The sequence below is a fragment of the Eptatretus burgeri genome, chromosome 11 (genome assembly GCF_056783735.1).
Source record: "Eptatretus burgeri isolate ZD-2024b chromosome 11, Ebu_testis_v1, whole genome shotgun sequence".
NCBI lineage: Eukaryota > Metazoa > Chordata > Myxini > Myxiniformes > Myxinidae > Eptatretus > Eptatretus burgeri.
The window spans coordinates 307,228-379,316 of NC_140971.1; the positions used below are offsets into that span (position 1 = coordinate 307,228).

The window sequence follows — 72,089 nt, forward strand, 5'->3', positions numbered from 1 at the left end:
TAATTTCACGCTTCATTACCAGCCAAGCAGCAATAACCCGGCTGATCACCTCAGCTGCCACCCAGTTCTGACGGCTGATTATAAGACATCCCATGAGTCAAGAGTGGCAAATGAGTATGCTAACTTTGTACTCCACCACACATTGCCAAAGACATTGACGCTTCATGAAATTAAGACTGCAACACGAGCTGAGCACACTCGACAAGCAGTGATGAATGGCAGTGCATCTAAACCAGTATTACCCACCTCAAGACCACTCAATCGATGGCTCAATGTTTCAGATACTGAAGGCTGTAAGGGATGAACAGTCCATCAGTGATGAGCACGTTCTGCAACACAGTACCCAAGTCATCATCCCAAAGTCACTCCAGCAACAAGTCATCAATATTGCCCATGAGTGTCACCAAGGCATCATCAAGATGAAGAGACTAATTCATGAGAAAGTGTGGTTCCCACTACAGTAAAATCCCATCTTTCCAGTCTTGCCACAACTCCAGAGTCCAGGGTACTCTTTAGAACCCCTCCGGATGACCGGACTGTTTGCTCATCCTTGGTCTGAAGTGAGCATCGACTTTGCAAGACCCTTTCCATCGTTAGAATACCTCCTGGTGGTCATCGACTCTTAATTACAGTTCCTTGGAGGAGACGTTCTGACCTCTAAAAGTGCGAAGGCAGTGATCCCATGACTTGGTGGGATCTTCGCCCGCTACGGTGTTCCCGATATCGTAAAGTCAGACAATGGTCCCCCATTCAACAGTGCTAACTTTGTGCACAATTTTCTGCATACCTCACTTTCAAGCACCGATCTATCACCGACCCCTTTGGCAACAAGCCAACATCAAAAAATGTATGCTTATACTCAAAAAGACCATCCAGGCTGCACTAATTGAAAGAAAGGTATGGAGACAAGAACTTTTCAAGTTCCGACGAAACTTCAGAGCGACACCACAATGCAGCACAGGTGTCAGCCCTGCTGAAGCTCTTCTTGACAGGAATATGAAGATCAGACTCCCTGAAGTTGGCAGTGAGAGAGGAACCTCACCATTGGACGACACAATCCGAAGACAAGACAAGACGTCAACATGAAATGAAAGATGAAAAGATATTCTGATGCCTGACACCATGCAGCTCATGCAAACATTCAGATGGGTGATTTGGCTATAATGTATTGAGAGATATTCGTTTTCCCTGCCCTGCTGTTGTAACTTTCTTTCTCACTTCCCCCACATCTAAACTCTGTGTTTTTATGTTGTTTTCCTCTGTTTTCTTTTCGAAACACACATATGAGCCTTGCAGCTCAAGACCATGGTGAATGTGTGGTGAATTTACATTGTGAAAGCTGGCAATTAGCTTCATCATGGTAGGTCACATGGGCACGGGATCCTTTTTGGATCCACATGGGCATGGGATCTGTTGTGGATCCACATGGGCATGCGATCTGTTGTGGATCCACATGGGCACGGGATCTGTTGTGGGTCCACATGGGCACGGGATCTGTTGTGGGTCCACATGGGCACCGGATCTGTTGTGGGTCCACATGGGCACGGGATCTGTTGTGGGTCCACATGGGCACGGGATCTGTTGTGGGTCCACATGGGCACGGGATCTGTTGTGGGTCCACATGGGCACGGGATCTGTTGTGGGTCCACATGGGCACGGGATCTGTTGTGGGTCCACATGGGCACGGGATCTGTTGTGGGTCCACATGGGCACGGGATCTGTTGTGGGTCCACATGGGCACGGGATCTGTTGTGGGTCCACATGGGCACGGGATCTGTTGTGGGTCCACATGGGCACGGGATCTGTTGTGGATCCACATGGGTACGGGATCTGTTGTGGATCCACATGGGCACGGGATCTGTTGTGGGTCCACATGGGCACGGGATCTGTTGTGGGTCCACATGGGCACCGGATCTGTTGTGGGTCCACATGGGCACGGGATCTGTTGTGGGTCCACATGGGCACGGGATCTGTTGTGGGTCCACATGGGCACGGGATCTGTTGTGGGTCCACATGGGCACGGGATCTGTTGTGGGTCCACATGGGCACGGGATCTGTTGTGGGTCCACATGGGCACGGGATCTGTTGTGGGTCCACATGGGCACGGGATCTGTTGTGGGTCCACATGGGCACGGGATCTGTTGTGGATCCACATGGGCACGGGATCTGTTGTGGATCCACATGGGCACGGGATCTGTTGTGGATCCACATGGGTACGGGATCTGTTGTGGATCCACATGGGCACGGGATCTGTTGTGGATCCACATGGGTACGGGATCTGTTGTGGATCCACATGGGCACGGGATCTGTTGTGGATCCACATGGGTACGGGATCTGTTGTGGATCCACATGGGTACGGGATCTGCATTGAATCTGCATTGCAAAAGCCAGCAATTAAATTCACCAGAGGAGGAACACCGGCTGATTTGCGTAATTGACAGTGAACAGCTGCTTACACAGAGACACAGTGAATCAATCGCGAGGATCGGGAAAAAGAGTTTTGAGGAGAACGGCCAAGAGTGCGGAGCTTTTAACACAGGAGTGTGGATCGCTGAGAGCACCTGAGATCGCCAGAGCAAAGAGCTTTTGAGAATGTTGTGTTGGAGCAGAGTTTTTCATCAAGTGATTGAGCAAGAGTTGTTACACCGGGAATCAGCTGCCGATACAATGATCTATGCTTCATAACTCCTGCATGACTTTGACACCGCAGGGTTTTAAAACAACTTCCCGACATTGTTGTGTGTTTCACTGTACGACGATGTTGCGGTATTTATCGAACGAGTGACAAATCCGGCCATTAAAAACCCCAGTTTGCCATGGATGCTCGCTTTCCATCAACCATTCTTTTTTTCCAACTTCAGTGCCAACTCACCCCCTCACTCCTCACTCTCACTATCAAAGCAACAACCATCCCACTCTTCTCCCTCCAAGCCTCCCTCTCACCTCTCTCAAAAATTCCCCCCTCACCTTTCTCCCACCTTTCATCCCCCTCACTCATCCTTCTCAAAGTTGCCCCCCCTCTCATCCACCAAGCTGCCTACCTCCACTGCCCTCTCACCTCCATCTCTTCACTCCACCTCCTCAAATCCTCAACTGCCTTCTTCCTTGTCTCTTGTCCCCCCTCTCCCCCAGCACCACAGAGCCTTTTCTCCTCCTCATTCGGCCCCCTCCCCTCGCTATTCTGCAAAACCCCACACTCTTTCAACAACCCTCCTTACCTCCCCCCCCTCATCCCTTGTCCTACCCTCCCCTCCCCCTCCACCTCCTGCACCCAAAGCCTCCTCCCCTACCTCTTCATTAAAAGTGTGGACCTCAAATATCCGGGGCCTTCGCTCAAACCTTTCAGATCTTTCCATACAGGTTGCCACTGACAAACAAGACATTATCTGCCTAACAGAAACTTTCCTCTCCCAAGATGTGTCTGACTCCCAAGTATCTCTCCCCGGTTACTCCCTCTTACGGTATGGCAGACCTGAGCCTTGTCCTGGTGGAGGTGTTGCTCTCTTCATCAAAGACTCTATTCCTCACTCTCCATGCACTGCTCTCACTCCCCCACACCCCCAGGAATACCTCTGGCTTCGGCTTCCCTTCCACTCCCACCTCATGTTTATATGTGTACTGTATCGTCCACCGAACATTGATGACTCCATCTACACCTCACTATCCGAAAACATGGACCATCTTCTATCTTCTCATCCAAACTCTCTCTTCCTCTTATGTGGTGACTTCAATTGTCATCATGCCAGTTGGCTAGGTGTGGGTACCTCTCTCACCTGCCATGGCACCTCAGCAAAAGCTTTCTGCGACTCATTAGGACTGACTCAATTGGTCAACTTCCCGACCCGGATCTCAACCAATGGTACTCCATCTCTTCTGGATCTGATTTTGACAAATTTCCCTGACAATATCTGCTGCTCTTCCTTCGCTCCAATCGGTTCTTCTGACCACGGCCTTGTCAAAGTGAACATCTCTCTGGCTGTTATCAGAGGACCACCTCACCGCCGTCGAGTCTGGCATTTCACTCAAGCCGACTGACAGGGTCTCGGAGCAGCCATCAAACTTACAGACTGGTCTCCTATCACTACTTTCTCAAACATCAACTCATCCTGGGAATTCTTTCAAAGAAACTTGCTCTCTCTCATGCACAGATTTATCCCCTCTCGTCTTCAATTGTCCTACCCTTCCTCCCGCCCTTGGTTTACTGAAGCTTGTGGCGAGGCAGTTGTCCTAAAACAACTTGCCTTTGCCTCATGGAAACTAAACCCAACTGAGGGCAATCTCAGTTCCTTCCACAAAGCTCGGAACAAGTGTGTATCTACCCTCAGGAGAGCCAGAAAACAACATCTTTCTCATCTCAAGTCTGAACTCTCAAACCTCTCTCCCTCCTCAAAATCCTGGTGGCGTTTAATCAAATCTGTTTCTGGTGTATGTTCCCCTTCCATCCCCTCCCTTACCTCAAATGGCCGCACTGCTGATTCCACACGTGAAAAAGCTGAATGTCGAAACTCGGTGTTTGCAGCTAAATCTTGTGTCCTAAACCCATCACTATCTCAACCCACTTTACCCAGTCGCACCCAACTGTCCCTGGACTCTGTATCCTTTTCTCCTGACAAGGTGGAGAGCTTGCTTTCAAACCTCGAGTCAGATTCTGCAACCGGTCCAGACGGCATCAGCCCACGTGTCCTCAAAGCCTGCTCTTCTGCTCTTGCTCACCCTCTTTCTGTTCTATTCACCCTCTCATTTGCCCAAGGTCATCTGCCATCTGCTTGGAAATCTGCTAACATCACTGCCCTGCATAAAAAAGGTGCAAAAACAGATCCCTGTAACGACAGACTAATCAGCCTTCTCCCAATCATCAGCAAGGTTATGGAATCCATCATCGCTTCAGACATGAAATCCTTCCTCTTCTCCAATGGCTTGATTTCCAATCATCAATTTGGTTTCAGACAAGGTCACTCTACCCTGGATATGCTGCTTCTGCTCTCCCATCAATGGATGGAGGTCCTCAATGCCAGACAGGAAATCCGAGCCGTATCCCTGGACATATCACGTGCTTTTGACACAGTCTGGCACCCTGCACTACTCACCAAACTCTCTTCCCATGGTATTCAAGGCCATCTCCACTCATGGCTCGCAGACTTCCTCTCCTGTCGCAGTCAACGTGTGTCCCTAAATGGAGTTCTTTCATCCCCTCTTCCTGTGCAGGCTGGAGTTCCTCAAGGTAGCGTTCTGGGCCCTGTTCTTTTTCTGGTTTTCATCAATGACCTCTCGGACTCTCTGGAAAATCCTCTATTTCTCTTTGCCGACGACTCCACCCTCTGCCGTACCATCTGTCATCCCTCAGACTGGCAAGCAGCAGCTTCTTCGCTCACTGCAGATCTGGATAAAATCACAAACTGGTCCAACACGTGGAACATGTCTTTCAATCCAGACAAATCTCACACTCTCACAATGTCTCTTCGAAAGGACCGTTTAGAAACCCCCCCCCATCCACTTTCTCAACAATCCTCTGGAAGAAGTCTTTTCTTTCAAGCTTCTGGGTCTCACTATCTGCCATGACCTTTCCTGGGAAAGTCACATTTCCAACCTCGCCTCAAAAGCCAGTCGCCGACTGGGAATCCTCCATCGTGCAAAGTCCTTCCTCGGCCCTCTTGAGCTCCTGACCACTTACAAAGCTTTTGTCCGTAGCCTGATGGAGTACTGCTCTCCCCTCTGGGCTGGTGATCCTGCCTCCCACCTTTCTCGGATTCACGCTGTCGAAACCAGGGCATTTAAGATCATCGGCATCTCCCGCAATGAAGCTGAGCCTTTGGGCCTCTCACTCAATCACCGCAGGTTGGTCGGTGGTCTTTCTGTCTTCTACTGACTCCTCTCCAGCCTTGCCCCCCCTGCTCTCTCTGCGATTTGTCCCCACCACATTTCCACAGGGCGCTCAAGGTCCACCAACAACCCCCTTCTGGTAAAACTACCAAAATCACGAATCACTGTTCATCTTCACTCTTTCATTCCTCTTTTTTCCCGCCTTTGGAATAAACTTCCTCACTCTATTCTTTCCCATTCTTCCCTCCAGGCTTTCAAAACAGCTGTTCACCACCACCTCTTATCTTCCCCCATCCAAATCCTCGATCTTTTCTACCCCCGATAATCCACCCAAGCCCACTTCCTTCAATTCCCCTGCTTTCCTTCCTGAAAGTCCCTGTAATGTCCATCTTCTCTTCGCCATGGTCCCCGTCCTTTCCCCATCCCTCTCCCTTCCACAGTTCACCTAATGTGTCTGTTCCCCACTGTTTTGTCCCTCCCACTCCCGCCCCTCTTGTCTCATGCCCCCTTGCTGTGAGTTGTGTGTTTGCTCTCATACGAGCCTCGACCAAGGTATACAAAAACAAAAAAAATAAAAATAAAAATAAAAAAAGAGGAGAATTGTTGAGCAATCTGCCGTTTGTTCGCTTGAATCGTTTTGAGAGCATGTATCGAGTCGGGGTTAATTTGTTTGTTGATTGCATGACCTATTGTATTTTTGGTTGTTAAATGGTATTTCTGTTCTGCAATTCCTTCTCCCATGCCATCTACATTGTGAATAAAGATCCCTGGTCTTGGGGTTGGATTCCATTGGTTCTGGTGGCCTTGTTTGATTGTTTCGGCTTGTGGTCTGGTTCGGAAAACCACGTACTATTTATAAAACAAAACTAAACAAGTGGTGCCAGGCACAACAAATCCCACCCATTTAAGGCATAAAGTTATTTTGGGGATCAAATTTAAACTTGATACATCCTTAACCTGAATGTTGATTATAAGGAATAGAATAAGGAATATTTTAGTCTTAGTTTGAAGTCAATTAAACCATTTTTGACGAAGTTATGAGCGAAAAACGATTTTGACCTTTTCGTGACCTGACCTTGACCTTTGACCGAAATGGACCCAAAAGTTAATGGGGGTCGTCCGAGGTGCAGTACCCACCTGTGGATACAATTTGACAGTGTTTCAACCAAGCTGTTTTCCCGTAAAGTTGTATTTTCGTCACCATGTTTTAGTTTTAATGGAAAATTTGTAATTTTGGCCGATGACCATGACCCCCAAAACTTCGGACCCTACTGATCTTCACAAATATGCATTTTTCACCATAGGAATGGGTAGGATTATAAGTGACAAATAGAATAAGGTTCACTAGAAACTTAGTTTGAAGTAAATCAGATCATTTTTGACGAAGTTATGAGCGAAAAACGATTTTCGCATGATGCCTTTGTTCAACATGTGCATCACGCTCATCATCAAGTCATTATATAGAAATCGGCCACTCAGTCAGACCCTCCGAACTTGGATCCCATGAAGTATGGATGGCAAGAAGGTGAGGATGGTGCGATGTGTCTGCTGCACCAGTCACCATTCTGCAGCTGATCAAGTGTGGATGCTCCACCAGCCGGCCATGTTCCACTGGGAGGTGTGGTTGTGTGGCAGCACAGATGTCATGTTCGATGTTTTGCAGTTGTAATGCTAGATCAGACTGTTGTTACGAACAGACAAGGGCAGTAGCTGCTAATCACGATGACGATGACGAAGATTGAACATAATGTAGAACATTGCATCCTTAACAAACTTAATATTTGTTTGCCTAAAAATAAAAGGTAATTTCAAAATCATACTTCCTTAAGTACATACATTTCATGTACATACTTCCTTAAAGACATAACCCAAAGTCATAGTCAACTATCCACGTGTCCGGATATATTTGTGTAAAAATCGTATTCCAATATAATCATCAATTCATTGATCATTGCAAGTAAGTTACTTCAGCCGTCATTGACTATTATTGTATGTAGTATTAATATTTGAGGGTTCATCAAATTCAATTTCTTACTCGAAGTGATCAGTGGAACTGCAAAATAACCATTTTTTATATTAAAATGGTGGCAAACTTTAAAATATGAGACAGGTCTTATATATACACCTTCAATTTTATCATTATCAGATTCCTTGACCATGAAAATATGGTAGTAGACACCAAGATTGTGTTTGTAAGTGCATTGGAAGAGAAAATACAGCCCAAAACAGAATTTATCGAAAGTCGGTGGCGCCATTTTATTTTTCGCCTCGAAAAAAAAATTCCTCAAGGGTGCTGGTCTGTTACCCGGCTGATTCTGATTCAGGATAGCTCAGAGATGATGAATCAACCAAAAAAAAAAAAAAAAAAAAAAAAAAAAAAAAAAAAAAAAAAAAAAATTCATAATGACACCAGAACATGCTTTTTCACATTTCCACTGGACGATATTCACCATCACCGCCTTAATGCAGCACAAAGCACCATTTGCTGTCTTTTGTACATAAGTGTTGAGGAATTATTGACCTTGTTGTGATCGTTGTAGAATTCTGTCGCTGTTGTGGAATTTTTATTCTTAATGTTTTAGCTGACTCGAATGTAAATCCTGTTACTCAAATCAAAGTACGACAGACACCGAGTAACTCACTGTCCACAACAGAAGGTACTTTACTTCAGAGAAAGGTTTATTTAACTTGGTACCAAGGAGCTCAGAAACAAAAGACGAAAGCATCCACAGAATTATTTCTTCACTCCAGCAATGAATTTTTCACTGATATATATATATATATATATATATATATATATACATACATATATATATATATATACATACATACATACATATACATATATATATATATATATATATATATATACATACATACATACATATATATATACATACATATACATACATACATCCATACATATATATATATATATATATATATATATATATATATATATATATATATATATATATATATATATATATATATATATATACATATATATATATATATATACATATATACATATATACATATATATATATATATACATTTATACACACACAAATGAGAGAGTGGAGAGGGTCTGATAAGCATGTAGGTAATAGAACACAAAAATGCAATACGTGTCCACCAACTGGACAGCGAATTACATAATTAAAAGCAAAAGTTGTAGTTATCAAAAAGGTCACCTTGGATTTGGAGAGAATTAAACAAAAAGTCCAATGCGGAACAAAGGAATACAGGATAAAACATTAGGTTATAGGTTTGACAATAATAAAATGATTATAGTAGGCAAGAGTACATGACTGATGTCCGTGAAACAAACAGCAAGGGTTTCTTGTAAAAAGAAGAATATTTTCCCCAACAACAGCGATATCCCAACTTCACTCGGGATTTGCAGAAACTGGCAGCTTTTGCTATCATATTCTTGAACCCCTGTACCTTTTGTTTTTCTCCTCCTATGACGGACTCAATGGAGATATTTTTCAATTTCATTACCTGCAAAGAAAAGTCAAATATCGATTGCAGCAGAGTTTTGACCTCTTGCACAACTGCATTTGTATTAAATTTTATGTTCTGAAATATGACAGAACATTTTTTCCCCCACTTTTGAAACTGGATCACCAGCACTCAATCCATTTGGCAGAGCTGGTTTCAGTGTTGTTCTGCCATTAAATGCAGTCCCTTCTCTGAACAGACAAGGTTCTTACTCTTTGTCTCTTGAAATACATTGCCAGTTGGAGTAAAACAATGACGTCAACCTTCTTAATCTTCCAAACAGTTCCTGCTACATGTATGCTAAAAGTATAAACCAAACTGAAAGGAGAAAACAACATATGGGGTTGGAAGTGGTATGAAATGTCAATCCTGGAAGTAAATGGAGTAGCGAGCCCTGAATAGAAACATGAATGCAAGAATGAGCCAAAAAGGAAACAGGAAGAACATTGAATCAAATAACAAGTGAGCAACAAAAGATGCGATAGAGGAAATTAAATTGCAAAAGCGTGTGGGTTGTTGGCAAAGAGAAAACAAGAATGACGGCACCGTTGTCACAACCTGCGACTATATATATTGTTACGGAAATGGCCCTTATTGGACATCCAAATATAGGATTAGCTCAGTTCCCCCATTAAATGCATGTATCGCGAGGTTGTTTGGTAAAAAGGATATTATATGTGTGTCGGGAGCTGTAAAAGGCTGTTTTATTGTCTGTGCGGTGGTGGAGGACTGAGAGATCCATCTTATTCCTACCCCATCCCGGGATAGGCCCCTCCCAGTCAGCTGAGGGGGTATGACCTGGAGAGAGGATGTGGCTCGAGGGAGGAAGTGATGCGAAGGGGAGGGGTTTTTGTTCAGCTTCGCTGAGAGAGGCGTGCTCATGAAAAGAGAATAGTTTTTGGAAAACTGCAGACACTGAGAGAAGGCGTCCTCGTTTGTTGAAGGATTGAACGAGAGAGAAAACGAAGACCTCAGGTTCAGGTTTGGAGTTTGAAAAACTGCAGGCGGTTGAGAGGGTGCTCCTGTGTCGATGGAGTTAATGAAGCGAGCGAACGAAGGCTTCATGGAAAGAGAAGAGTGTTTGGAGAACAGTCGCTCTCGAGAGGGTGCCCGTGGTTCGAGCCAGCGAACGTAAGAGAGGCTGCCTGCACGTCTAATCGGCGACCGACTCTAAGGAAAGAAAAGGTGATTCGACAGAGAGAGGAACTGAGAGGACGAAGCGGAAGTCGGGCTTCGAGGCACGAAGGCAGGAGAGGAGATGTCAGAGCCTCTGACGGTCCTTGCTCACACCAACGGCTCGACACGTTTGCCGATCCGCTTGCCGGAGCCCGGCACCTCAATTTGGGCCTTGTCTGGTGAACGGGCCAGGCCTGGATTTGTATGCTGGACCGTGAGAGAGATCGGCTGAGTCCCATCGTCGACATTGCGCAGGGCCGGAACGCGCTGAGGAGGGCGTGCACACGCCGTGACTTGAGAAGGAAGAGTACGGCGCCACCATCTTGCCACGCGGCGCGTTCGAGCTGGAATTTCGAATCCGTGGACATCCGCCTGTCGCGAGCGACATTCGTGCTTTTGACACTGTCCTCTCGTCCATGAAACCTCACCAAGTACTCTGTCTTGTCTTGCATGCATGCTGTCTGTCTTTGTCTGCACGTTTTCTAAGGCATATTTCGGTAGCGACCCCCTCAAAACCTGTAGTCCGTGGTTCCTGAGTTAAGAACGGGTTGAGGATTGTTTATAAAACCATTGTCGTGAAAGTTGCTTGTGTTGTGATCCCCGATGTTCCCCAATAAATTTGGTTAATTCGTATGAAGTTGCCGCTATGGATTAATTTGTGTCGCGTCGAGGAACGATCCATTCGATTGGCATATAAAACCAAAATGTTTACAGACTGGCAGAAAACGCTCGGCATCTGACAAAACCAGTCTGTAACCAGGGGTTCTATTTCCCCAACTGGCAAGGTACAAGGATTACATTGGTATCGCGATTGAAGGCGTGTGACCCGAGGCCTGTGCTGAGCCGCCGGCGTTATAAACCCCCGAGACGGCGGTGGTGAGGGTGGTGCCAAGAACCGGGTGAGAATCCCGCCACCCCGGATCCGCAACAATATATATATACATAGCATCCTCTGTTTACTCAGCTCTCTCATCCTTGCTCATGCCCCACATACCACGTGGTGAAAGCTGGGTCTGAGAGTAATAAAAAAAAATCATTACCCACGCCTCAGATAACATTCTCTACTCTGTCTCATTAACCTTGTGCTGTGTCTGTCCCGTGTTCCCATGTGAATGAATGAGATAAGATAGATAAGATTAATCGTGATTCTGGACAGGGGCTTTACCTTTATATCTGTTAACTCAGGTGTGTGTGTGTGTGTGTGTGTGTGTGTGTGTGTGTGTGTGTGTGTGTGTGTGTGTGTGTGTGTGTGTGTGTGTGTGTGTGTGTGTGTGTGTGTGTGTGTGTGTGTGTGTGTGTGTGTGTGTGTGTGTGTGTGTGTCCTCCCTCTGTTCCACCATCACACCCTCTTGCTCTCTCTCTGTGGTAATAAACTCTTTGTTCATAAAAACCTGCATGTGGTCATTCGAGGTAAGGGACTTCCCCATTAAGCATGAGTGAATTGGCTTTCAAAATCTGGTGACGGGCCGACTGGAAAACACGCATTTTGAAGCAGCATTAAAAGAGTTGATTTGTCACAGTTATGTCAGAATGGTTATATCAGAACGAGATGATTCGTCACATGGTCACGGATTGTTTAACCCCAATATGGAGCCATTCAAAAATTACGTAACACTCGTTTTTTTAGGGAGACATGTAGGGACTTAATTAAACCTCACTAATAATTTTTATTCCACATACGATTAGATTTTTCGGGGTCCCTCATCGTGATTACCACTCGACCCCAAAAAAGCCATTGGACATCTGATGCAACAAACTTAGATAGTGTATAATCACCAGAGGCCAACTGCAGAGGGTCTGATCTTGCAAGGAGTGGTGTGCACTTAAGAGCAAAGGAAGTGGGAAGGTGAGAGCAAAGGGGGAAATTGAGAAAATATGGGAAGAACGACAAGGGAGAAAATGAGAGAAGAGTGAGGGAGGATGGGAGAGAACAAGTTAAAAAAAAAAAAGCAAGAGGGGTAATAAGAGGGAGGGGAAGGAAAGGGGAATGACAATGTGCAAAAGTTTTGGTTGAAGATGCTTACATTTCACAATTAAGTGAATGGCCCACGAAGCCCTCCATCAGTCTGACCACAATGGCCGTCTTCTAAGGATGAACTTTTTCGACTGAACAGTGTTGCCATCTTCTTTCTCAAACCCTTGATGCAACAGCGTTGCTTCAATGATTTCACTGCACACGCACACATAACGTAATGTTTAAGTGGAGAAGATTTTGCTCGCAGGAAATTTTTTTTTATCAAAACCATACAAAAAATTAAAAGTGGAAGATACTAATTATTTTGCCAAAGAAAGAATAAAACATTTTATTTGTCATGAGATGCTTGTGAATCTAATCTTCATAATATAAGTAAGCTGGTATGTATCACAAAGTATTGCTTTGTACAAGTTTAGCATCAACACAACAAGAATCTGGAAATTGTTTGCATTTTTAAAATTCTCAACATTCTCCAACACATTTGGTTGATCCATAACTGAAATTTAAATGTGAGTGCCTGACCTCAAAAGTTCTGGTAAAACAATACTTATTGGACTCTGAACTCTCTGAAATTGGACTATTGTAAAATCTGACACAATATTTATTGGGCAATCTGTGTCGATCGACACAGATCATTTGATTCCTGACTTTCTGAAGATATTTCATGGTCATCCAAGGAATGGTGCAATTTGCAATCAAACCACAACAAGAAACATATTTATTTATTCACAAGGATCTTGGCTTAGTCCAGTCGCTTCGGGTAAAAACATTTACTGACTGGACAAAAGCACCAAACTTGGTACAGGGCTTCTATATGATGTACTAAACAATTCTAGAAGGGGAGCCAAGCACAAAAATTGCATTGGCAGCTTTCATAGGCCTTCAAATTTTCGTCTTTAGCCATGCCCAAAAATGCTCCTATTGTTGTGGAGGAACCACTGGAATGCGGACAAAATGGCGGCACTGGCGGCAGTAAGTGTGTTTTTAATTTGTAATCTGCTCGGAAATTTGTGTTTTCAGTCATTTGTTCTCATTGATATGACAAAGAAAGCAGACTACGAATTAAATGAGAGACAATAGGCATCATATGTGATATTGTGGAGTGAATTTTGACATGATTGGAGAAAAAAAAAATCGATCATCAATTGCTGATCCGGTTTGACCCTGGAGGAAGACGATCGATCAATCGTCATCGATGATGATGATAAGGCCAGGAGGAGGGCTGGGTGGGCTTGCCTTCATTTTGTGTTCAATCACATGAGAGAGAACATAATAGTGGTGCAACTTAGCTAAATATAGCATAACAATTGTGCATTTTGTGAGGAAAGCACCAAATTTGGCACACTAGTAGCCTTTCATATTATGAACAGATTTGGATATTGGGCTATCTCAAATTCAGCCGCTGATGGCTGTGGCAGCCATTTTTCAAAATGGCCACCAGCGGTTACTGTTATGACACATATCTGCTTTACTGGAGAGGAATGCAGGTTGATAGTGATAGTTTATTTACTAATAAAGGTCCAATAATGGTCAAAGAAAGTAACAATTTGATTTGGTTGAGAAAAAAAAAGTTAAAGTGGACTAATTAGTCTTATTAAGACACAGATTCTGAATGAAAACCAATGATAAACATTCATAGCACTATTGGCTTGGCACATGGTAGTAGAAGTGGTGTGCGTGCATATTGACCCCGGAATCGTGCATGGTTGAGTTGCCAGCTTCCATTTGTTGACTCGATTCATTGTTATTTTGTTCTGTGCCCATAGAGTTCTCTATGCTACCCCATTGTTAACCGTAGTTCATCAAGTTGAGTTTGGTTTGCAGGCTGCAGTTTGGTCATAGGATTATCTCAGTCACGGATTACCGGGTGACGAGGTTCTGCATGTATTTCCGTTCTGCCTTCACGGCGCCAGTTCCAGTTTGCTACTGAGTGAGGAAGTTCTCTCTTCGTACCGGCGTGTTGGCGAGATATCTTTACCATGATAACTCGTTAGTTTTCAGGTTATCTTCGTTTGATTGACGGCAATGCCAAACCATTTGTAAGTAGTTTTCCATTCTAGTTTCCATTTTCATGGCTAAGCAAATTTGTTTTGGTCAGTTTGTTGAGTAACCCTTCTGTTTTCTGAAACTGCATTTTTATTGACTCTTAGTCAATCGCAACACATCTCAGCACATCGGCTCGAAGTAACCTAAATATGGATGAATTCGGTCATATTGGGAATGAAGCCATGTCAGTCAGATGATGGGTGTGAATTGTCTATGTGCCGTCACCAGCGTCTGTAGAAGATTTTACAAGTGGCAATAGTATTTATGACTATGGGCTCGGAGAAAACCGGTTTAATTCATAACTAATTTGTCCTACATCGTGTCATTGCAGATCCTGATGGTGGTGGTTGCTGGTGAACAGAAGATACCGCGTGTAACATTGAACAACTTGACCATGTCCAAGAGCTTCCAATTGGTTGGCCTTGAACGTCCTGTCCCATCAACATCAACGCATCCAACTCAGACTAACTGGAAGCTGTGTATCATTTGCCAAGAGGACAAAGCAGAGTCTCTGACATGTCCTTCACAGTCCAAGCGGAAAGACTCTGGGAGTGGGTACAGTTCACTCACAGCCGATTTGATCAGATTCAGTGAGCTTGGCCAACTTCCAGGAACACTTCAGTTGGAAAGACTCAACGAAGGGTATGGCATTGAAGCAGCCATGGTTGCAAACAATGCTTTCTACCATCAAACATGCAAGCTCAAATATAACAATACAAAATTGCAAAGGGCAGAAAAGCGAACACTCATGACAGAAGGAGAGATCCATGACATACCAGATGCGTGCAAACGGACCAGATTTCATTCAAGATCATCCAGTACAGAGAAGGCCCAAGAAGCCCAGTGTTTCTTCTGCAGACAACCTGCGGGAACCGATGGTGTTCACGAAGTTGCAACATTTCAAATGGACAGTAAAGTTCGAGACTGGGCAGCCATTCTTGAAGACACAGAACTGCTCGGCCGACTCAGTGCCGGGGACATGGTCGCCGAGGACGCCAATTACCATAAGAAGTGCTTTTCAGTGCTGCACAACCGTGTTGGAAAGGCCCAGTCTGAGGGACCCAAGTACAAAGACAAGGAGCGAGAAGTATCACGTTTTGTCTTTGCCGAACTGGTCCTCTACATAGAAAAAGCTAGGCTAGATGAGGAGACAGCACCGGTGTTCAAGTTAGCTAATCTCGTAGAGCTCTATCAGTCCAGAATGGAACAGCTAGGGGTTAAGCTCGACACAAGGGTCCACTCCACACGACTGAAGCAGAGACTCCTTACCCAGTTCCATGACATGTGCGCACACACAAAGGGGAGAGACGTCCTGCTGGTATTTGAAGAAGACGTTGGGGCTGCTCTCATCAAAGCCTGCGATCTGGACAGTGATAATGATGTGGTCCATCTTGCACGTGCTGCACAGACCATGCGCCGCCACAGGTTTGAAGAAGCTGAGCCCTTCAACGGATTCCCTGAAGGATGCCAAGGAGAATCTGTGCCATCAATGCTGCTTGCCCTGGTGAGCATGGTCCTCGAGGGTCCCAGCATTAAGGATTAGATGGCAGACACAACCCCTGCAGCACTTGCCATTGCCCAGATGCTGAAGTTTAACTGCATCAAGCACAACCAGGCACATCGCACCACAGGACCCGTAACTGCCAAGCACAGTGCTGCACAGGAGACCCCAGTTCCCACATACGTAGGGATGATGTTGCATGCTCACACACGAAAGAGGGAGTTCGTAGACAGGTTGTCACACCTAGGCATGAGCGTCTCATATGCGCGTGTTCTCGAGCTCTCGGCTCAGATGGGGAACAGTGCCTGCCAACAGTTTCACAGAGAACAAGTGGTCTGCCCCCCAACGATGCGTTGCAATGTCTTCACATCAGCCATAGAAAATATCGACCACAATCCCAGTTCAACGACAGCGAAAGAGTCCTTCCATGGTATAGCCAGCTCCCTACTCCAGCACCCCTCTTTCACTGGCGAAGGAGTGGACCGAAGCATTGTAATCGTTGGTGGATCTAGAGATGCAAGCTCGAAGATGGTCGGCCACTTGCCACACTACTATACTGATGTGTCCGCAGTCACTACCAGCATTAAAAACCTGTATGTTCCAGCTACGAGAGTGGTGTCCTTGACCAGAGATGACTTCAAGGAGCAGACTGAGGAGGAATACCTGTGGAAAGAGCACGCAAGGCGGCTCCTCGAGGACAACACTGGGACATACGAGAACATATCGTGGTCAGCGTTTCATGCCAGTCACCAGCTGTCATTACGTCAAACCATCAGCCCCACCGCCCTGCTTCCACTGTTCCTTGACAGTGCCCACACAGTGGCCATGATCCGGCACTCCATGGATGTGGTGAAGAATGCTGTAGAACAACTGCATCCTGGCCAGACACCTGTCGTCACCTTGGACTAGCCACTGTTTGCCTTGGCAAAGCAGATTCAGTGTAAGTGGCCAGAGAAGTATGGTGAAGAAAAGATGGTAGTGATGTTTGGTGGGCTCCACATCAAGATGGCCGCCCTGAAGACGCTGGGCGACTGGCTGCGAGGAAGTGGCTGGGTACAAACCTTGGTGCAAGCTGAGATTGCAACGCTAGGGACAGCGACTCCTTCCTGCGAGCTGCCCATGTCACCCGCACAAGAAGAGCTCATCAAATCACTGCAGCGGCACTGCACATCCTGCAACACCGTGCGTAAGAATGCCACTGTATGACGTATTTTGATGATGCAGAAGACCTGCCTGCATTCGAAGAATGGTGTCACCAGAGAGGAGAAGACATTCCCAACTTTCAGTACTGGGCAACTGTGCTGGAACTGGAGATGTTGGTACTGGTCTTCGTGCATTCTCTGCGGCAGGCTTCATTCACGATGTACCTTGATGCCGTGACGGAACTGGTCCCATGGTTCCATGCCTTAGACCACACACACTATACCAGGTGGGTCCTTGTTCACCTAAGGGACATTATTGCATTCCCAATGAAGCACCCAGATGTGGCTGGAGAATTTATGGCTGGCAACTTCACTGTACAGAAGACGAAGAACGTGTTCTCTTCGATCCCAATCAACCAGGCACATGAACAGAACAACGCATGCATCAAAGGAGATGGTGGAGCAGTCGGCCTCACTGATAACCCAAGTGCCCTGCGGCGTTGGATGATTGCTGGGCCAGAAGTTGCCAGGGCCATAGAAGAGTTCCAAGATAGCCATCAACACTGGGGGAGGCGAGAGGACACACGTCATCACGACCAGACACCAAGTGTGCAAACCTCTTTCACCAAGGATGTCTGTGCCCTTGTCAGCGTCATAGAAGAGCTTGGCAACCCCTTTGAGGAAGAGAGTATGGAGCTGGTTGTCCTTGACACAAAGGAAATTGCAGGTCCTGCTGCAGTTGAGAATGTCAGGAATGTGAAGAAGATTGGCCAAGAGCAGTTCCAGGCTTTCACCAGAGAATGCCTGGTGGAAAGGACCAAGCCAATTGATGATGCAATTCGTCGGAACAAGCTGAAGGTGTTTAGCACTTCCACCCCGAGAAGTGTGAGCAAAGGGAAACAGCAGCTGGCCTGTCTCAGGAACGATGTGGCACTTTTCTCACGGTTCTACATTGGTTGCCAGACGAGGGATGGAAACCTTGAAGAGTTCTTTCGTCATGAGAATCAAGCGTGTCCTCCAGCTCTCTCTGATGGAGAAAGTCTCTGTCTAGGTCCGAAGAGTGATCTACTCAAATGCTTTGAAGAGTTCTCCAATGCCCAATCAGAGGCTCCTGATACCACCAGCCTAGTTGTTGATGGGGCAGTCATTGTCCAGATGCTGAAGCCTGCGGGAGCCAAGAACTTTGATGACTGCCCAGGATGTCTTCATACCGTACCTGTCAACAAAGCTTCAGACTGTCACGCCTGGACCTGGTCTGGGACGGCTACGTTGCTGATTAACTGAAAGGCAGTGCAAGATCAAAGCGTGGAAAAGGAGTGCATAGACGCGTGGTCGGAGCAGCGGTTATACCTGGAAACCGGCAGAACTTCCTCCGAGTGGACACTGTGGGGGAAAAATTTATATGAATGCATTTTAAATTGTAACAAATGGAGTTTCAGAAAATGTAACTTTTATGCTGCAAATTGAATTGGCTGTCATTTCTGGCCAAAAGACTTTTGCCCTAAATGATAAGAAATTTGTTGTTCTGGAGCAGAGTGACCGAGCTGATAAATGAACCTTTGCTTAGAAATGTACGTGGTGGCTTTTCGTCTAAAGGACACGTCTACAGTCTGGGTGAATATCCCCCAACCTCTCTCTCACGAAAGTATAAAATGCTTTGAAATCTAAAATTGTTTTCAGTACAAGCACGTGAGGAAGTATAGTTTCTCAGTGGCTCGTACTCCTTGGAACTGACCAAGTACCAAGTTAGAATAAAACTCTGATGTAATGTAGAAGTGAATTGAATCGGGTTGGTCTAACTGTTAACTAAAATAAGAATAAATGAAATAGAACCAAATAATATTGCAATCAAATGGGGATTCTTAAGTTCATTGTACAAGGGTGAGAAGTGTATGGTGTATAATTAATTAGGAAATAAATTGTTTCACAAGGAAGGACTTGTGTGGACATCAGTTTTATCAGTGTCGATAGGGTTTTTGTAGGATTTTATAATCAAATCGGACAAACGTTAAACTCTGTCTGAAGTCAAATAGGATTCCACAATCGGCCAGTTAGAATCCTTCAGGAGGACAACGATCACAACAAGGTGGGTTAAAAAAAAAATCCAATTCAACACCAACAAGACCGAGCTGTTCAAGTTCCTATCAGAAGCTATCTTCAGGTGGTTTGACCAGGATGACAAGCAGCTGGTTATCACTGATGGAGAGGCAGACTTGAGCAAGCCACTGCTGTGAGACCTGGCCTTGCTTGCCCCATGCAGCCACGAAGAAGCTGACAGTCGAATGTTGCTGCATGCATCCCATGCAGCGATGGTCACCACAAGATACTGATCAAGACAGTTGACACCGATGTTGTGGTGTTGGCTGTGTCAGTGGCCCAGGAACTGCAACCAGAAGATGAACTGTGGCTAGCATTTGGCACTGGGAAGAGTTTTCAGCACCTGGCGGCCCACAAAATAGCAGCTGGCCAAGGACCAAAGAAGGCACAGGCACTCCCAATGTTTCACGCTCTGACTTGGTGTGACACTGTATCTAGCTTTGCTGGACATGGTAAGAAGACTGCTTGGACAATCTGGACCGTTCTGCCAGAACTTACAGACACACTGCTGAAGCTATCCTCTGCACCAAGTGGCATACCAGACAATGTCATGCACACCATCGAGAGGTTCGTCATATTGCTCTATGACAGAACCAGCACGTGCAACGACATTGACAAGGCCCAGAAGAAACTCTTCGCGAAGAAGAACAATGTGCAGCTGATCCCGCCAACCAAGGCAGCTCTGGAGGAGCATGTGAAGAGGGCAGCCTACCAAGGAGGCCATGTGTGGGGTCAAACACTGCTACCGACGCCAGAGCTGCCTCCTCCATCCAGCTGGGGCTGGGTCAAGAATGATGAGGGGGTGTACGAGCCACACTGGACGAAGCTACCCAAAGCAGCCCACACCTGATATGAGCTAGTATCGTGCAAGTGCAAGAAGAGCTGTCTGAAGCGTTGCAAGTGCAAAAAGGCCGCACTTGAATGCACAGCTTTGTGTGTGTGTGAGGGAGAGTGCTCACAAAATCGAGAGAATATTAACAGAGCAGACTGTGTCACTGATTCAGAACATTTAAATCAGACATCTCTCGATCAATTTCTATGAGTGAGATGTCGGTATTAAAATGAATGAGACGCAGCCCATGATTCGTTTGCAACCATGCTCAACAACCACTGACTTTACAAAAGCGATGTTGGTATTCATATCAATCAGACGCAGCCCGCGATTCGTTTGCCACAATGCTCAACAACCAATTTCTATGAGTGAGATAGTCGTCCGGTACAACAAATAATAAGCAGCCATCTTGCAAAATGCTGGCTATCTTTAAACTTGAGATGGCTACAGGTTATGTTTTTCTTAATTCAGCTTTTAATAAATGTTCAAACCAATGTTAGAGTGAAATTTTAGTAACCGCTAGTGGCCATTTTGGAAAATGGCTGCCACAGCAATCAGCGGCTGAATTTGAGATGGCCCAATATTCAAATCTGTTCATAATATGTTAGGCTACTCGTGTGCCAAATTTGGTGCTTTCCTCACAAAATGCACAATTGTTATGCTAAGTTGCCCCACTATAAGCCTTTTTATGTAGTTGAACGTTTTATGATGGGGATAATTCTCAGCAGGAGGGGAGGGGTGAAGTAAAGAAGGGCAAGAAGCCAAAAAAGGGCAAGAAGGGGAGTGACCCCCATGACAGAGAGTGTGCCAGTGCGGAGCCCTTTTTTGAAGTCTTTTTCTAATTACCTGGCCTTTAAATATGCCACAGAGTTGAAATTTCCATTAAATAAAGGTTATCCTCGACCTTTATTTAGCTGTAAAACAGCTTTTTATGATTGCCTATTTATTCCTGAGAGGGAGCAGCAATCATATTGTCATGCCCTGAGGGCCCAATCAAAACAGAAAGTGTACCAGTGCTGAGACTCTTTTAATTTGACATGATTTCACCTAATCAATTTGCTGATTTTACCACTTTTGACCATTTTGTGAATGATTATTATCGAATCTAATGGCTAAGCAATGTTTTATAAAAAGTCAGTTCTGCGCATATACAAAAAGAATCAATCATAATAAATAACAAGCATGGTGATTTAAAATAGTGTGTAAATTTTGTGCTCTAATTTTTAAACCAACTTTTGATTTTTTTCAATTCCACTTGAAAGTGTGACTTTAAATAATTTCAGGTAGGTTATAAATACTATAATTTCAATTGTACCAAGTTAATTCCTATATTTTTTCAAAAATTCTTACATTTTTGTGTTGGGGAGTCCAACCTGATGACAAAATCAGCCTGTTGGCATAATTAGGGCTATTTTGACAATATCCTAATTTAGTCCCGATAGGTACAGATACAGATGACTCCTTTAGAAAAACTCTTCTTAATTCCAGGTCACACACCGGGTTGATTGGGACCTTTGTGTCGTGTGCCAGTCACTATCTGCAGAGGAATTACGTTGTCCCCTCGATTCCAACTCATGGGATGGAAATAGTGCAGCATACACCTATTTCCTTTAGAACGTTGGGCTGTTCCAGGAAATGAATGCACTTCCCGTCAATATGGGGTATGGTAGTTCTGGTACAGCAGAGTGTTTCATCCAAAACAAGGCTCGTTGGCACAAATCTTGCCATGACAAATTCGATTTGGCGAATGATCCGATTTGTGGTTTCTCATATGCGTCTCGCGAGGGGACTGGAAGATGGAACCTACTGTCGCCGAGATTCGACTATTCATCCCGATCTCAGGGGTCGTACCTTGTTTGTATGGGGTAGAATAACCCATCTTTACCCAATATCACTTACGTTGATCAGGTCCCGGCCCGTTTAACTTGAGAGAATTGATCCAGAACATGGTAGTGGGAAAGTGGGAAAACTGGGGGTTTATGCAGGTTTGTAATTGATTTGAAGATATTTTGCCATTTCCGTTGTATATAAAACATGGATGAAACATATTACATAATTTGTGACGGCGTATTTAGAAACAGCGATGCATCTTCTCCGAAAATACAGCAATGTCATTTTTCACGTTTTTGACCTTGACCTTGACCTTGACCTTCATGGGTGACCTCGACTTGGGCTCCCCTTCTGAAAATGCAGGTTATGGTCCAAGTATGCTGTGCAGCAAGTTTGTTGCTGGTATCTAGTAGGTAAAAGTGTTAAAGAGATTTTTACGGTCCTGACCATTCCCATGGTTGCCACTGACAAACCAGATAGATCTTTCCACACAGGTTGCCACTGACAAACCAGATTCTTCATGCTTCATGCACTGCCCTCACTCCCCCACACCCCCAGAAATACCTCTGGAAACGGCTTCCCCTCCACTCCCACTTCATGTTTGTGTGTGTGTTGTACTGTCCACCAAACAGTGATGACTCCACTTACATCTCCCGCTCCAAAAACATGGACCAACTTCCATCCTCTCACCCCAACTCTATATTCCTCAAATGTGGTAACTTCAATTGTCATCATGCAAGCTAGCTTGGTGTGGGTACCTCTCTCACCGACCACGGAACTTCAGCAAAAGACTTCTGCAACTCATTGGGACTGATTCAATTGATCAGCTTCCGACCCGGTTCTCAACCAATGGTACTCCATCTCTTCTGGATCTGATTTTGACAAATTTCCCTGAAAAGATCTTCTGTTCTTCCTCCGCTCCAATTGGTTCATCGGACCACGTACTTGTCAAAGTGGACATCTCTCTGGCTATCAGATTACCACCTCAGCACCGTCAAGTCTGGCATTTCACTCAGGCCAACAGGCAGTGTCTCCAAGCAGCCATCAAACTTCTAGACTGGTCTCCCATCTCTACTTGTCCTGAGAACTCTCTCTCATTCTCTCTCTCATTCTCTCTCTCTCATTCTCTCTCTCTCTCTCTCATTCTCTCTCTCTCTCTCTCTCTCATTCTCTCTCTCTCTCTCTCTCTCTCTCTCTCTCATTGTCTCTCTCTCTCTCACTCTCTCTCTCTCTCTCTCTCATTCTCTCTCTCTCTCTCTCTCATTCTCTCGCTCTCTCTCTCTCATTCTCTCTCTCTCTCTCTCTCTCTCTCTCTCTGTCCATCCTCTCTCTCTCTCTCATTCTCTCTCTCTCTCTCATTCTCTCTCTCTCTCTCATTCTCTCTCTCTCTCATTCTCTCATTCTCTCATTCTCTCATTCTCTCATTCTCTCATTCTCTCATTCTCTCATTCTCTCATTCTCTCATTCTCTCTCTCTCTCATTCTCTCTCTCTCTCATTCTCTCATTCTCTCATTCTCTCATTCTCTCATTCTCTCATTCTCTCATTCTCTCATTCTCTCTCTCTCTCATTCTCTCATTCTCTCATTCTCTCACTCTCTCTCTCTCTCTCTCTCTCTCTCTCTCTCTCTCTCTCTCTCTGATTTATCTCTTCTCCTCTTCAGTTGTCTTACCTTTACTCCCACCCATGGTATACTGAAGCTTGTGGTGAGGCAGTTGTCCTGATACAACTTGTCTTTGCCTCCTGGAAGGCAAATCCAAATGAAGGCAACCTCAGTTCCTTCCACAAAGCTCAGAACAGTGTGTGTCTACCCTCAGGAGAGCCAGAAAACAACATCTTTCAAATCTCAAGTCTGAACTGTCAAACCTGTTACCCTGCTCCAAATCCTGGTGGCATCTCGTTAAGTCTGTTTCTGGTGTATGTTCCCCCTCCATCTCCTCCATTACCTCAAATGACCACACAGCTGACAATGCATGTGAAAAGGCTGAATGCCTCAACTCGGTGTTTGCATCGAAATCTTTTGTCCCAAACCTATCGCTTTCTGTACCCACCTAACCCAGTCACACCTTGCTCTTCCTGGATTCTGTGTCCTTTTCTCCTGACAAGGTGGGGAGCTTGCTGTCAAACCTTGACTCAGATTCTGCAAGTGGTCCTCATGGCATCAGCTCATGTGTCCTAAAAACCTGCTCTGCTGCTCTTGCACACCCTCTTTCTGTTTGTTCACCCTCTCATTTGCTCAAGGTCATCTGACATCTGCTTGGAAATCTGCAAGCATTACCGCTCTGCATAAAAATGGTGCAAAAACAGATCCCTGCAACTACAGAGCAAATCGGCCTTCTCCCAATCATCAAGAAGGTTACGGAATCCATCATCGCTTCAGACATTAAATCCTTCCTCTTTACTATGGCTTAATTTCCGATCATCAATTTGAATTCAGACCGGGTCACATGACCCTGGATATGCTGCTTCTGCTCTCCCAACAATGGATGGAGGTACTGAATGCCAGACATGAAATAAGAGCCATCTCCGAAGATATAATCACGTGCCTTCGATACGTTCTGGCACCCACCCTGCCCTGCTCCCCAAACTTTCTTCCTATGGTATCCAAGGCCATCTCCACTCATGGCTTGCAGACTTCCTCTCCTGTCACAACCAACGTGTGGCCCTTAATGCAGTTTTCTCATCCCCTCTTCCTGTTCAGGCTGTGTTCTGGGCCCTGTTCTTTTTCAGGTTTTCATCAATGATCTCTGTGACTGTCTGAAAAATCCTCTTTATTTCTTCGCTGATGACTCCATGCCTGGTGTTGGCTTAATGTTTTGGGTGACGGACTTGGGATCTTAGGATCCTGAGTTCAAATCCCACTCGGCTGTAAAATTAATACCAGGTGGGACTGACTCTGCCTGTCATCCTTCTGAAGTCGGCAAAATGAGTGCCAGCTTGCTGGTATTCTGTGTCGGAGTGGCGATCTGTCCAGGATTGTGTCCAATAGCCAAGGAGACTGTTTTGGCAGCACCAACGCTCTGCACAGAATATGGTCCCAATGCATGGATGATGACTACACCCTCTGCCATACCATCTGTCATCCCTCAGAATGGAAAGCAGTTGCCGCTTCACTCTCTGCAGATCTGGATAAAATCACAAGCTGGTCCATCACGTGAAACATGTCTTTCAATCCTGACAAATAAACTCTGACGATGTCTCTCCGAAAGGAGCATTTTGACCACCCCTCATCTATTTTCTCAACAATCCTATTGAAGAAGTCCTTTTATTCAAGCTTGGTTCTCACTATCTCGGATGATCTTTCCTGGGAAAGCCACATTTCCAAGCTGGCCTCCAAAGCCCGTTGCCGAATGAGCATCCTCTGTCATGCAAAGTCCTTTCTTGGCACACCTGAGCTCCTGATCACAAAAAAATTTTTTCGTTCACAGCCTGATGGAGTACTGCTCTCCCCTCTGGGCTGGTGCTCCCACCTCTCACCTTTCTCAGATTCAGGGTGGAAACCAAGGCATTGAGGATCGTTGGTATCTCCCATGATGAGGCTGAGTCTTTGGGTGTCTCTCTCTCAATGCAGGCAGGTCGCTCATCTTTCTATCTTCTACCATCTCCTCTTCATCTTGCCCCTCACCCCCCCCCTCCCACGCCCCATCTGCGATAAGTCCCTCCCATATTTCCGCAGGGCACTCAAGGTCCGCCAGCAATCCCCTTCTGATAAAGCTATCAAAATCAAGAATCACTGCTCACCTTCACTCTTTTTCCCCACCTTTGGAATAAACTCCCACACCCTCTTCAATCCCACTATTCCCTCCAGGCCTTCAAAACAGCTGTTCTCCTCCATCTCTTATCTTCCCTCATCCAAAACCACAATCTTTTCTACCCCTGTTAATCCACTCCAAACCCACATCCTTCAAATTCCCAGCTTTCCTTCCTGAAAGTCATTGTCGTGCAAGGACATGAAAGTCTTTGTCGTGTCCATCTTGTTTACCCCGTGTATCCCTGCACCATCCTTCTCCATTCCACAGATCTCCTCATGTCTCTGTTCCCCACTGTTTTGTCCTTCCCTCTCCTGCCCCTCTTGTCTCCTGCTCCCCTCATTGTACTTTTTGTGTGTTTGCTCTTGTACGAGCCTCGACATTGAAAACAAAAAAGAAAAAGATGGGTACGGCTGGGCTGTTCTTGTTCTTCTTTCTTCTATCACCTGATATAATGTGGACGGGAGTGATTCATCTCACTTAATGTGTAATAGCCCCCATTAATCGGCAATTGTATTTCACACACCATGGTTTATACTAAACTCCCTTAAATTCACAACTTCCTTCCAGTTTGCTCTACTATCTCAACCAAAAACAATCGATTTTGGTGTGAAATCATTTTTATGCCATTTCATCATCCAATGGAAAATGAATGGAAGTTGTGATTCCACCTTATTTTAAACTCAAGTTTCTCAATCAATATTTTGTTTGGCTGTATCATTCCTGGCTGATGAATCCATCTTTGTACAAGCTTGAAAATAGTTTGTCAGCTGTTACTCACCTTTACATCTTTTATCGAATGATCGGTGTGGAGTACTGAACTGGCAACAAATTTTCGAATCACTAATTTCAGCTTTTTGACTCAACTCTGAGAATTATGTTCACAGGTATTCTGCCTCAGACTGTTAGACAAAGCAGTTTAAGTTTTACGAAATTCTTCACATCGATTATAATCGATATAATCACTGAACAACAAATTTCAAAAAAATTTTTTTACTGGAGATGTGTAAAGTGATTAAGACTAATTTGGGTACGCTGATTTCAAAAATCATAACCGTTTTGCTGTATCACGTCAGGATTTTCAGGAACAGAAATATTCCCATTGCCTAGAAGTCAGGATTTCAATGAAATTTACATATGTCTTTAACATGTCTATTTCGTACAATTGTTGTTAACTTGTGTTATATTTCTTTCTTTCAGATAAAGATGAGTAGGCGTTCCTGTACCAATCATCCTGACAACTTCTGTTATGTCTGTGGTCGGTATACCAAAAAAGATCAACAGCGAAGTATATCTACAGCAGTGAAAATGAAGGCCGCCTACTTTCACTACTTCGGGTGTAAGGTGGGGGACCAAGAACAGAGCTGGGCACCACACATCTGCTGCACAAGCTGTCACACAACCTTGACTCAGTGGTTGGTGGGCAAGCGCGCGAGCATGCCATTTGCGGTGCCCATGATATGGCGTGAGCCGCAGAATCATCATGATGATTGTTATTTCTGCTGCACAAGCATCGCCGGCTTCAACAAGAAGAATAAAGGTCACATCAAGTACGCTGACTGCGTCTCTGCTCGTAAACCTGTGCCTCATGATGACGAGAACCCCGTTCCAACACCTCCAGCTGATCAGAACATAGCTGTAAGCAGTGGTGAAGAGGATGGTGATGATGAACCTTTTGAACCCGACACTCAAGAATCACACCTTCTGAACCAGGGAGACTTAAATGATCTTGTAAGAGATCTCTCGCTGTCAAAGGCGAAGGCAGAGCTGCTTGGATCAAGGCTGCAGCAGTGGAATCTACTTGAACCTAACACCAAGATATCCTTGTTCAGAGCACGTCACAGAGACATGGCTGAGTTCTTTGAGATGGAAGACACGATGACATTCTGCAGTGACATCAACGGTCTGTTGAAAGAACTTGGGTGTGATCACGATCCTGCAGACTGGCGCCTCTTCATCGACTCGGGGAAGAACAGCTTGAAGGCTGTTTTGCTCCACAATGGCAACGAGAAACCATCAGTCCCACTGGCTCACGCGTTCGGCATGACAGAGACCTATGAGACTATGCGGCAGCTGCTTGATTCCATCAAGTACAATGACTTCAACTGGCACATCTGCGGAGACTTGAAAGTGGTGGCGCTGTTGTTAGGGCTGCAGTCAGGCTACACGAAATACATGTGCTTCCTTTGTCTCTGGGATAGCAGAGACGACAAGAATCACTGGACGAAGAAAGATTGGGAAGAGCGAAAAGAGCATGTACCTGGTCGACACAACGTGAAGCATGTCGCCCTTGTCGACCCAGCCAAGGTTTTCCTTCCACCACTCCACATAAAGCTCGGCTTGATGAAAAGTTTTGTACGGGCAATGGATCTGAATGGGCGTGGGTTTTTATACCTCAAGGAAAAGTTTGGCAACACCTTGTCGGAGGCCAAGATCAAGGCTGGTGTCTTTGTTGGACCACAAATCCGACAGATTATGAAGGACGAAACTTTTCCGACAATTCTAAACCCCAAAGAGCTGGCAGCGTGGAGGAGCTTCAAAGCTGTGACGGACAACTTCTTGGGGAACGAGCGCGCGGACAACTATGAAGAAATAGTGCAGCAGCTGCTGGAGTCCTTCAGGAAACTTGGCTCCAGGATGTCCCTGAAAATCCATTTCCTACACCAGCACCTGAACTTCTTCCCTGACAACTTGGGAGCAGTCTCGGACGAGCACGGCGAGCGATTCCACCAAGAGATTTCACTCATGGAGACGCGTTACCAAGGGCGGCACAACCCGAACATGATGGGCGATTTCTGCTGGTTCCTGCATCGTGAAACTGACACAGAGCAGCACAAACGCAAAGCCAAATGCCTAAAGCATTTTTAATTACATTTTAGTGGAGTTTTTCTGTAATTTCTATAATTTTGAAGCATTCATGATGAAATAAATGAATAAATGAATTTTTGTAAATTTCATTGAAATCCTGACTTCTAGGCAATGGGAATATTTCTGTTACTGAAAATCCTGACGTGATACAGCAAAACGGTTATGATTTTTGAAATCAGCGTACCCAAATTAGTCTAAATCACTTTACACATCTCCAGTAAAAAACTTTTGTTGTTCAGTGGAATTATACATAACATACATGCATCACAATCACTTTGAGGATGATCACGCAAACACACAAATTTTTTTTAAAACAAAATATACAGCAACATTATTCATCCAATGTGTGTGGAACAACATGAAGAGCCACATTCACTCAATCCCAGAAAGATGGGTTTTCATTTAGGAATTCTTATGATATGCAAAAATGAACTGATTAAAAGGTGGTGTCAAAGGTCAAAGGTCAGAGTCAGTGATACGTTTTCTTTCCCGGGATAATTTGAGAACGACTGAAGGGTTTATCATCAAACTTGGTACAAGTATATGTCATGATGCATATATAAATATATTAGATGATGGGGTCAATAGTTAAAAGGTCAAAGGTCAAGTCAGGTAAAAATGAGATATTTGAGAACAGCTGAAGTGATTGAAATCAAACTTGGTACAAGTATGTACCTGGTGTTGGCTTAATGGTTAGAGTGATGGGCTTGGGATCCTAACATCCTGAGTTCAAATACAATTTGGCTGTTTAATTAATTCCAGGTGGGGTTGACTGAGCCTGTCATCTTTATAAGGTTGGCAAATGAGTGCTGGCTTTCTGGTATTCTGTGTTGGAGTGGTGACTTGTGCGGGATTGTACCTAACAGCCAAGGAGACTGCTTAAGGAGCACCAATGCTCTGTGCAGAGTATGGACCCAATGGATGGATGGATTCTTATGATTAAATGGACACAAATTTTTGTTCCAAGTAAATCAATTATTCACTTTCCAATAAAGTACATCGATTATTAGCTTTCCAAGTGTTCCATTTTTCATTATTATGTGACAGCAGGGTTCCTTCAGAATGAATTGTGATAGATGAATGGATGCTTTTCCTATTTTTCTTTGGACTTGATGTTCCATACTCTTTCCAGAGTGTTGGTGTTGCCAAAGTAGTTTCTTGGCAAGGGTTATACTGGGTCGTTTTCCATTGCCTTCCCAGCATTGTTTGTCTGTGCTCTATCCTTTAAAATGCTGAGCATCAAACAAGGAAGCAACCAGTACCATTGCAAAGGTCTTTGGTATGACTCGGCCATGGTTTGAACCAATAACCACCCAGACTCAGAGTGGATGCTTTCACCATTAAGCCACTCTTGCAAAGTTGGAAATATTTGACTGCTGTTTCCATTGCAATTAATTCGAGAAAGACAAGTTTCTTGCAATGGTTTAAACTCGCTTACCGATATTAAAGATCCTGACCACATACAAATTTATGAAAACGTTTGCAATCAAGCCAAAAATTTGACCTACCTTTGCTTTTGTTCACCAGACTTTCAGTGCTGGTGTCTTTTTGCTCAGTTTCAGACGAGGACTAAAAAGGAAAATAGAAATTCCCACAACAGAACAACATATATCTGAGCCAGCATTATAGATGAAAAAAACTAAAAGACTTGGAAAGTACAAACACAGAATTGTGAAATTTTCAGTCACCTCAATACTCCACACCAAAATCTATTATTATCTCTGGATTCATTCACTCTCAATCATCTCTATCCTCAATCTTCCACTCCTTTTCCTCCCCATCCATCTTTCAAATTTCCCAACTCTACACTCATGGAAGCAAAGGTATGAAATTGAAGTGTTGGTGTAAGACCTGCAATTACATCTCTCTGAAAGGCAAGCAGTTTGTGCAATTATTTTTGATATGTAAGTGTCCTGGAACTCCATGCACGGGTTTCTCATTCTGGGACCCGATGCACGGGTAACCAATTCTGGCACCCCTTGCAGGGGTATCCCATCCCCCGTGTGCGAGTATTCTGTCCTGGGACCCCGTGTGTGGGTATCCATCCCGGGATCCCATGTGTTGTCATCTGTGCGCAATTATTCCGGGAGCCCGAGCATGGTTCTCTCAGGATTCCGCACATGGTTATCGAGGCACCCCAAATATGGTTAGACTGGTGATCAGATGCAGTTATCCTGGAACCTCAAACACAGTTATCGTAGGGTCTCAGAAAGTTATCCCGGGTCCTCAAAAGAGGTTATCCTTGGTATTTGACATCCCACAAGCATTGTCTTTTTCATCAAAATTACTACTGCCGATAAGTGTTTATACATGTGTATACACATATATATACACACACACACACACACACACACACACACACACACACACACACACACACACACACACACACACACACACACACACACACACACACACACACACACACACACACACACACACACACACACACACACACACACAGTGAAGTACCCGGTAATAACAGGGAAATTTGCCCTATTTTCCTCACGCGAGTAAGACTGAAGCATTAGTTGTATGGAGAAAATTAGGAAGGCTTCTTTTATTCCTCAGATTTATGGAAGGAAGGCTTTATGCTGCCGTAATCCTCAGAGAGGTCATAGTTGAAGGCGGCCTTGAGCCACTCAATGTTACCAGCAGCAGTGGCAACTGTCCTTGATGTCCTGCCAAAATCCGGACCTAGAAAGCTGGAACGTGAGTTTTGTGCTTCTCTCGCCCATCGTTGTGATGCTCTATTTGGAGATGAGCGACGCTCTCTCGTTCATGAGCGAACAAATCGTTCATGAGCAGATATTACAGCAGTAAGACGTCTGTCTGTCTGTCTGTCTGTCTGTCTGTCTCTCTCTCACTCTTTCTCTCTCCGCAGCTGACTCCGCTTGCCTGGCTCTTTCATGAGCAGATCTATCAGCAGTTAGCTGTTGCCGTGCGCGTGCAATTCAAGAATTCAAATAACAGGAGGACAATGTGTATGTTTAAAAAGTCAACGAATACGAACATTTTGTATTTTAAAAAAACTCTAGCGTTTTTAACCATGAAGCCTTTTGTTATGATTAATATGCTGGCACACTATTCGAAAGCCAAATTTTTAAAAATATATATATTTATATATTTTTTTCATTTTTATGGAAAGCCACTGAGCGCATCCTGGAGCTGAATGTTTGGTCTATATGTGTGTAAAGTTTCATCAAGATCGGTTCACTGGTCTAGGAGCTTATTGGTTACAAACAAAGAGACAGACAGACAGACAGACAGAAGGACTGCCATTTATACAGTAGATATATAAATATTCTTCTTCTTTCGGCTGCTCCCGTTAGGGGTCGCCACAGCAGATCATCCGCTATGATCCGCATTCTGATTTGGCACAGGTTTTATGCCAGATGCCCTTCCTGACGCAACCCTGGTCGCGTCTTAAGACACAGGGATAAGGATTGTATTTCGCCATGATTCCAGGCTGCCCTACACCCTCTCATAGCACGGCCCAGCATAGAGCGCTCGTCCTCAGGCAATCCTCCAACCCAAGCCTCCGAGTAGCCGGATTACAGGTGCACGCCACTACACCCGATGTATGTATGTATGTATGTATGTATGTATGTATATATATATATATATATATATATATATATATATATATATATATATGTATATATATATATATATATATATATATATGTATATATATATATATATATATATATATATATATATATATATATATATATATATATATATATATATACAGTAGATATATAAATATTCTTCTTCTTTCGGCTGCTCCCGTTAGGGGTCGCCACAGCAGATCATCCGCTATGATCCGCATTCTGATTTGGCTGATATATATATATATATATATATATATATATATATATATATATATATATATATATATATATATATATATATATATATATATATATATATATATATATATATATATATATATATATATATATATATATATATATATATATATATATATATATATATATATATATATATATATATATATGTATATATATGTATATATATATATATATATATATATATATATATATATATATATATATATATATATATATACACACACACCTGGTGTTGGCGCAGTGGTTTGGGCAGCGGCTTGGGATCCAAAAGGTCCTGAGTTCAAGCCCCGTTGGGCCACTGAATTAATACACCAGGGGGTTGACTCAGCCTGTCATCCTTCCGAGGTCGGCGAAATGAGTACCATGTACTGGGCCGGTGTATACCCCGGTTAAAATAGGTGTACCATATCCCTGCGTTGTAAGAGGCGACCAGGGTTGCGTCAGGAAGGGCATCCGGCGTAAAACATGTGCCAAATCACAATGCGGATCATACGGATGATCCGCTGTGGCGACCCCGAACGGGAGCAGCCGAAAGAAGAAGATATATATATATATATATATATATATATATATATATATATATACATATATATATACATATACACACATGTTAAAGGCGATGAGTGTTGTGTTTTATATCGTGCCTTCAGAAAGTTTGACACCCGTCTTTTGTCACGTTTGTTGTGTAACAGCCTGAATTTAAAATGGATTAAATTTTTTAAAAAAATTTATCACTCATCTCCTCAAAATACTCCATAATGACAGAGTGAAAACATGTTTTTAGGATTTTTTTACAAATTTATGGAAACTGAAAAGCTGAAATGTATTATGTCAATAAGTATTCAACCCCCTGAGTCAACATTTTGTGGAAGAGCCTAAGGTGGTGATTACAGCTTCCAGGTAGTGATTGGTAGAAGATTCGAATCGTCTTTGGTATGTCTGTATGAGCTTTGTACATCTGGATTTGGGAATTTTCTCTCATTCTTCCTTGCAGATTTGCTCAAGCTCTGTCATGTTTTTTGGGGAGTGTTGGTGAACAGCAATCTTCATGTCTTCTTCAGATTCTCAATGAGATTCAAGTCTGGGCTTTGTCTGTATGCTTGGGGTCATTGTCCGGCTGGAACATAAATCTTCACCACAGTCCAACTTCTTTTGCCTTCTTAAGTTGGTTCTCCTCAAGGATTTGCCTGTATTTCACTCCATTCATTGTTCCCTCAATCCTTACAAGTCTCCCAGTCCCTGCAGCTGAAAAGCATCCCCATAGCACGATGCTGCTACAATCATGCTTCCTGTTGGGGATGGTGTTCCATGGGTGATGAGCTGTACTCGGTTTGTGCCTTTGCAAACCCTTTGCAATCAGGCCAAAGAGTTCACTTTTCATCGTCAGACCACAGAATCTTTTGCCTCATGTCCTCAGAGTGTTTCCAATATGTTTTTGCAAACTCCAGGCATGCTGTCATGTGCCATTTTCTCAGGGGTAACTTCCATCTGGCCACTCTCCCATAAAGCCCAGATTTGACAAGTCCTGCAGAGACTACTGTCCTCTGTCAAGCAATCCCATCTCAGCCAAGGAACTCTGTAGTTCTATCAGTGGTCATTCGGTTATTGGTCACCTCCCAGACCAAGGTCCTTTTTGCACATTTCCTCATTTTGGTCGGATGGCAAGCTCTCGGAAGTCTGGGTCGTTCTTTCTATTTTCTAACCATGGAGCTCACTGTGCTCTTGAGAACTATCAACACTCAATAAATTGTTTTATTCCTTTCCCCAGAGCTATGCCTCCTCATAGTTCTATTTCTATGGACAGTTCCTTGTTCTACGGCCAGTTCCTCGGACTTCATGGTGGAGTTTCTGCTCTGACATGCACTGTCAGCTGTCGGACCTTATATAGAAAGGTGTGTTTCTTTCCAAATGATGTTTCTTTCAATTGAATTGGCCATAGGTGGACTCCAATCAAGTTGTCGAGATATCTCTTCTTTTTTTCTGTTGAAGGCTCCAGTCACGAACTGAATAGTCCTCGTCGATGTCAGGCCTTAAAATAAAGAGAAATAAAAGAGAGAGAATGTGAAGTGAGGAGTGAAAATGTATGAGTAAGAAAAGTGTTTGATGAAAAGTGTATGATGCTTGTTTGAAAAGTGTATGATGTTTCTTTGCAAGAAAGACAGATTAAAGTTAGCCTGGTAGTTATAGTTTGTGTGAGGCAGAAAGTAAGCCCAGCAATCCTGACGCGGAGAGTGCAAGATGGTTCCAGGCCCGACTTTAACACTCCTAAATCAAAGCGGTAGTACTACCCTGAGCGGTTGCTGTCCACAACCAACGACCTAAAAATGATCAAGGATGATCAAAGGAAATTGGATGCACCTGAGCTCAATTTGGAGAGCCATAGTGAAGGGGTTGAATACTTATGAATGCAATACATTTCAGCTTTTCATTTTTAATAAATTTGTAAAAATTTCTAAAAGCATGTTTTCACTTTGTTATTATGGGGTACTTTGTGTAGATCAGTGACAAAAAACTGAAATTGTATAAATTATGAATTCACGCTGTAACACAACAAAATGTGAAAAAATTAAGGGGTGTGAATACTTTCTGAATACACTGTATATATATATATATATATATATATATATATATATATATATATATATATATATATATATATATATATATATATATATATATATATATATATACAGTAGACTAGGCGTAAGTCGGCAGCGTGTAACTCGTCACTTCGCCTAAGTCGGCAGCGTCAAAAAGTCCCGAATTTATCTCATGTTAAGTCCCTATGAATAAAGAGTCATCCCTCTGTAAGTCGTCATCTCTAAGTCGTCACTTCGTCTAAGTCGTCAGATGTTGTCCGTTCCCACGTAATGGAAACTCAAGTAAATTACCACTCCTAACTCGTCACATGGAACTGCTGCCTCTGGAAAACTCTGGAACCCACCAAACCCATTCTGGAATCCAGGCGGGACCCACCGATTCTAGTCTCTCGGCAGCGCGAGCGTACATAACGTGAGCGTACATCTCGCAAACGTAGACAACACTGATGGTGATAATAGGCATCAGCCGCATGTGCATCAGACAGGACGGCAACCAGTCTGCCAAGTAAATGAAAGTTTTTTTTTTCGTCTTCGCCCAACTCTTTAGATTGGCATCTACGACATCGGTTACTACCTTGTGGAGGTTGGCCTGGTCCCTCACCCCCCCTCACAGATTACACAACACTTGACATTGGCTGGAGACTGAAAATCCCCAGATGACCTGATTTTTTGGGGACTATTCTGAGAGTCGGCTTCTTTGTCAAGCTTCTCTCTCGCCCGTTTGACATGAGAACTACTACAATAACTTCTGAAAGTTTGTGATACCTTGTCTTATGCGATTTAAGAGTTGCTGCAATACCTGAGCCATCATTCAACTGACTAATCGTGACATGGATACCAGAAGGAAGATTATTGGCATTGATAGCATTGAAGTCTTTGAGATCTCTCTCAAGTGGTACAAGTCCCTCCTCCTTAGGAGTTTGCAAGGCTTCTCCAGTTTTGTCCGATTGACAAAGACAACAGAGTCCCCAATTCATAATTTCGGCAGACATAGTTCGACACTCATATTATGTCAGCTCGTCGTCGCGATGAACTTTCGTCTCGTCATCACGGCGACACGATAACAGGCTGAGTCGCAGGTTCCGGATCCACTCCTGAACACGCAAGAACAGGGATAGGATAGTCTTGCGAGATAGGGGTGACGTCACAGCTCTGAATGGCATCATGCACCACCGGCGCTGCTGAACATGTCGACGCTCACAGACTTGGTATTATCTTAAAAATGAAACAAAAAGTTTATGACATTATGAGTCAAAATTAAAAACATTCAAAATTAAAAACATTCAAGTCTTATTTTCTAAATGAAAAACGGGTTCTTTTGATTGATAACCCAGGTAGTCCATGGAGGCCGTAGGCAGGCCATTTTTGAAATGACGCCACAAAACGCCGGGTTTGACCCCAAAATGACCTTCAGGGTGACCTTGAGGGGTGACCTTGATCTCAAATCGTTGAAATAAAATCAGAATCAGATTCCCCAACCCCAAAAAACCCAAAAAGTGGTAATATTCATGATTCTAGCCCTTTTGGTTTTTTAACTACGATTGACCTCAAAACCCGGATGTTGGCCATAATTGGATTTCACCAATATGGCAGCCCCGGGGGGCACCCATCTTGAACCCGTCTAAAATCGAAAAAGTATGGCATGGGCGACATATGGGCCAAATTTGGTGCGTTTGGAAGAATCTGAACCAAACAGTCTCTATAATGCCCTAACACCCCTGACTGCACACCTTCCTTGCTGGCACGCACGTGCTCACACCACACGGGTCATCCGTGCTGGTATGCATGCCCACACAGTTGTTGCAAACACACACAGCCCTGTTCCACAAAGGCCTACGCCGATGTGCATGCTATATTCCCTCGATGGGATGTATGTCTGACAAATTCTATACGTCGGAGTGTACAGTCTCATTGTCACGGAGACCCTCGTTGCTCAGTCACAAACCCTTACACAGAAGATCCTTGCCAAGTGCACACGATGCCCTGAGAGAAACTTACTTAGACAACCATATGTTAACATGGACGGGGTTCAAATCCATCTGCTGTACCTTAGCTCCTTGTGAACAGCCAGATGATGCAACTTGTTCACAAGACATTTCTTCAAATTCATAATGAACTCTGCCCTCCAACAAGTTTGTGATCATCATGTCAACACACCTTGTTTGTGCTGCAAAGAAAAAGGACACAACTGTTAGGAAAATAACTATTCCCCCTCCCTCTTCAAAGCCTCCTCCCCTCCCTCTTCATTAACAGTGTGGACCTCAAATATCCGGGGCCTTCGCTCAAAACTTTCAATACAGGTTGCTACTGACAAACCAGACATAATCTGACTTACAGAAACTTTCCTCCCCCAAGACGTGTCTGACTCCCAAGTATCTCTTCCAGGTTACTCCATCCTCCGGTATTTCAGACCTGTGCATCGTCCTGGTGGAGGAGTTGCTCTCTTCATCAAAGACTCCATTCCTCACTCTCCATGCACGACCCTCACTCCCCCAGTGACCCCCAGGAATACCTCTGGCTAAGGCTTCCCCTCCACTCCCACCTCATGTTTATATGTGTATTGTACCGTCCACCAAACAGTGATGACTCCATCTTCACCTCACTATCCAAAAACATGGACCAACTTCTATCTTCTCATCCAAACTCTCTCTTCCTCATATGTGGCGACTTCAATTGTCATCATGCCAGTTGGCTAGGTGTGGGTACCTCTCTCACCTGTCATGGCACTTCAGCAAAAGCTTTCTGCGACTCATTGGGACTGACTCCAATTGGTCAATTTCCAGACCCAGATCTCAACAAATGGTACTCCATTTCTTCTGGATCTGATTTTGACAAATTTCCCTGAAAACATCTGCTGTTCATACTTCGCTCCAATCGGTTCTTCTGACCAGGTCCTTGTCAAAGTGAACATCTCTCTGGCTATTATCAGAGAACCACCTCACCGCCGCCGAGTCTGGCGTTTCACTCAAGCCGAATAGCAGGGTCTCCAAGCAACTATCAAACTTATAGACTGGTCTCCTATCGCTACTTTCTCCAACATCAAATCATCCTGGGAATTCTTTCAAAGAAACTTGCTCTCTCTCATGCACAGATTTATCCCCTCTCGTCTTCAGTTGTCCTACCCTTCCTCCCGCCCTTGGTTCACTGAAGCTTGTGGTGAGGCAGTTGTCATGAAACAACTTGCCTTTGCCTCATAGAAAGCAAACCCAACTGAGGCTAATCTTAGTTCCTTCCATAAATCTCAGAACAAGTGTGTATCTACCCTCAGGAGAGCCAGAAAACAACATCTTTCAAAGCTCAAGTCCGAACTTTCAAACCTCTCTCCCTCCTCAAAATCCTGGTAGCATCTAATCAAATCTGTTTCTGGTGTTTGTTTCCCCTCCATCCCCTCCCTTTCGTCAAATGGCCGCACTGCTGATGCCACACCTGAAAAGGCTAAATGCCTAAACTCGGTGTTTGCAGCTAAATCTTTTGTCCAAAACCCATCGCTTTCTCCACCCACGTTACCCAGTCACACCCAGCTGTCCCTGGACTCTGTGTCCTTCTTTCCTGACAAGGTGGAGAGTTTGCTGTCAAACATCGACTCAGATTCTGCAACCGGTCCAGACGGCATCAGCGCACATGTACTAAAAACAAGCTCTTTTGCTCTTGCTCTCCCTCTCTCTGTTCTATTTACCCTCTTATTTGCTCAAGGCCATCTGCCATCTGCTTGGAAATCAGCAAACATCACTGCCCTGCATAAAAAAGGTACAAAAACAGATCCCTGCAACTACAGACCAATCAGCCTTCTGCCAATAATCAGCAAGGTTATGGAATCCATCATCGCTGCAGACAGTAAATCCGTCCTCTTCTCCAATGGCTTGATTTCCGATCTTCAATTTGGTTTCAGACCAGGTCACTCTACCCTGGATATGCTGCTTCTGCTCTCCCAACAATGGATGGAGGTCCTCAATGCCAGACATGAAATCAGAGCCATATCCCTAGACAGATCACGTGCTTTTGACATGGTCTGGCACCCTGCCCTGCTCACCAAACTCTCTTCCTATGGTATCCAAGGCCATCTCCACTCAAGGCTCGCCGACTTTCTCTCCTGTCACAGTCAACATGTGGCCCAAAATGGAGTTCTTTCATCCCCTCTTCCTGTCCAGGCTGGAGTTCCTCAAGGTAGCGTTCTGGACCCTGTTCTTTTTCTGGTTTTCATCAATGATCTCTCCGACTTTCTGGAAAATCCTCTATTTCTCTTTGCCGACGACTCCACCCTCTGCCGTACCATCTGTCATCCCTCAGACCAGCATAAAGCAGCTTCTTCGCTCTCTGCAGATCTGAGTAAAATCACAAACTGGTCCAACACGTGGAACATGTCTCTCAATCCGGACAAATCTCACACTCTCACTATGTCTCTCCGAAAGGACTATTTAGAATCCCTCACCCCATCGAGTTTCTCAACAATCCTCTGGAAAAGTCGTTTCTTTCAAGCTTCTGGGTCTCACTATCTGCCATGACCTTTCCTGAGAAAGCCACATTTCAAACCTCGCCTCCAAAGCCAGTCGCCGACTGTTAATCCTCCATCGTGCAAAGTCCTTCCTCGGCCCACCTGAGCTCCTGACCACTTACAAAGCTTTCGTCCGCAGCCTGATGAAGTATTGTTCTCCCCTCTGGGCTGGTGCTCCTGCCTCTCATCTTTCTCGGCTTCACGCTGTGGAAACCAAGGCATTTCGGATCATTGGCATCTCCCACGATGAGGCTGAGTCTTTGGGCCTCCCACTCTGTCACTGCAGGCTGGTCGGTGGTCTTTCTGTCTTCTACTGTCTCCTCTCCAGTCTCGACCCCCCTGCTCTCTCTGTGATTTGTCCCCACCACATTTCCGCAGGGCGCTCCAGGTCCGCCAGTAACCCCCTTCTGGTAAAACTACCAAAATCACGAATCACTGCTCATCTTCACTCTTTCATTCCTCTTTTTCCCCGCCTTTGGAATAAAGTCCCTCACTCTATTCAATACCATTCTTCCCTCCAGGCCTTCAAACCAGCTGTTTACTACCACCTCTTATCATCCCCCATCTAAATCCTCGACCTTTTCTACCCCCAATAATCCACCCAAGCCCACCTCCTTGAATTCCCTGCTTTCTTTCCTGAAAGTCCTTGTAATGTCCATCTTGTAATGTCCCCATGTTCCCCGTCCTATCCCTCTCCCTTCCACAGATCTCCTAATGTCTCTGTTCCCCGCTGTTTTGTCCTTCCCACTCCCGCCCCTCTTGTCTCATGCCCCCCTTCCTGTGTGTTGTGTGTTCACTCTCACACGAGCCTCGACAAGGTATACAAAAAAAAATATTCCAAACCACCTTCAACATTAAACATCAACTTCAGAAGATCTGATATCTAAGAGCCAAACAAACCCCTTTCACATTATTTCATGAAAGTAAACAATTTTTAAAGGATAATTCTTGCCGTTTTGTTGCACTGCTCAGTAAAATACTGTCTCGATATTACTGACCAATTAGCTTTTCCGCATACAACAGAAAATTAAAAGGTGAAAAGGGGGTCAAATATATGCAAATACAAGGGAGGGAGCGAGAGGGAGAAGGGGAGAGAGAGACAGAGACAGAGACAGAGAGACAGAGACAGAGACAGAGAGACAGAGACAGAGACAGAGAGACAGAGAGACAGAGACAGAGAGACAGAGACAGAGAGACAGAGACAGAGACAGAGACAGAGAGACAGAGACAGAGACAGAGACAGAGAGACAGAGACAGAGACAGAGACAGAGACAGAGACAGAGACAGAGAGACAGAGAGACAGAGAGACAGAGAGACAGAGAGACAGAGAGACAGAGAGACAGAGAGACAGAGAGACAGAGAGACAGAGACAGAGAGACAGAGAGACAGAGACAGAGAGACAGAGACAGAGACAGCGAGAGAAAGAGAGAGACAGCGAGAGAAAGAGAGAGAAAGACAGAGACAGCGAGAGAAAGAGAGAGACAGCGAGAGAAAGAGAGAGAAAGAGAGAGACAGCGAGAGAAAGAGAGAGAAAGAGAGAGACAGCGAGAGAAAGAGAGAGAAAGAGAGAGACAGCGAGAGAAAGAGAGAGAAAGAGACAGAGACAGCGAGAGAAAGAGAGAGAAAGAGACAGAGACAGAGACAGAGACAGAGACAGAGACAGAGACAGAGACAGAGACAGAGACAGAGACAGAGACAGAGACAGAGACAGAGACAGAGACAGAGACAGAGACAGAGACAGAGACAGAGACAGAGACAGAGACAGAGACAGAGACAGAGAAAGAGAAAGAGAAAGAGAAAGAGAAAGAGAAAGAGAAAGAGAAAGAGAGAGAGAGGGAGAGAGAGAGAGAGAGAGAGAGAGAGAGAGTGAAAGAGAGAGAGAGAGAGAGAGAGAGAGAGAGAGAGAGAGAGAGAGAGAGAGAGAGAGAGAGATTGTTATGGTTGTGGAAATTCACAGAACACCATTCAGGCTTCCCAGAGATCAGTAATGTCGATAAGTGTGTGTTCAGATTAGATTTCCCCACCGATGTCTAAAGGGGTTTATTCGTGTAACTGGGCTGTGATCTTTGAGTCAGTCATTATTCTTTTGCTACTTTATTTTGGAACAACCACTACTTCAACTACCACAACCGCCTTTCAACAACCACGCCATCCCCACCACAGCACCAACCACAACCACAATCTCAAGAACCATGCCATCCCCACCACAGCACTAACCACACTGCAACAACAACATCTTAACAACTCCCGCCCTGATATCCATCAGAACGAGTGAACAGAAATGACGGTTGGAAAACGACAACTGAGCCCAGCCGAGCTCTGTTGGAATTTTCCCTCAGAAGGGCGAAAAGAAAGAATGTCCGTGATCAGGCCAAAAGAGCGGGCCAACAGGAGCCGAGCCATACCCCCCTGGAATGTCCCCCCCCCCCCCCCGCGCGGCGAAGGGAGGGGAGAAGCGCCGGGGTGATAAAAGGCCAGGCTGAAACGCCAAGAAGTCAGTCTGGTTTCGCCGTGAAGTCTGGGAGTGGAGTCGAGCTGCAATCGTCTGCAATCTGGGAGTTGCAGTTTGGGAGTTGCAGTCTGGGAGTGCAGTGGACTCTGTCAGCGAGTGGAAAGAGAGTCCCTCTGCTTGGTCTCTCTCTCCTTGGTCGACGCAGGTGCCGGTGGAGTCGGAGAGGAGTCGCCAGCCGGATCGCCGTTGAAGGCACGTGTGGAGTCCAGCGGAGTGCGGGCAGGGCCACCGAGGGTCGCCAAACCAGGGCCCGGCGAGTCACGACGAGGGTGACAGGTAACCAGCACGGCCTCTCATTGAACTATTAAAGACCCACGAGGTCCAGTTCTGCCCTTCCCTTTCCTGGGGTCTCTTTGAATGAATGTTGTGGCGCTGTGTCCATCAAGTAGTGATCTGTTAAGTAATTTTGTACACAATAATTATAGAACGGTTATAGTTCTTTTTCTTGCTCGTTCCTGCATTGCTTTATTCGTGCATGATTGCATATGTTTGATTGCATGCATGCATGATTGCATACGTGTGTAACAAATAAATGTCCTTGTTTCAATGTTCACCAGTTCGTTGCATCCTTTCCCTAAATTGAGCTGCCGTATTGCATTCGGGATATTAGCGGACTTTTAAATAGCCGATAAAGTCATAGGATCCGGCGGGGCTTGGCGATATACACCGCTCGGCAAATCGCAAACGGAGTGAGCTGCTTAAGCGGCTCGTTTCCAAGCAGGTCCCGTCGAGGTGTAAATCCCCGGCATTTCTGTCTGTGCGCATACTTAGATAAATCGACAATTCAGCGATCGGACCCTGTCGCGCGCGGACAGAATAGTTGGCTGATTTTCGGTGTGATTAAAGACACACCCGTAGCTGGATTTCGGCGTTGATCCGAAAGCTGCGACTAGGTTTGCCACGTCCGGTGGGCGCAAGGCTGCAATTAGTTAAAAGCGGTCGCTCGCACGTCGGCGCGGCGGGAAAACTATAACAATATGTTATGCTTAATGACCACGTGCACACACCCCAAAAAAAACATAATAATATTTTTAGTACATCATGGGTGATGAAAGTACTGGTCAAGTTTCATCGGAATTGTGTGTATCATTTCTGAGAAGAAAGCAAATACCTCTTCGGGGGGGGCGGGGGGGGGACGACAACAACCCCCGTGAACTCCCTCTGTAGACTCCTTCAGAACCCGTATTTTTATGCCATCTTGAGGGATGAAGGTTGTGGTGAAATTTCATTGAAATCGTATGTGTAGTTTCTGAGAAGAAGTTGGAAGTATTTGTAGATGGACAGAGAGACAGATGGAAGACACGCCATCCCACAAGCTCCCTGGAACGACTTTACAGCTGAGCGAAAAACCATCCCTGGGAATATTATGAACTACAGCTGGAAAGCTGAACGGGGTTCAGTGACGATCCTGAAGAGGCCTCGGCACAAAACTGAGAACAGAAAACTTCACAGCTTGGTCCATTAATTGTGACCCCTTACTGAAATGAAGGGGGATGCTTTGAGCCTGCCCTGGGAGGACTGCATTCCACATTCAAAAACCCAGATATGTACACACACACACACACACACACACACACACACACACACACACACACACACACACACACACACACACACACACACCATTCAAAACCAACAGCTCATACATGCAGTGACCTTTGCAGCTCACTGGTTGGCTCTGACTGATTCTGATTCGTACATGCTGCAATCCCCTCAACAGCAGGGAAAGGTGGGGACGAAGGAGATGGTTGGGAGAGAGAGATAGAGGAGGGGAGGGGACAGAAAGAGGGATGAGGTGGGAGAGAGGGGGTGGGGATCACGGTTGATGTGACGCTCAACTTATCGTCCATCCGAGAGACAACCCACACAGTGATGAATCACCCAGCCTGTGAAACATCGGAAGAACAGTGTCAAGATAGGTTGGGATTCGAATCCAGACTACACAGAATGAGCATGCGTACTTCTCCGCTTTGCTGCCGTGATGTGGCGATTCTTTACTTCAGAACTAAAAGGATTTATTTTCTCATTGTGATCATATCATTTATTTTGTTTTCTTACCTCCAGTATTGCAATTGAAAGTTGAACGCACGAAGTACCTTTACCACGCAATGCACGAAACATTTGAAGAAACTTGTTGAAGTGAAACGTTTAATTTTTATTTGTATTCATCTACAAGCAAATACCACCCGTCGCTTCGCTGACGGTAATACTAAAGGAGGGAGAGGGTGAAAAAGAGGGAGGGAAGAGGGAGAGAGAGCAGGGAGAGTGAAGAGATGGAGGGGAAAGGAGAGAGGAGGAAGGGAAGACAGTGTGAGGTGAGAGTAAGGGAAGGCAGATGTGCGGTGGAGTGTTAACTACAATTCATACCATGTCATCAAAATGATTCTGTATAGAAAAACAGTGAAGATGAAAACAAAATGTCTGAAATCCATTTTCTACGAACCATATGATAAATACCACCCAGAGACAAACACCGCTCGGAGGCGATGGGGCGACGGGGCCCCAGGGCCACGGTCCCCTCGCTCGGGGCACTGGGGCCTTGGGCCACTGTCCCCTCGCTCGGGGCCCCAGGGCCACCATCCCCTCGCTCGGGGCGTTCAGGGCTACTGTCCCCTCGCTCAGGGCGCCGGGGCCACGGTTCCCTCGCACACACCAGGGAGCGCCAGGGTCATGCTCCCTGGCAAAAGCGTCCACAGAGACGTGGCTTAAGCACTCATGCAAGCACTCTAATGAAATGGTTGATAAGGAATGGTTGGCCAGGTTGTCACTGCGTACCATAAAGGAAACCTTTAACTTTAAAGCCCGCCTTCACCACACACACAGTAGTTAATAAAACAAAATGAATTCATTCAAAAAATGACTTCATCCACAAAAGTGTTGCTGCTTAATGCAGAACAACCCTGGAAATATTGCAAAGTTCAATCGCCCGTGAAATTAATATTGCAAAAAATCCGCCATTTTGCCTGCTCGTCTGTGCACATGTCGCGTCGAACCTCGTTACCACGTCCGTGCAAACGTTATAACTTTTTGTGAAATGTCCGTTTTCACCAGATTTGCTTTGATTCCCCATGGTGCACCTCACATAACCTCTAAAAATATAGACACAGCTCTGGAAGATGCTATGGATAGGCAGACACTCTGCGGGAGATTGTGCGAGGTCTTACATTGAATGCATTAAATCTTACAGCTCAATGAAGCCGCTTAATTTTGTTATATTCCCAATTTTTTTGTTCACTCAATGTAATCCTCCACACAGTAAAAAAAGATAAGATGAATAGTTGAGAAATTACACATTTTCTTGTGTATGTATGGAGAAGGGGGGAACATAGCCTTGCTTGCTTAAAGTAAAGAGGTAAATTGGTTTCGATACGACTCGTTATTTCTTTAAATTATAAGATTTCATAACAGATCTCGACACTTCTAGAGTCCGGACAATATCCGATCCGAAAAAGCGAAATAATATTTTGATGATATACTTTCATTCGTCCGTGACATAGGATCATGGAAAATCGCATCATACAATGCACGAAATCACGCCAAGCTCCGAATATGAAAACTTATAATACTTACAAAAACTATGAACAAGCATTCAATAATGCGAGTGAGGAAAGAGAAAAATAAAAATAAATATACCCATCAGAGATGGGGAATCCCCCGCCATTGAAATAAATGTTGACGCCCAGCCAGCCGGACGGATGGACGACCCGGGTGACAACAATATCCCCCTTCCGCCACGCGGCGGGGGATAAAAACTTTATCCTTAAGAAATCCTTGCGGCCTGTTCCAAGTCAAGGTAAGGTTGAGCAGGCCAAAAAACGTGGCAGCTTCAGACCCCAGCGAGGTTACCCAGGAAACGCCTTAAGACCCAGAGAGCGAGGTGGCCGAGGATCGCCTGATGAAGGATATAATTAAGTAAGGCCATTATTTATCTTCAAAAGGGGTGTTTTCCTTCACCCAAACATCCAATTTTCACTCGTGCATTTCCTTGAAGTTTTCTTTATATGCATGCAAAGTTTCAGGCCGCTAGATTTTATGGTTTTGGAGTTATGGAGGACACAGGCGCACGCACGCACACACGCACACCCTTTTATCAGTATAATGAGATAAAACGGGACTAGTCTTGAAGATTTGGACCCAGTCAGATGGATACTTTATTCTATTTTATATTTATTTAGTCAACTGCTGATTTAGCTATTCTTCACAAGTGTCAACACAAAAATAAATAAATAAAAAAACTGTACTCCTCTCCCCTCCCCACTCTGCATACATGAAGTGTCTTTGAACTTTAATGGTTGTAAAAATTTTTTTAAGGTAATGAAAGGGACATGAGATAGAGCACAAACAAAGGAACTACTGTACATTCATTCGCCAACAATGGGAATCTATCATTCCCAATAATGTGTGAAGAAGGGAACATCCAGAGGAGATTGATTTATCGGACAAATACAAAAACAAATACACCAGACCAGTTATAACTTGTGCTAACCAATGATCTAACTGATCTACTTAACAGCTAACAACTTGATTTTTTTTCCGCATACTGTTATAACGTTTCTCTGCCTTTTGGCATGATTAAGTTTGTCCGTTTTACGTGTGGGTGGCATTATGAACTGTTGTGTCTACGAGATATTGCAGATCTTGTATTCAAAGGTCTCTGTATGTCATTTCCTGTTTGATGAAGATTCATTGTTCAATTTAGTTTCATTCCCGTGTGCAGGTCTGATCACTACAATTAACAGTGCATAAGAAACAACAAAAGGGTCATCACAGGAGGTAATTAGACAGTGGATGCAAACAATGACTCGTCTCGGCTCAAAAAACACGAATGGCTGAAATGAAATGCGACAACTAAATCGGAACACAACAGGGTCCCACGATTGGTAAAAATCCGCGACAATAGAGTGTTTACTGTAATGTGCTGCCACGTTACTTTTATGCTTTGGGTAGGAACACTCATTTGAAACCATTGGGTGAATTTGATTGCATTTATGGCGGATTATGATGGGTTGTTTTCACATTTGTGTATTTTCGGCTGCACGTCAGGGGCCGCACTTTCAGCTACCTGTGGCTCACGGGCCATGCAATGAAGAACAGAAGATTTATGCTCTTTTTACACTCCCTTCTGTCCAGCACTGTAGCTTCCCATAATTTTTTTTTCCAACAAGTTACAGTCCTTCAAGTCCTGTCGACACAGATCTTTGAGGAAAACTTAAGCCTTCCAAACTTATGGATGCCCTCATTTCTTCTTCTTCTTTCGGCTTCTCCCGTTCGGGGTCGCCACAGCGGATCATCCGTATGATCCGCATAGTGATTTGGCACATGTTTTATGCCGGATGCCCTTCCTGACGCAACCCTGGTCGCCTCTTACAACACAGGGATATGGTATCTATTTTAACCAGGGTATACACTGGCCCAGTACACTGGTACTCACTTCGCCGACCTCGGAAGGATGACAGGCTGAGTCAACCCCCTGGTGTATTAATTCAGTGTCCCAACGGGGCTTGAACTCAGGACCTTTTGGATCCCAAGCCGCTGCCCTAACCACTGCGCCAACACCAGGCTTGATGGATGCCCTCATCTGGAACTCCATAAAGGATTGACTTGGGCAGATGCTCGTCATCCATACAGGCCATATGCCCAAGCCACCACAATATTCACCACTTCAGCGTCGCCATGATACTAACGGGCCGAGCCATTTGTGTCAAGAACGTTGTCGTGCTTGTGAACCCCAATGATCTTCCACAGGCACTGGAGATAAAAAAAGAGTTCAGCCTGCACTCCTGCTTGGTCTACAAAGTCCACATTTCAGCAGGATAGAGAACTATACTGAGAACACATGCTTGGTATGTGTGTAGCTTTGTTTTGGTCGTAAGGCTATTGTTATTCCATGCTCTTTTTTGCAAGCTGCCAAATACTGTAGCAGCTTTGACAATATGCACTGAAATCTCTTCATCTATCTGAGTGGACTGGGTGTGTATAGAGCCAAGGTACGCAAACTGTTCAACTTATTGCAGCTCTGTGTACGCCCGTGGCATATAATGCCGCCTTCATTCCTGAAATTTAAATTTTCACCACTCGTGCAATCAAATTCACTGCTACCAATCGAACACACTACCTCCCTCTTGCAGTGGAGGCTGGAGTGCCCCAAAGCAATGACTTTGGTCAAATCGCATTGCTCATTAATAGAAGCAACCTTTCTGATGCTCTGGAAATCCATTTCTTCCTTTTTGGCAGACCCCAGATTGTGTCACACAGTAGCCACATCCCAATATGATAGGTTGACATCAGCTGCATCATCAGCGGATGCATTGAGCCAAAGTACAGTAAAACGGCAGAGGATTCACTTTCATAAAATGTCAAAACAATTTTGACCTTACAATAAAAACTCATGAGCAAACAAGGTGCAGTGAGTGGTAACGGAAAGGTTCACCAGCAGATGGAGGATGTTCTTCATGTGCAAGTCTCTTGATGAGTTCTGCTTTGTCTGCACTGCTAAAGGGGGTTGGCACAAGGTCTTAGGCAGAGCCCAGCAACTGCAAAGACAAGAACACAGGATATGTGGCAAATGGGAAAACTACAACGGCACTCGGTCGAGCAATCATCTCCGCTAGTCTAACCAGTTTACGTTTTGTATCCCACTGATAGGCCGGATCAGGATCCGGATATTTACCAAAGTATAATCGGCTTGTTCTCATCACCTACCCAACCCATCCACCTCATTTTGTCAAAACTCATCCACAACTTTTTGAAATATCGTGCTACACATTGTTTTTGGCCTCATCTCTCAATGGTGAAAAAAAATCACCAAAAAATTTCATATCTGCATCCGATCTTCACCAAAATAGAATCAATTCATCCTTGTCACACACACACAACCTGTCCACAAAGGTTTGACTGACTGTCGACAACTGTTCGAGAAATCCAGCCAGCAAACAAACAGGGATGAAAACACAACCTCCATCCATCTTCGGTAGCACAGGTAATAAAATATGCTGAGAAGAATAAAAAAAATTGAAATCTTACTTTGAAAAGCAAAAACATGAAGAAAAAAAAAATAAAGGGCTGACATTTCTACATGTTCAGAAGAAAGTTAAGAATTCTTATCCTCCTTGCTCATCAATAAATAAAACAAACATTCAGGAATATCCTGACCAAGTCTGTTATCGAATATTTCACACAAGAGGCCATTCTTGAACTACTTTTCACAAATGATCAACAAGCACAGCATGATGAGCTTAAAGACCCTGGAAACAGACCCTTCATGGCAGGCAAGATAAAAATGGCAAATCACAATAATGGATGAAGAACTTCGTAAATACATCTCCACCCAGGGGATGAATCTCCCAAATTGAAAAAGTAACCCCATGGGGAACTGGCGGCTATCGTTTTGGAAAAGAGAACAAATAACCATTTTGAGGGGGCCAAATTCCCCCCTTACCATAGACCCAATTAATGAATGCAAATTTTGAGACAGTCGATAAACTTTAGTGCATCACAGTTGATGAAGATTGTGGTCAAGTATCATTGAAATTGTGTGCAGTTTCCAAGGAGTGAGCAGATACCTTCTTTTGGGGGGGGGTGGGGGTCAACCACCCCCACATGGTAGACCCCCTTGATGCGCAGCACAGATTTTTATGCAGACAATAAGCTTTGGTATATCACTGGTTGTGAAGGTTGTTGTCAAGTTTAATCAAGTTTGTGTGTGTAGTTTTGGAGAAGAGAACAAATAACTATTTTGAGAGGTTAACCCCTCCCCGCCCCCTCCCCCTGTCGACTCTCTTCATGAGCACAGATTTTGATGTGGTCGATACACATTGGTGCAACATGCGTGAGGAATGTCGTGGGGTCAAGTTTCATCGAAATTCTGTGTGTAGTTCAGAGAGCAGAGCAAATAACTATTTTGGGGGGTCAGAACCCACCACCTCCCCCCATAGACTCCTTTACGAGTGCAGGTTTTGACGTGGTCAATATACCTTCGTTCGGCATCAGATATGAAGTTTGTGGCCAAGTTTCATCAAAATCGTGTGGTTCAAGCGATAACGACTGAAATGTTTACGGACTGACTGACTGAGTGAGTAAGTGACTGATTCACTCAATCACTCACCAACAGACTGCTCGATCACAGAAGATCACCTGACTAAACAAATGTTAACGGACATGAGGATGGACGGCCGGACACATGGACACATTCTCCAAGCATATTTCAGAGGAATAACCCAAAAATCAGCAGGATGAAAAGCAAAGAACCAAGACAAGTTGCACAATTTAACACTAAATAAAATCACCTTCTGCACCGTTTTGGCAAATTCTTCATGCGTTTGGTTTTCCTTCTTTGTTACAACAGGTAGCCACCTGAAAAACAGGGTAAAATGGTTGGGTCATCATGTTATAGTGTAAAAACCATTACTGAAGAAACAAAGTTGAGGTTTATAACAACTTTTGCACAAAATGGGGGAATAAATAAAATAAAATGGGAAAAAGGTAAAACTTCTACATTTCAAATTGGCTTGTACTCTGCTTTCTCTCTCTGCCCCCCCCCCTGCCCCTCTCTCACCTTCGGTCAAAACTATGATTGTGGACTCACTGTTCAGCAAGGATGAGAGATTCAAAGGTTAAAACCTCAATAACGGACAGTTCAGAGGTGACGATCCAGACAGCCATCAAATCAGTCAGTCAGAAAGCTGAAGAAATTCTTGAGTATCTCCCGATCTATCCACATATAATTTATGTCTCTCCTTACCCTTTTAGATAGAAGAGAATGATTATTATCATCAGGGTCAAAGTTTTGGAGAGAGAATGGAAAACAAAAATAACTCGGAAGGGAATAGTATGCATCAAGTTAATGCACGGCATAACTAGAATGGCACGAGGTAGAGTGCATACCTATACCAGGCTGAACAGTTTATATTTTGTCTCCCACTGATGGGCACGCGCGCGCGCACGCACGCACGCACGCACGCACGCACGCACGCACACACACACACACACACACACACACACACACACACACACACACACACACACACACACACACACCAGTGTTTATAGAGATGCAAGAGAAAAAAGGTTCGGTAAAAATGTTGATTATTCAATATTCGCATAATTAAACAATAATATTGGTCGATCCAGTTTGCTCATATATATATATATATATATATATATATATATATATATATATATATATATATATATATATATATATATATATATATATATATATATATACATATATATATATGTAAACATGCAAAACTTTAAGTATGTACTGTAACACTTCCTACTGTATACTATCTGAAAATTAATCAATACTAGTACATGCCCGTAAAAAAAAACTAAAAAAACAAAACAAAAAAAAACCTTTCAAACCGCGAGGAAGAAACAACAACCACACAGGCTGTTTCTTCGCTCTCGCGTGCTTGTACATGCGTGGCCCGGAAGTTCGCATATCACAGTTACAATTTTTCACAATTTAGTTATAATGGCCAATTATTCAATTAGCGCCGACGTATTTTGCCTTTTCGCAATGTCGTCGCAAGGAAAAACACAAAGAGAAGAAAAAAGGAAAAAAATTTACTTCCTGCTTCGGAGCATACCAGCTCACTCTGATGTTACCGAAATTTATGCACCGTCTAATACGAAAACGATCATAACTTGGGGCATTGTGTTTATCTATAAATGCGCATAAGAAATCGAGAAATTATTCGAATACACGAAGTCATCATTATCCGGAAGTCTGTACGTTGTAACCTGTAATGGGGAACGCAGATGAGGTTCTCTTCTGCCATCTTCTTCTGCAAGCAGCAACGTTCCTGTCATTGTTTGGTAAACAAATGGCTATAACTTGGGAAGATCTTGTCCGATTAATATCAAACCTTGAAAAGGCACATACACAGGACCCAGCGATATATCTGGCAAGTTTCAATTAGATCGGACCAGTGGTTGTCGAGAAACAGCGGTAACAGACACACGCACGCACGCACACACACACACACACACACACACACACACACACACACACACACACACACACACACACACACACACACACACACACACACACACACACACACACACACACACACACACACTGCTGGAATTTTAGATAGATTACTTATTAGCACTGTGCACTGCCCCGTGAATTTTGCCCCGTGCTGTGCCATTGTCTTTGGTCACGTGATGTTCTGCAGGTGGGAGCAAGGCTCCACCAGCAAATTTCGTATGGGAATATTTTAATCAACGATCAGTTTTGTGATGTTTTTTCTGGAATCGGGGCTTTGAGTTACATCAGTGTGCCAAGTTACAAGTTTCTCGCCCTCCAAGAAAGTACTAGACCAGCGTTTCTCAAACTTTGATGGCCCATGGCCCCCCTTCCAGTTCGCTTCACATTCGTGGTCTCCTGCCCTTCAATAAAAGACGCAGATTTCGTTTTATGAAATTTATTTACTCAGTCTTAAAAGATAAATTAAAGTAAACATTTTTCTAAGCAATACAATCAATGAGACACTTGCTGATGGGCTTGTCTGACGAGGCCTCTTATGTCTGGCTCCGTCTTGGACACAGCAAGGCGAATATCATTCCTAACGTCAAGACGGTTTCTGGACTTCGTTTTAATGGTGGCAAGGTGAGAAAATCCAGATTCGCAAAGATATGTTGTGACGAATTGAATGAGCATTATGGATGCCTTCTTGCTGAGTAGTGGATACGCATCCTGAACAGACAACCAGAAGGTGGAGTGGTCTTCTTTGTTACTGAAGACCAGCTTCATTGCTTTTGAAACCTTCAACTCTGCCAGCTCGTCTGCTTCGTCTTCAGTCGGATCAATTTTGGCGTTAAACGGGTCTTTGTGCCACGGAATATCCAACGGTGCATCGTCGAAATACGATTTGAACTCAGCGGAGAGATTGTCGAGATGTCTAGTGATGCAATATTTGATGCCGACGGGAAGCTCAATCCTCTGCGTCTGCAGGTGCTCGTCCAAGAAAGGAAACGAGGCAGTGGACCCGGCCTTGATTCGTGCCTGCCAGACTTCCATTCCAGCAGACAGTCCGGCAAGCTTGTCTTGATCATCACTGACTGTCACATCACGGCCTTGCATGGACTGGTTCATTTCGTTGAGTTGGCCGAATATATCGGCCAGGTAGGCGAGCATCATGACGAACTCTTCATTGTCGAAGTGGACATGGAGGTTGTTTTCGTTGTCTCGCAGGAAGATTTCCACCTCAACTCGGAGTTCATACAGCCGAGAGAGGCATTTCCCCCTCGATAGCCAACCAACGATAGTGTGGAACAGAAGTCCAACTTGTTCCGCTCCCATTTCGTTGGCCAGGAGTTGGAAGAGCCGATGATTTTTGGCCTTCACACGAATGAAGTTGATCACTTTGACCGCGACGTCCATGACTTCCAGCAAACGAGGTGGAAGAGTCTTTGACGCAAGAGCGTATCGGTGTTGCCAAGAGTGGGAGGACGTCACATGGAGCCATTCGTTCTTCACAAGCGTGACGAACCCTCCTCTGATGCCGACCATCGCTGGGGCACCATCAGTACAAATGTGCTTGAAATTCTGCCAATCGAGTCCATTAGCTTAAAAAAAAAGAGTCCAAAATAGCTTTGATATCTGCCGCTGTCGTTGTGGTTGGAAAGGTATTGCAGAACAAGAACTCTTCCTTCATCTTTCCCTTTCTCTCGTAGCGAGCGAAGGCGATCAACTGGCTCTCCAGGGCAGTGTCGGTGGACTCGTCTAATTGAAGGCTAGCCTGGAGCATGCTTTGTTTGATTTCGGAGCAAGCTCGACGGCACACATCAGCGGCCATGTCGTCAATCCGTCGTCGGATCGTGTCATTGGAGAGCGAAACTTGCTGGATCTTCTTTTTCGCGTCTGGTCCGATCATCAATTCCACCATTTTCTCTGTACATGGCTTGATAAGGTCCTCAGCAATCGTGTGCGGCTTCTTGCACTTCGCAATTCGGTATGCCACTTTGTAGCTGGATTGAAGAGCAGGTATTTCTTCTGGCCGGAATCCAAATTTGGGAAGTGTCGCTTCACTGTCATATCGTGATCGTTTCGCAGACAGAGCGTCGATATTATCTTCCTTCCTTCCGGGATGCATGTTGTCGCGATGGTTTGAAAGTTTGGAAGGATGTAGTGACGCATTTGACATCACGACCGAGCAGTGCAGTCATTGTGCTCAGTCCACGCCATCTCGACTGACATTCGTGAATCCAAACTTGACATCGCTGTCATTCCATTTTCGAACCTTCGACATCTGAGAAAAAAATTGAAAAAAACAAAGTTCTAACGTTTTTGTAAACATTGGTTTACGATGAATGCTCTGTGGGCTCCGCATTCTCTTTTAAAATCGTGGTTAAACTCATCTACCCTTTTTACTTTGACACGATGACCGGAGACTCGTCACCTTAATTGTACATTACAAGCTTCTGCATTCTGAATCGCAGTTTTTCGGCGTCCGCTCATGGCCCCCTGGTCGAAGACCGATGGCCCCCTTGGGGGGCCACAGGCCCCCGGTTGAGAAACGCTGTACGAGACCTTTTAATCAGTGATTGAGTTCTGAGAAATAATAATAACTAGCCGAAACCCCGTCACAGACGGATTCCGTTCATTCAACCACCCTCACCAGCTCACCCACACTTGAGAGACATGGACTGGACATGGCGTACTTGCCCCCACCTACTCATCCCCCACCCCCCCCGCCTTCAATTTGCTTACCCCCGCCCAAAATTTAATTACCCCGGCCCGCCTCCGCCTCTTCACTCCCTGCATACACACACACACACTGGTCTCTTGATTCCCCGCCCCACTTTCCCCGGGCCCCCGCCCCCCTGTCCACCCCTCACATTCAACCCTGCTTAATTCACCCCAGCCCCCGCCCACTCATCCCCCGCCCCATTTCCCGCTTTCAATTTTCTTACCCCTGCCCAAAAATTTGCTTACCTTGCCCCCCGCCCCCTCCCCCCCTCCCCCCCCCTCATCACTTCTCGCCCCCGTCTCTTCATCCCCCGCCCCCGCCTCTTCACTCCTCGCCTCCATCTCAATGAAAAGTGTTTATTCTGCTTCAGAGTTGAAGTTCGACTGTTGTCACTATGTGCGATGCACTCTTACAGGTACGAAGTTTCTTTCAGTCCAGGTCACAGTACCAAGAAAAACATGACGCGACCGCGAGGAGCACAAAATTGGTCCTTCAGTGTTAATATATAGAAGATACAATGTTTCTTGTTACATTTTTTGTGTCAAATTCACATTCTGAGGTAGTCAGCATGTGCAGAAGAGGGTTTTACATTGCAGACGCTATTTTCGAGGAGTGGAATTACACCTCTCAGCTGTGACGGCCTGTCGACGACAGACGTAATGACGTCAGCGAATGACCGATGATGTCATGACGTCCTGACGCCTCTCAGCGGTGACGTCACACATCGCCATGTAAACGAATGCAAAACGAAAAGTGTTTATTCTGCTTCAGAGTTGAAGTTTGACTATTGGCACGATGTGCGATGCACTTTTACAGGTACGAAGTTTCTTTCAGTCCAGGTCACAGTACCGAGAAAAACGTGACGCGACTGCTCGGAGGAGCACAAAATTGGTCCCTCAGTATTAATATATAGATTTTCAAATTAAAAAAAAAACTGGAACAGTGGAAAACACAAATCAGCTTCTTATTGCTTCCAATAACCTCCAGTTTTGCAGTACTTGGACATGTCAAATAAGGATGGCGTATGAGGATGGTGTATCAACTTCAATGGAGTTAAACTTCCAGAATCTTATTTGAACAAACTTTAAAATAACTACATTATTTCAATATAAGAGTTAAGTATATACCTAACACTGTATGGGGTAACGTGTTCTCTGAACTCTCTGGTTATAACATGTGCACATTATGTTGGCATCATCGAAGACATTCATATTTATTTAATAAAATTAATTGAATGACAGTCGGAAATAAATGTGAATGCAAGCATTATTCTTGTTTTGTTTTTTTTGAAAACGTTGTGGAGGCCGGAGGAGAGCGAACACACAACGCACAGCAAGGGGGGGGCATGAGACAAGAGGGGTGGGAGAGGGAAGGACAAAACAGTGGGGAACAGAGACATAAGGAGATCTGTGGAAGGGAGAGGGATGGGGTGGAGAACACGGGAATACAAGATGGACATTACAGGGACTTTCAGAAAGGAAAGCAGGAAATTTGAAGGAGGTGGGTTTGGGGTGGATTCTCGGGGGTAGAAAAGATCGAGGATTTGTTTGGGGGACGGTAAGAGGTGGTGGTGAACAGTAAGGACAGTAAGAGGTGGTTTTGTAGACCTGGAGGGAAGAATGGGATTGAACTAAGTGAGGGAGTTCATTCTAAAGGTGGGGAAAAAGAGGAATGAAAGAGTGAAGGTGAGCAGTGATTCGTGATTTTGGTAGTCTTTCCAGTTGTTGGCGGACCTTGAGTGCCCTGTGGAAATATGGTGGGGACAAATCGCAGACAGAGCAGGGGGGCGAGACCGGAGAGGAGACTGTAGAAGACAGAAAGACCACCGACCTGCCTGCGGTGAGAGAGTGAGAGGCGCAAAGGCTCAGCCTCATCGCGGGAGATAAACAAATATAGACACATTAAACACACTCGTGAGTTAAACAAACATAGATACTTTATACAAACACTTATGAGGTAAACAAAGAGACACTTTATACAAACACTCGTGAGGTAAGCAAATATAGACATATTCTACACACACTCTTGAGTGAAACAAATATAGATACTTTATACAAACAATACCGGGCGTAGTGGCATGCGCCTGTAATCCGGATACTTGGAGGCTTGGGTTGGAGGATCGCTTGAGGACGGGGGCTCTGCACTGGGCTGCGCTATGAGAGGGTGTAGGGCAGCCCGGAATCATGGCGAAACCCAATCCTTATCCCTGTGTCGTAAGAGGCGACCAGGGTTGCTTCAGGAAGGGCATCCGGCGTAAAATCTATGCCAAATCAGTATGCGGATCATAACGGATGATCCGCTGTGGCGACCCCTCACGGGAGCAGCCGAAAGAAGAACGACAACATATATATGTATATGATGAGCAGTTTACCCACCCTTCTGTTGGATTTGTGTGCGAATTGTTTGCTGAATAAAATATATGCTGTATGGAAATAAAACCTGTTGGATGGACCTGATGTGCTTCCATGCAAGAGGCGAGGAATCCCAGGATGGGACTCGTATGAAACATCCACTCCCTTTGGGAGAGTAACTCCCCCTCCCTCTGGCGGGATTCAGTTAAGCATTTGCACCACACCACGTGTACAGTCATCTCCACATACACAGTGGCCTGCAAAAGTATCCATTCCCCTCCAAAGGTTTCAAATTTTGTTTCCACCTGAGCTTGTTTAATGATTCTTTCAAATCAAACTCAACATATCAATTCTTCAGAAACCACTCCAAAGTGGTAAAGCTCAAAAATACAGATAAAATGTGAATAAGTTTGATAAACAGAAAAAATCGGATGATTCTTGGTTCCATAAGTATTTAAACCCTTTTCCAAATTAACCCTAAAGCACTTCAGGAACAAATTATTTGTTTGAAAGGTTAAATAATAAGTGTAATATGTTTCACCTGTATGTCATCAGTGGTTTAACTTAAAAATTAAGCTCCTCCACTTATTTAAGGAGTTTAAAGGTGAAACTCACTCGGTAAACCAACCAACCAACAGGCAAACATGAAGACTAAGGAGCCTTCCAAAGAAGTCAGACATGAAGCGATGGAGAATCACTGTTCAGGAGAGGGTTCTAATAAGATTTCAAAGTCACTCATTATCCCTTTCCATCCATCCATCAGGGCCATACTCTGTGCAGAGCATTGGTGCTGCCAAAGCAGTCTTCTGGACTATTGGGCACAATCCTGGATGGGTCACCACTCTGACACAGGAAACTCAAATGGCTCAATCATCCCAGGAAGCTGGTACTCATTTTGCCAACCTCAGAAGGATGACAGGCTGAGTCAACCCCACCTGGTAATAATTCAATGGTAAGGCAGGATTTGAACTTCAGACCCGAGGATCCCAAGCCTACCACTCGAACCATTAAGCCAACACAGGGCATATTATCCCTTTGAGTACAGTGAAATCCATCATTAAGAAGTGGAAGTCGTATCATACAACCCAGACTCTCCCCAGACTCTACCCAGATCAGGTCGCCCATCTAACCTCAGCAGTCGTGCAAGCAGGAAATTTGTTTGGGATGTCACTGTAAAGTAAACAATGGCTTTGAAAGATCTTCAAAGCTCTATATTCGAGATGGGGGTCATTGTTCATCAATCAACAATATCCCGTTCCCTTCACAAAGCTGGCCTCCATGGACACGTGGCAAGAAAGAAACTTTACTGAAATAGATCCATCTAAAAGCTCGTATGGAATTTGTGAAAAAGCATCTTAATGATATTGCAGACATGTGGATAAAAGTTTTGTGGTCAGACAAGACAGAAATTGAACGTTTTGGTTGAAATTCAAAACGTTATGTCTGGTGGAAGCCTAAAACTGTACATCACCCAGTAAACACCATCTCTACTACCAAGCATGGTGGTGGCAGCATCATGTTGTGGGGTTGTTTTTCATCAGCTGGGACAGGCAAACTTGTCGGGATAGAAGGGACAATGGATGGTGCAAAGTACAGGAGTATCCTTGATGAAACCCTACTCGAGTCAGCCATGAATCTGAACCTGGGTAGGTGATTCACATTTCAGCATGACAATGATCTGAAGCACAAAGACAAAGCTCCACTGGAGCGTCTGAATAAGAGGAAAATAAATGTTATTGAGTGGCCCAGTCAAAGTCCTGACTTGAACCCAATTGAACATTTATGGCGAGACTTGAAGATTGCAGTCCATCGACGATCGCCATCAAACTTGGCAGAACGAGAGCAATTTTTACGTGAAGAATGGGTAAAGATCATTTGTAGAAATTGTTTTCACATAATTTGTAATTCATCTAAATGTGGCATTATTGGTCGGGGGTGAATCGTTTTGTTGGTCACTGTATATAATAATTTTCAAGGAAATAATCAAACAGATTAATCCTGTTGAGGTGATCAACTCAACAATCCTCTCAGAAATTATACAGAAGTAAGACAACAAGAATTGAACTGATTTTCAGAAAAGTAAAGTCGTAATTGATTCGGCATAATTAAATTTCAGGAGGTGCAGGAAAAATATTTTGGACAACAACAAAACCTCCATTCTACTTTCTCAACAATCCTCTTGAGGAAGTTCAGTCAATCAAACTCCTGGTTCTCACTATCAGCCTTCGTCTTTCTTTGGGAAACCACATTTCAAAGTTGGCTTCCAAAACCATCCACCAACTCGGCATCCTCGTCATACTAAGTCCTTCCTTGGCACACCTGGACTCCTTTCCACCTTCAAAGTTTTCATTTGCAGCTTAGTGGAGAACTGCTCTCCACTCTGCGATGGCTCCGATGCCTCACATCTTACTTCGTTTGACACCATGGAAACCAAGGCCTTTATTATTAATAGAATCTCCCACGATGAAGCTGAGTCTGCATGCCTATCCCTTCACCATCACAGACAGGTTTGGTTGTCTCTGTCTTTGAATGCCTCCTTTTTGGTCTTGCCCCATCTGCTCTTTCTGTTTTCCCTCTCTGCTCCCCCCCCCCCACTGATATTTCTGCAGGGCTCACACAATCCACCATCAACTCCCTTCTGGTGAACCTCCCTAAATCCAGGATCAAGCTTGTTCTGTGAGCGATAAATAAAAGCCCAGAACATGGTTTTGCTCATGTGGAAAGTATGATGCGGAGCTTAAGCAGCTTGAGGGGATGGAATGCTCCAGAAACAGTGTTCCTATGAACTTTGCTTTGAAGGAAACGGAGTTACTTGCCATTGGCATCCCGGAGACACCAGAGAAGACTTGCCTCATCTGTCTGAATGCTTCAGAGAGGAATTTGCCTGGTTGTTTGAGCTGCTGTTGTGGGAGCATGGGACAGAAAGGCGGTGTGTGAGCCGCTTGCCGTTGTCATACCGGGGACACCAGAGGGGACTTGTCTCCTTGTTCTGGATGCCTCAAACGCAGCTGCATGTTCCATTGCCACTCTATTGCTCATCATCTCCATCCTTCTCCCCTCCCCCCATAGCATACTTGGACGAGCACAGCCTCGTTAAGCTGTGTGAGGTGAGGGAAAGAGTCAACCCCACAATGTACTTTTCTTTTCCCTCAGTTCTTGTATTCCACTTCTTCTTCTGCCCGGATTGACTGATGGCCATGTGTCTTTTATGTAAATAAGATTGTACAAGAATATGTGTTAGGGTTAAATCTGTTCTTTTGTGCCCTTTGCCTGTAAATACTGACTTTTAAATGATTGCTTGCTTGTGTGTGTGTAAATATATAATTGATGGTTGTTATTTCAAATTTGTCTCGGTTGTCCTTTCCTTCATTAGTCCGACACAATGTACAAGCATCGTTGGATGGGAAGTTGCACCCCACCTGGTTCGCTTTTGTTAGCCAGCGAATGCTCACTGTATCACTCGGCAGTAACCTGTGTGCTGAGAGCATGAAACTTGGTTAACTGACTTTTGTTTATGCTTTGCAACACGCTGGACCGTGGGGTTATCCGCGGTTGATGGCCTCAGGACCAGGCATTCGTTCGGAAGGAACCCGAGGGCTTTCCTTCATGGCAAACCTCCGGACCCTGGACCATAATATATTTCCTGTTTATAGCTCCACCGCTGTGTTTTCAATTTACTGGATTTAAAACTGCATTGAACTATGTTTGAATATCGATTTAATTGCCAAAACTAATGTTAATATACAATTTGAATTGACCGTGGGTGGAATAAGTTCCAAGTTTGTATTTTGCATTGACAATCTTTTGTGGTTCCTTGCCTGTTTCGTCTCCCAACATTCATCAGTTTGTTGCAGTGCTCTGAAAGCCTGGTGTTGGCTTAACGGTTAAGGTGGCTGGCTTAAGACCTTAGGGTCCTGTGTTTGAGCCCATGGGATTAAATAACACCAGGTGGGTTGACTCCACCCGTTATCCTTCTAAGGTCGGCAAAATGGCCACCAGCTCCTGGGGAAGAATGAGCCATTCGAGTATCCTACGTCAGAGAGCTGACCCATCCAGGATCGTGTCCCCTGCATCTGAAGACACGAAAGGAGTTGGTGTTGTTCTTCTTCTTCTTCTCATTCATTTTCCTGAATTGTAATATACTAGTGTGTGCCCGTATATGTGTGGCCGTATGTGCGTGGCCGTACGTGCAAAAAAAAAACAAAAAATAAAAACTTTCAAACCGCGTGCCAGAAACAACAACCACACAGGCCATTCCTTCGCTCTCGCATGCCCATACGTGTGTGGTCATACATGCAAAAAAAAACTTTCAAACAACCACACAGGTCATTCCTTCGCTCTCGTAAACGATGACTCGATTGGGGAATTGTGTTTATCTATAAATGCGCATAAGAAATCGAGAAATTATTCGAATACAGTAATTCATCACTGTCCAGAAGTCCGTATGTTGTAACCCGTAATGGGGAACGTGCTCTAACTTGGCAATAACTTGGAAACCACTTGTCCGATTAATTTCAAACCTTGAAAAGGCAAACAAACAGAGATTGCTGGAATTATAGATAGAAGATAGATACTGTGGGTGCAAAACGCCAAGCAACGTGTCCTGTCATTGGTAACTAAGGATCTCTTCCCCAACGGCCATGCCTATGCAGCAACGTGTCCTGTCATTTGGTTTGGAAAATAAATGGCCATAACTTGGGAACCACTTGTCCGATTAATATCAAACCTTGAAAAGGCACATACTCAGGTCCCCAGAAATATACCTGGCAAGTTTCAATTAGATCAGACCAGTGGTTGTCGAGAAACAGCGGTCACACACACACACACACACACACACACACACACACACACACACACACACACACACACACACACACACACACACACCTGGAATTATAGAAAGATGGAGCCAGTCGGTTTTTCTTGCAACAGGATGTGATCGGTTTTGTGAAACATATTGTCCGGGATCTATAACATGCATTGATAAGTTTATCTAAGTCAGAATTAAGTTTGCTTTTGGGGATCAACATACCGTGTGCATAAAATTGTGTGATTTTTACCCCCCTTCATATTAGTTTCGTGTTCGGGCACATAGTTTCATTTGTATATGATTATATCAGACACAGCAGATAAGGATGTAGAAGCTGAACCGATGCAAACAGGAATTTGGTCCAAAACTATACATACAATACTACAGCCATCTCCCATTAGTTTTCATGGCAATCATATTTCTGGAGCATGCCGAAATAGACATAACTGAGACAAAGGGGTCATCGTAAGACTGCTATTCAATTGGCTGGGTCAGCAACAACCTAATTGACAATGACATATTGATTGGCCAAGAACTCAGAAATCTCTGAAAATGGGGCATAAAAGGCCACACCCGAAAAGAGGTTAAAGACTGTTGAGATGTGTACGCTGTTATAGAGAGTTCAGGAGATTACAGATCTATAGAGCGCACTTGGAAATGCGTGAATGTGTCGGAAGGAGCGAATTTGGCTCACATGCTTGGGATAGTGTCGATTGCAATCGGAACCCTGATGTTCTGGTGGTTGAGAGTCACTACAACAGCACGGCTGGGTGAGCAAAGCCCAGTGCTCCAAGTAGAGGCCTCACGTGGTTCCTTATTCTGCATCATTGCTTCTGCAGACTTGAAGATGTGAGGTGTGGGTGTGCTGCCAAGCTGTTAGTAAACCAAGCAAACCTGAACCGTTGCAAACAAAATTTCAGGAGTTTTGGAATAAAATAATCTCTATGCAAGTAATTACTTCACAAAAACAAAAACAGCCCCCCCCCCGGCCAAAACTGCTGTTTCATATTTATTCCATTCGAAATTCAAATGATCAATGTGGATTTATTAAATTGTCACAATAGAAATACATGTAAAACTAGAGGGGGAGCACTCGGTAGAGTGTAAAACCTCCACTGCCAATACTGCTGGGTCACTTAAGTGAACCTGATATCCTATTCATTGTAGGTCAAAACGGATCAGATTCTACTGAACCACGATTGAATAAACTAAACTCGATCGACGTGCATGCAGAAATGCCAAAAAAAATCGAAATTTTTTTGAAAAAAAAGTTGCAAAAAATTTCTGGTTTTTTGTCTCGAACAAATTTTTTGGGGTTGGAAATCACTTAAAACATGTAGAAATGCAAAAAATAAAAAAACATTCAAATATTTTTCAAATAAAATCGAATTTTTTTTTAAAAAAGTTGCAAAATTTTCAAAGTTTTTTTTTTTGACAAAGTCCAAAATCTAATGGCATGATCATTGGACCATACCTAATCCCCCCCACCAAGTTTCGTCGAAATCCGTCCAGTAGTTTTTTCCGTAATACTGGTCACAAACAAACAAACAGACAGGGGTGAAAACAGTAACCTCCATCCATCTTCGATGGCGGAGGTTAACAAATCTGAGTATATACAAATCATGTACAGAACACGAACTTATACATATGACCACAAAAACATCGAAGATACACTGTATAAAATACCTTCAGTGCACCTTGACAACACAAGTCCACAGCTTAAAAAGCATAAAAGTCAATGTGCAATAGAAGGTAGAACCAAAATTTTGGAGTTTTTAAACTTTAACTTTGTCGGCTCCAAAACTTGTGCCTTAAAAAAGGTACTTGGGGATAGCTCAGAGTTAGCATACTTGCCTTTGAGCTGTCTAGTCTGGGTTTGATTCCCTATCGGACAAAAAACTGTCACCCCGCTGCTTTCCAGACATGGGTTCACCGCCTTTGAGAGACAATAAGCATCATGTCTGCTAACACTTGCTGGTGGATGTCAGAGATGTCACAGTTTTGTTTTGTCTTTTGCAGGAGTAGGCCATTTGGCCAAATTCCTGCCCTCACCTGTTGCCAGAGACTTTGGCGGGGTCACAGGAGTCACATGCAGGCATTACTATCAGAGACCAGCATTACACAGACAGCACTACGACATGTGTGCATGACATGAGGCCAGTGTTGGAATATTTTGTTCTCCAGTGGAGAAGGGCCAATGCTAATGTACGAATCAACAAATCTCTAACACAGTTTAAATTTAAAGATGAAAAGTATGTTGTACTTGGCAATTGTAATGCAAACGATCAGAAAACCCCAAATCAGAAATGAAAATCTGGAACAAGATATATGCTTTATAGAATATTTACACATCAAGGTCAGTCAATTCACAGATTGGAAATCGGATGCATTGGACAAACACTCTAAGCATTATGTACCAAAGGGTGAGAGCCACCAGCATGCCCTTAAACAGGCATGTGAGTAAGTGAGCATGACACAATCTGAGGCAGTATACACAAAAGCAAAGAAAATTGTGCGTAAGCAAACTTTAATCCAGTTCAGCTCGTTTTGGGTTTGATAAAACCCCCAAAGAACAAATACTGAGAAATGCTTGGCTGACATAGTTGGGTACGGCTCAAAGTGGCCAGAAATACGAGAAAGGAAGAGCGGGGGGGGGGGGGAGTGGGGGAGAAAGATATTGCACTCGATTTTCAAGAATTATTTTCAAATCCGTGATTAACAAGATGATTGTTGGTGGGAATAGGCTACTTTTGTTGTTAGTATTCTTTATAATTGTATTCAGTGTGCATGCACATTACATGTGGCGAAGATGACAGTTTCATCATCTGGGAGGAAGCGTGTCGACATTTCCTTTTTACCTTCAAAAGTAGTTAAGATTTTACCATGGATGATATACACTCAACACACAATGAAATAAAAAATAAAAAATAAAATACCAGATTTGAAACTCTGCATCTACTTTTACCAAGTGTTTGGTCATGGATACAAAGGTAGGGAGATAATCAAGAAGCATATTACTCCCATTAGGTGACGTAAGTAACGTGCAAACTTGACGTTTAACTGATCGACTACAAGTGGACAAGTGGTATTCAAGTACATTTCGAATCGATCCTTTTATACGAACTTTGGGATGTTCATTTTATTTTTCCTTGGGCTCTGTAATGCATTGCCAATGCAAGTTTCATTAAAATGAACGACGTTGGGTTCAAAAAAAAAATCATTTCAGCAGCAGACAAGTAACTTATCTGGAGTATCAATAAATGTTCCATCAAAAAAAAAAATGAAACAAAAAGCGAATTGGGTTTCGTTGCTTATATACATTTACACATTAGGTGAGAGAAACATCAACAAAAACAAGCATGTTGGTATCGACCAGCTTTCATAAAAGGAAAGCAAATTAATGTAGAAAACATCCCAAAATGCAAAGCCCGTCCGCATCCGCTTTGTACTCGAACCAAAGTTGACGAAAACAAGTGAAAAAACAAATGTAAAATTTATTACTTAGTGATCCCCATATTCTCATTGTAAAAGTTTGTTGTAAAATTGATGAAAAATCTGAAATGGTAAAAAGTTACGGCCTGGACAGACAAACAAGCTCAAATAGTAAATAAATAAAGAAACACAGAAACGATTACAAATCCCGTCCGTCTTGCATTACGCGGGTGGACGGGCTAAAGATAAAATGAATGACAGAAGAATAAAATTTGATCAACTGGGGAAGGGTACTGGGGATTGGCTTTTGCCAATGTAGGGTGGGGGTGGGGGGCAATTGTGTGGATGTGGATTTATCCCTTTCTCCACATGCGAAACACATACAGTTCCAGATTTTGTGTCAAGTGAAGGCAATGATGGGATGAAGGGAAACGGGAAACGAGATAGTTTTTCTTCCCAAAAGGAGGTAAACTGTTGTGTCGATGAAAAAGACAAGTAATGGATAATGAGGCAGCAAGACAGGAGTCATATTATTCACTTTGCAATACAATGTAGAATGTCGTCAAGAGCTCCCTTGCATGTGCAATCTAATGTTCATACAGCAATGATAGAAGGGAAAAAAAAATACGAATGATAATAACCATTCATGTTTTTTTGTTTTAGGCCTTTAAGAAGTCAAGACAGATCGATTCAGAAATGTCTCATTTTGGGACTTTCAAAATATCCTCATAGAAAGCATTTCAAAAATTTATTGTCGGCTAGAGTACGCTACTCTAAATACAACCTTCAAGTACTTGTAACAAAAATATCATCAATTATTTAAATCTCTGTAAGTCTTCATTTCGGCATTTAGTTTGGATTTTAAACATTCTTCAACAACATTCGTCTTTCTTGCACAAGACGACGTTTAAGCAAGACGCAACGTGGATTTAACTACCAGTTAAGGTAAGTATTCCACACCTCAAACAGGCTTTCTGAAAATACTTCGGTAATGTCTGTTGGCTAAATGTGCAAAACCAAAGGTGTGCGCGGCATGATTCTTGTGACAATTCTGTACTTGGTGGAAAACAAAACTTCACATCAACCTTCCTTATTGTTGTCATCAAGACAAATACATGGAGTGAAACTGTTCCTTAAGTGATGTTGTTATATTTATTGCACATTAACCTATCTCCACGTAATAAGTTTACTTTATTCACGAACCCACACTTGACTCTGCCTGTCATCCTTCTGAGGTCGGCAAAATGAGTACTAGCTTGCTGGTATCCTGTGTCGGAGTGGCGACCCGTCCAGAATTGTGCCCAATAGCCAAGGAGACTGCTTCAGCAGCACCAATGCACTGCACAGAGTATGGTCCCAATGTATGGATCCCACATGTGCAGACTGTTAAACATGGCTGACAATGCGCTGTAGACGGTGGATCATTTTAAGCATTTGTTTTTGCACAAGCAATTCATAATTAACACTTCATGGTCTTTGAAAGCTATTGTAGTAAATAAACTGCTGATGATGGTTGGAATAACTAACTTATTTAAAAACAACTCTCATTGATTAACTTGTTTAAAAAAATTGTTTTTGAGGGTTATTTTAATCCATGTTGAGTTTGCAGATGAAAGGTAATTCGTTACAATCAATAATTCTGTGTTGTTTGAGGTTTTTATTTCCATTAACTTAAAGCACTTTCTCGTATCGATCGATTAGTCAAAATTTTCTTGCCAAAAGAAGACAACAATGCTGACATGTTATCAGTCAACTTCGAGTGATCACCAGGTTTTGGCATCTTCTGTCAAACCTATGGCAATTTTAAGCACAAAATGACTTGCATTTGGTCCATTTTATCAGATATTCTCACTCATGTGCCATGTAATGCAAGAGTGATAGTTCTGCATGATGTCAGCGATTCATGTCATGGTCAAACATTTCCCATTTAAAGAGACCAAAACTAACCATGCATCAGTGTGATGTCAATCATGTAAGGAACCATTTGAAATATCAAGTCGTGCCCATGTTAATGAATCAACAATTTCTCAAATCCTACTTTTCCTTGGGTCGGGCAAAAGTGGGTGATCACTCTCCTTCGTCTATCATCTCCACAACTTGGATACACAGATGCACTGAAGAAATTTTAACAATCAAGAATCGGCAAATAATGAGTGTGGGAGGGGCAATTAGAGATGGTAGTATATATGCTGCAGTTTTTTTATGAATAGATATTTAAATAGGAATTTATTTTTTTAAATATCAAAAGGAGGAGAAACTTTAAAAATGCTACATGCTGCTTCCTCACTTGATGCTCAGCATTTACAGGATAGGGTATAAATAAACTCTGTGAGTTGGCATCCCATGATTAGAGGGAGAGGGATGGATTTCTCCCGAAAAATGCCATGCTGACAGAGGAGAGAAAAAGAGATGTCATTAAATGGAACCTTCGGCACACAGTTAACTGCTATGTTTGGTCTCAAGTGAAGTCCTCTAGTGTGTGTGTGTGTGTGTGTGTGTGTGTGTGTGTGTGTGTGTGTGTGTGTGTGTGTGTGTGTGTCTGTATAAAAAGGGGCAGATGGCAAGAAGGAAGTGGGTTAAGGGTTTACGGGTCTCTTTAGCAAACAACAAATGAGAGTTCATAGAACACCTTACCCCATGCAGTTTTGAGGAAAAAAAATGAGATGGAAAGCGAGATATTTGACTGGTCGAGATGATGTAAAATGCCGTAATATTTTGCCCAAGTGCTGTTAAACGTAAGGGTTTTGAAAGTGCCAAAAATCGTGATTTGTGTTCTGCAGTTTTCAAGCATATAAAATAAAAAAGCCAGAAGTTTACCACCATTGCTGCAATGACACCACCTTATACAACATACCACATTAGTTATCCTTGCCTATTTGTGTCCTTTATGACGTCCTTAAAAACAGTAAGTTTCCTGATTGGAATGATTTTCAATTTTGTTTAACCGCCAGACAGGCAGACAGAGTAAACATTATCACTTCCCTCTGTCTGTGCATGAGGTCGGGACTTATTTAGAGCTAAAGTACTGTGAAACTACAGTTTCATTTTCAGATTCATGTTCAAAATATAACATTTGATTGAAATTAAGTTTTTCCTTGATCACAAACTGATGTTTGTGTACAGGACAGAGAAACAGACAAACAAACAAAGTGAACCAATTGCTTAACCCTGCTTCTCACGCTTGAACCAAAAACAAAACAATTGAACCAAAATCTTCTTCACCAACCAATGAACACAATTCTTGACCAATTTAATCCTATTTTCTCGTCCAATATTTAATTTCTTTCTCTTTTAGGCCATAAATGTTATGATGAAGTTTGGATTGTTATCCAAGGGTGCTTCAAATTTGACTTGGAATTTCAATTATATTCAACTCCACAAACATTTGAATTACAAAAGCAAGAAGCTTATAATGCAGATTTTACTGCAAAAACGGTACTTCTATTACTTGAAAGGTATTCTCCAGTGCGGGACACACGCTGTGTCCCACCTGAGTCAAAGCTTTCATCTGTCTTCAGTGAAATATTGCTTAAGTGTCTGTCACCGGTACAGTATAGATAATTCTTAATTGCTTTATTCATCAAAAACGTCTCGTCCCCAAATTAATCTTCATTACAGATGTCCTTTGGAAATAATCACCAAACCGTTCAGTCAATCGTTCGGACAATAGAGACTTGATGTATTCATTGACCAGAAATTTCAAATTATTCATTACCCCATCATCTTGCTTAGCTCACTTTCCGCCATCTTCATTTCAACATTTGCATTTAAACAAGGAATCCTGTAATTATGGGTATTGTTTACCAACAATATAAAAACAAAATCCTTGAAAAAGATTTATCGACATAGTGTACATGTACAAGACTTTGCCTTTTATAAACACGAGTCCAACTCAAAATTGAACCACCCTTGATTAATTCCCAATTGCCATAATTTTGTCCAATCAGAATCTAATTCAGGTGGCATATGTTCTTGATGAAAGTCCTTCAAATTATGAATTATTACTGCCAGGTTGAGTTCAAGGTTATCAGTGCTCTTTTTGATGAGGGGGGGGGGGAACATGAAATAAAATAAAATAAAAATAATCATAATTGCATTCCATGGGGATTGTGACAACTCAATGCAGACTTACAATATATTGTTCAATGATGATATTATAACCACAAATCAATATTCGATTGTTATGGTCACTTCTGCCAGGAAACAATTAAAAATTAAAAAATAACTATTTGTGAAAGGATCCTGTTGGGTAATTGATCATTTGCAAATGTGGTTCAAATGCCGGAATTACCCACTCACCATAGTCCTAACCTCTGTTCTTGACAGAAATCTGAAGTTAAGAAAATATATATACAGTATATATAATTGCCAATGGCCTCCTATTGAAATGTGTTCAACATTTTTTGAGCTCGTCAAAAAATGTTATCTTTCCAGGGAATTCATTATTTCAAATTAAATAGAGCAATAGTAGGGTAAGAATACTGATTCTGGCTCACTTTTCCCCATGTAAATGAATGGGGGATTCTCAGCGATGATTTTTTTCTTTTTTTTCCCTAAAAAATAAATCCCCTTTTTAGCCCAAGGTATATTTATTTGTCTCCCCTTTTAACCTAGGGGCTCTCTATTCAAATAACCTATGTAACAAGATAAAGATTTGTTCAAGTAGTAAAGTCGTAATGTGATTTGTTAAAGGTGATTCGAAAGAAATATCTGAAACGTCTAAGCCTCGGAACACTCTATCAAATAACCGATGCATATTGTTTAGCTCACTCATTGAACCTATAAACATTTGTTCATTCTCAAATTCCTTCAATAGTTTAATTTTCTTTGCACAATAATCCCCATCTAAAATATTTAAAAACAAAACATTTGAATCTTTATATTTTTTAAGATACCCCTTTTGTGCCATTACGAAATGATAAACTTCTCTTAATGATCTCATCTGACCACCTCCTGAGTTGCATATCATTTTGAGATTGCAGTAAATTATTTTTCCATTGTTCAATTGATAACCATCAAAGTTTTCAGTCCATTCAAAGATATTTATTATTTTCTTTACATCCTCTAACTTATTAATTTTTAAATTGATTCGCATATTTGTTTTATTTACCTTTGTTTTAGATATTTTTTCAATAAGACTTATTTGATATTTTTCACATTCATTATGTTTTCCATTTATATACCAAGACTGAGATTTTCTCCACTCTTTAGTTTGACTAATACTTGGTTTGACCATTTATATATTGTGAAAAACGCGGCGGTAGCCCTTAAAAACCCTAACCCATCTTCCCATCATTAAAACTTGTGTCCTTATGGAACATAATCTATTCTATTCACTCTATCATACAATATCCATATGGAACACAATCTATTCCATTATCTAAAATAAATCTCTTATCATCAAAGGCTCCTAATGCCTTTTTATTTACTTCTTCACTATATATCTTATGTTTATAACTTCTTATTGTATTCATTTTCCTATATTCTTCTTTCTTATTCATCAAACAATTATAATAATTTCTAAAAGTTATTGATTTCTTTATTACATATTTCTTTATTCCCTTTCACCTTTTATCAATCTGATCACCATACTTATAAGCATATGCCTTTGCTCTCAATCCAATAAACTCACTCATTACTTTTCCACCCAACTCATCCTGAAACTTACCAAAAACCTTTTCATTCTTTTTTGAAAATAACTCGCTCTTCTTACTAAAATTACTTGTATCATATACTCCAATATTTTTCTTCATATCTTTATAAACATCATCAGTTTTTATATCTAGGATAAAACTATCAGTGTCCATATACAACAATGAAACATTTTCACCATACTCTTTCTTTAAGTCATTACACAAATAATCATACATCAATATCTTTGATAAATCAAGAACTGCTGTTCCAATATAAATTACTTTATCCATGACAATACTTTCCTTTTTCATATGAATAGCAGAAAAGTTCTCTGAAAAAACCTTTTCTCTCTCAAAACTTGATTTATTTATAAATCTAGAAGCTTCTTTCCAAGATGTTGCAAATCTAATGTTTTGCCTGTTTCTAACATTCTTCATTGTCTTTCCAAAGACAGCATTATTCATCAATTTATAGAATTCCCCTTCAAATTTTACTTTTGTATTTGTTCTCATATCTGTATTGAATTTAATATACTTTTTCATCCAAGGACTTGGTTTAAATTTTAAAACTCAATGAATTTTAGCAACTCTCAACCCAGCAGATAAATATTGTCTCAAGTTCCTTTGATGCAAAACATATCTCTCTTTATCATAGAATGTTGTTAATAACTTTTCTGTTGATTTACCTTTAATATTAAAACTTTTATGATAATCACTTAACCATTCTTTCTTTGGGGTTTCTTTCTCACATGCAAAAGGAAGATCTTTATGCTTATTATGAAGATCACTCGGGTACCTCAAATCAACTTCAAAATAATAACCTTCTTCTTCCTCATTCAATTCCTCTTGAGAAGAAATAACAATATTCATCAAAGCCTTTTCATAATCCTTTTCTTCCACCCACTCTAATTTACCATAAGGCAGAGATTGAGACATTGCCCATCCATACAAATTATTAGCATCAAAGTACATCAAATAATTACTATCTTTTTCACTCTCATAATTTGGAAGATATTTATTATTTGCTTTAGCATATCTTTTTGAACATACTTGTGATATTCCACCTCTCTTAGACTTCTCAATCATCAAAAGCATATCTACATCACTGACTAAATCTATATCTTGTTTTGTCATTT

General features: G+C 43.3%; 1 long non-coding RNA gene and 1 pseudogene across 2 annotated transcripts; one reads left to right on the forward strand and one right to left on the reverse strand.

Annotated features, from left to right (window-relative positions):
- Positions 1-8,886: 8,886 nt before the first annotated feature.
- LOC147016257 (uncharacterized) lies at positions 8,887-51,454 on the reverse strand. 2 transcript variants are annotated; one of them, XR_015049014.1, is made up of 7 exons: positions 51,381-51,454; positions 50,309-50,375; positions 48,454-48,556; positions 37,068-37,186; positions 30,050-30,110; positions 12,528-12,673; positions 8,887-9,327 (listed from the first exon to the last, which is right to left on the reverse strand). It is a non-coding gene; the product is annotated as an uncharacterized LOC147016257 (long non-coding RNA). The 2 variants fall into 2 exon arrangements; XR_015049013.1 differs by lacking the exon at positions 8,887-9,327 and adding an exon at positions 9,437-9,721.
- Positions 14,861-20,517, forward strand: LOC147016258 (uncharacterized; annotated as a pseudogene).
- Positions 51,455-72,089: the final 20,635 nt, after the last annotated feature.